The sequence below is a fragment of the Miscanthus floridulus genome, chromosome 5 (genome assembly GCF_019320115.1).
Source record: "Miscanthus floridulus cultivar M001 chromosome 5, ASM1932011v1, whole genome shotgun sequence".
Lineage (NCBI taxonomy): Eukaryota > Viridiplantae > Streptophyta > Magnoliopsida > Poales > Poaceae > Miscanthus > Miscanthus floridulus.
Genome location: NC_089584.1, coordinates 79,932,105 through 80,004,193, shown reverse-complemented (window position 1 = coordinate 80,004,193; position 72,089 = coordinate 79,932,105). Strand labels below are relative to the sequence as shown.

General features: G+C 44.7%; 3 protein-coding genes, 1 long non-coding RNA gene and 3 pseudogenes across 6 annotated transcripts; 3 read left to right on the top strand and 4 right to left on the bottom strand.

The window, feature by feature from the left end:
* Nucleotides 1–14,989: 14,989 nt before the first annotated feature.
* On the top strand, nt 14,990–16,714 carry LOC136452427 (adenylate-forming reductase 06235-like). The gene has a single exon (XM_066453038.1). The coding sequence runs from the start codon at nt 14,990–14,992 to the stop codon at nt 16,712–16,714; it is 1,725 nt and encodes a 574-aa protein (XP_066309135.1).
* A 3,080-nt stretch (nt 16,715–19,794) lies between these two features.
* On the top strand, nt 19,795–33,725 carry LOC136452426 (uncharacterized). Its single transcript, XM_066453037.1, has 4 exons — nt 19,795–20,153; nt 20,274–20,385; nt 31,371–31,510; nt 33,289–33,725. The coding sequence occupies exons 1-3, from the start codon at nt 19,805–19,807 to the stop codon at nt 31,498–31,500; spliced, it is 591 nt and encodes a 196-aa protein (XP_066309134.1). The 5' UTR covers nt 19,795–19,804; the 3' UTR covers nt 31,501–31,510; nt 33,289–33,725.
* LOC136452425 (uncharacterized) lies at nt 27,088–28,168 on the bottom strand. The gene is made up of 2 exons (XR_010758833.1): nt 27,751–28,168; nt 27,088–27,515 (listed from the first exon to the last, which is right to left on the bottom strand). It is a non-coding gene; the product is annotated as an uncharacterized lncRNA (long non-coding RNA).
* Nucleotides 33,726–34,512: 787 nt separating the features above from the next.
* Nucleotides 34,513–42,584, bottom strand: LOC136454813 (uncharacterized protein YNL011C-like; annotated as a pseudogene).
* A 13-nt stretch (nt 42,585–42,597) lies between these two features.
* Nucleotides 42,598–46,325, top strand: LOC136454812 (protein trichome birefringence-like 1; annotated as a pseudogene).
* On the bottom strand, nt 43,958–49,713 carry LOC136450118 (UBP1-associated protein 2C-like). Of its 3 annotated transcripts, none has more exons than XM_066450413.1 (2): nt 48,274–49,713; nt 43,958–44,142 (listed from the first exon to the last, which is right to left on the bottom strand). In XM_066450413.1, exon 1 carries the CDS (start codon nt 49,616–49,618, stop codon nt 48,275–48,277), a length of 1,344 nt encoding a protein of 447 aa, XP_066306510.1. In that variant the 5' UTR covers nt 49,619–49,713; the 3' UTR covers nt 43,958–44,142; nt 48,274. The 3 variants fall into 3 exon arrangements, with proteins under 3 accessions (XP_066306510.1, XP_066306509.1, XP_066306508.1); XM_066450412.1 differs by lacking the exon at nt 43,958–44,142 and adding an exon at nt 45,992–46,336; XM_066450411.1 differs by lacking the exon at nt 43,958–44,142 and adding an exon at nt 45,992–46,320 and having other exon boundaries at nt 48,274–49,712.
* A 20,584-nt stretch (nt 49,714–70,297) lies between these two features.
* On the bottom strand, nt 70,298–71,725 carry LOC136452424 (UBP1-associated protein 2C-like; annotated as a pseudogene).
* Between the last annotated feature and the right edge of the window lie 364 nt (nt 71,726–72,089).

Genomic DNA, 72,089 nt, shown 5'->3' with positions numbered 1-72,089 from the left:
ATCATGGCATCTTTCTCTTGGGCCATTCCTCCAGTCTTTTCATCAATAAATCTATTTTTGCGGAAAGCATATCCATCTCCTTCACGGTATGCATTCATTTTTGTGTTTTCCTTTCCTCCCCCAGCTTTGATTCGACACCATTTTATTGATGAGACCCGTGGCTCCATCAATCGTAAGGGAAAGGAAAGCGCCTCTAGCAGCAGCGTCGAGGTGGCCCCTAGACATGAGTATTAATCCATCATAAAAAATTTGGAGCACTAACTAGTTTTCAATCCCATGGCATGGGCATGCTTGATGTAGTCCTGTAGCCTTTCCCACTCCTCAGGAATGGTTTCCATGGAGCTTTGCTGGAAGTTCAAAATTCATCCCCTTAGGGCATTGGTTTTGCCCATGGGAAAGAACTTGGCGAGGAATGTCGTGGAACATTTGTCCCATGTCTTGATAGCTTCCTTTTCCTTGTAGAACCACTACTTCGCCTTCCCTGAGAGGGAGAAGGGAAACAAGCGGAGCCTGATGCTCTTAAGTGTGAAGTCCTTGATGACAACCGTGTCACACAACTCGAGAAAGTGTTGGAGATGCGCGTTCGCGTCCTCGCTTGGCAAATCATGGAATTGGTTTGCCTGCACCATCGTGATGAGGTCGGTGCGGAGCTCGAAGTTCCCATCCCCAACGTTGACAGCGAGCCCAACGAGCATGTTGGCAACAACGGGGGTCGAGAAGTCGCGGAGGGTCTTGGCCATGATTGGAGTAGCAGATGGTGCAGGGGTGACTGGTTCGATTGTCGAAGGAGTAGCAGAAAAAGAAGCAGCACGAGACCGTTTCTTCCTTAGGAGTGCCTCCAGATTTTGAGTGTAGTTGTTCGGCAGGTCAAAACTGGTCATACACTATCCTGTTTTCATCCACAATAGGAGAAAACAAGCAAAGTTAGCCTGCATAAACAATGGCTATCTTACATGCATATTATCATGAACATGTCCTACTAGATTCTTTAATCAATATTCTGTCCCTAGCAACGGCATCAGAAATGCTTGTTGGCATTTCTAAACGTAATCACCAAGTATGGAGATAGAATCCATCCCCAGCAACGGCGCCAGAAATGCTTGTTGGTATTTCTTAGCGTCATCACTAATGATTAGCAATGCCACTAAGTAATAGCCTTGATAGTTCCTTAATAATTTTAGATATTTATCCGCAAGCGCACGGAGCTATCATTGTAGCATTTCACCCGGAAGTATTTAGGGTATCGTTATTTATATTTTTCCAAAGGAAAGCATTTGATTAAGAGGCTAGTATGGATATGAACTTGAATAATAATGCTTGCAAGTACACCAATTGTTTATAGCCGGGGTAAAAATGGTGATTTCAAGATAGTGGACACACACTTGGCATCCCTCAAAGGATAAAATAGAAAAGAAAGAATAAAAGAATAATCTAAGTCGAGTAGGCATTGGTCTAGTATAGTCATACAAAGATTAGTTAATGATCATACAAGTTACATAATTAGTTTTAGGGCTCAGTGTGAAGCAGGTTGGGAGGCCACCGAGTACTGGTCTGCCAGCAACCTCATATGACAATTTAGACTCCTACACCCCAGTCGAACATGGGGGATTACAAGGGACGGACAAGGTTGTCGCCACCTGCCGCCAACCTCTCAACCGTGGAATGGGACAACGCATTCACCTATATCTCCATACCCAAGCACCACGCTTGCGTATACAGAAACTAACCAAATCCCCCTATCGACAGGTAAAGAACTTGGGCACACCTAACGGCGCGATGAACCGCCACCTCAACTTTGCTATAATTCTGATTATATAAGTTATATGAGTGTTTAAGCATAAAGTCATGTGTGCTACTTTCATGACATACAAACTATAGACTAGTTCATATATCAAGATTATAATACGATAACTATACTCTAGTTCATAAGTATGACTATAAATATCAAATGAGAGCATAACTTTGTAAGAACTCATATCTCTATTCATACCCAAAGGTCTCTTCTTCCAAGGAGCCAAGCTCTCCAAGGTAGTTTTGCCTTGCTCTAAAGCTACTAAAAAGTAAAGCTACTACTACTAGAGAGTGAGGTGTGTGAGGTGATGCTCAAGGTGTTTGTGTGTTGCAGAGAGGGGGGTACCCCTCTATTTATACAGGAGCCTAGGCGATGCTTCGTCTATTCTTGGCATGAACTTCAGGCTGCACCGCCTTAGCATGGTGGCATGCCACCGCTAGAGCGAGGGGTGGTTGAGCAGCGCCGGTAGGGGATCGCCCGCCCCTAGGGGTCGGCCGCCCCTAACTAAGCCGCCTCGCCACCGCCTTCGCGTGGCAGGCCTTGGGCTAGACATGGGTCACTGCTCCATGGGGTTTTGCCCCAGTTGAGTTGATTTGATGGGCGTCTCCCTTGTTCCTTTGCGCAAATCAGCGTCGGAAAGCGTCTTTCAGTGAATTATTCCATGTATTTGTGTTTGTGGCCTGTAAAATAATGTTCTCTAAATACATGTGGAACTTGGTTAGTAGTAAATGCATATGTGATCAAGATTGCTTATTTCTCATGTTTTGTGTCTTAATTGGCGATCGGATTTGATCGGTAAAGACCGCTAACATCTAGCATCTTGTGGCACTTGTTGGGTGATTTGGGCTGGTGGAGAACTTGTTACTCTTGGTGTTTGCCAACACGTAGACGGACCAGTGATTGGTGGATCGTTGAGTGGAGAAAGATGATTGTCTCTGGCTCTGATCGTTGTGATTGTGAGGGGTTCTTGTGCCTTTCCCGACGGAGCGCCAAAGGCAACTCTAGTGGATTGCGCGTGGCTTGTGAATCCTCATCTTGTGTTGGTTGTGCGGCACCTGGTTGCAGGTTAGGCATATGATGTCTATTAGCGCGTGAACCTCCAAGTGAGTCAATCGCCACAACAGGGACTAGCTTGCCGGCAAGAAAGTGAACCTCGAAGAAAAAATCATTGTGTCATCATTTGTCTTCTTGGTATTCTTTGGTATTCATTGATTGATCACTTGCCACGGCGGTATATCTCCTCTACCACTCTCTTGCATTACATTGTGTATTTACCTTGTGTAGAGCTTGTGGTAGTTGTAGCTAGTTGTATAGCTTAGCTTCTTAGTTGTAATTAGTTCCTAGCTAGCTCAACTTGTGTAGAGAGTAGCGACATAGCCCTTGAGTGTTTAGTGATCATAATTGACTAGAATTATTGTTAGGTGGCTTGCATTTTTAGTAGGCTAGCACAACATTTGCTTCGCCTTATAATTATCTAACCTTTTGGCTTAGTGTTGTTGTAGATTTTTATAGGCTATTCACCCCCTCTACCCATTAGGACCTTTCAGGGCTCTATAAATAGACTTAGCTCAGCTTTGGCTCACTCTCTTCCATATTTTCATCAGTGCTACATCCTTATGAACATAAGCAAACACCTTCCACTCATCTTCATCATTGATTTATCATCATACTGAGATTAGGAGTGATTCCTAGTGCATTTGCTTGAGTGATTGCATCTAGTGGCACTTGTGGATCGTTATGGTTGCCGATTTCTTGTTACTCTTGGTGGTTGCTGCCACCTAGACGGCTTGGAGCAACGGAGGAGGATTGGCACGAGTTGGTGATTGTTCGTGGCCATCTCCGATGATTGTGAGGGGCCTTGTATATTCCCCGACGAAGAGCCGAAAGGTAATTCTAGTGGATTATTCGTGTTGTTGAGTTACCTCACTTGTGGTAGGTTCTTACGGTGCCTAGTGAAGGCTTGGTGTGGTGCCAATTAGCCGCCGAACCACCAAGTGTTGATCGACACAACGAGAACTAGCGTGCCAGCAAGCATATGAACCTCAAGAGAAAAATTTTGTGTCTATTGTGATTGGCATTCTCCCGGTGTTTGATTGGTATTCACATTGATTGGTTCATCACTTTTTGCCACGGCGGTATAATCACCCTACTCTCTCTTGTATTTACATTCTTTTCTTTCTTGTCGAGTGTCAAGCTCTTTAGTGTAGTTAGTTGTGAGAGCTCGTTAGTTTGGTTAGTGTGGCTCTTTAGTTAGTCTTTGAGAGCACACTAGCTTAGAGAGTAGTGACATAGTTTTTTGTGTGTTTAGTGATCATAGCAACTAAAATTATTGGGTAGGTGGCTTGCAACCTTTGTAGAGCTAGAGCAAAATTATATTACGTTGTTTAGTGTACTAATCAATTGCTCTAGTAAATTTATAGATATTTTTATAGGCTATTCACACCCCCCCCTAGCCATTTAGGACCTTTCAGCGTGCAGCGGTAGGCGGTGGTTGGTGGCCTGGCAGAGCGGCGGTGGGCCGCGGAATTACGGTAGATGAGCTCGATGTAGACAGGGAGTCATGGCCAGATGCGGGATGCGCTCGATTGGGGAATCAAATTGGGCTAAACTAAACTAACAAAAAAGGCCCAGTGTCCCGGCACCAACCATGGACTAATGCCGCTCGACGCTCGTTCGTCGCCATGGCGCTCTACTCGGAAACTCGCGACCTCGGCAGCCGAAGATAGGGAAGAAGAGGGAGTCTGAGGGTCTGAGGCTACGCCACCGGTAGCTGGGGCGGCCACCCCACCACGCCCCTAGGGCAGCTCCGTCCTAAGTTGTTTCGGACGCTTATTTCTTTTTTTTTCCGCGACCGTGCCGAGGCATGGTTTTCATTAAACAGAAGTAGAGTTTTAACATTACAAGGCTTGAACGGTAATCGCCTGATTACCGGGCCAAACACACCCAGAGCTCATGCAGTTGTGATTATAAATAAACTACTTGGCGACAGCATTGTCCTACTAGCACGACAGCAATCATCAAAGTATTATCAACTTGCGACACAACGTCCGACCCTGAACCGTGTAGGCTACAGAGCATCATGCTCCAACCCAGCGAAATCTATAGCTCCATGACCACAGGATCCGCACCATCGGAATACTGCTTGAAGGGCCTGCTTGGAGGCCAACAACGGAGCAGCAAAGATGGCTTGGTATCTGCCAAACGCTTATTTCAATATATACACATCGGAAATATAATTTTAGCACAAAAAATTAAGGTACTGAGCACTAAACCTGAGCTTCATTATTTAGTCTACTGAGCACTGAGCCTGAGCTCAAGTGCATTAGATTCTTAATGAGCAGTGTAGATGTTGCAGGACCCAACATCAAAACTAAGAAGAGATCCGCTAATCTGGAAGCAAGTGGCTTTTTAATCCACTTTGCTGCTGGTAGGAGGGAAGAAAAAAAGAGATTTGTAGTGCAGAAATATGTTCCAACTCTTCTCTCAACTTACTGTGATACGAAATGGTAAGGAGCGCGTTAGGGCGCGACGAGTCACGCTCCAAGGGACCGCGTGACCACAAAATATTCTTCTTCCTTAGCCATCTCCGCTCCCACCTCGCATCTTCCTCCGCCCTGCACGCCCCACTCCCACCTTCCTCGCCTACCACATTGGCCAGCGGCGTCCCACTGTTGGCCGTCTCGCCCATCGCCCATCCCCGCCACACCACCCCATCCTCCACTAATATTAATCGAAGGAGGACGACATGCGACCTTCACCCCTGTCGCAAGCTCCTCCTAACCGATTGTCTCCCGTCGTCCGCTCAGTGGTGCCCCCGCCGCCTCGCTCGCCGTCTTCAACCTACCAGCACCGCCGAGCCGGTCGTTGCCACCAGGCCCCCTCCCCCTTCTAAGACCGCCAGCCATGGAATCCCCTATAAAACACGTTACCCTAACGTCGGCGAGCTTGTCTCCGGCAACGGCGGCGGCATAGGAAGGCAGGAAATGGGAGCATGGGCCGCAGGGCACGCCGTGCTCATGGGTCGTAGGGGCGGCGACTCGTCACTTGATACATTTTGTGAAATGGAAGAGAGGCCAAGGTGGAGACAAAATATGTTTATGGTCTCTCTAGGTGGTCATACGACACAGGAAATAAGATTTATGCGTTAGATATGGCTTGATTTCCATTTATAATACACATAAATAATTATATATGCATGTACGTAGATTGATCAACATTCTCTATGGTGTGATTCATCGTGCAATGTTCATATTTAAAACTGACAGTCTAGGACCTCCAGACTTGGTTGTCTTTTGCTAGTTGCAAAAATTCAAGCTCGATGCATCATCTTGTGGCATACTGGCATGGACATGCCGAAGAGGAAATTTTCCCCGACTATAAAGCAACAAGTGAAACATTATTCAAGTTTAATTTATATAGTCCTTTGCAACTTGGTCAAGTATCCTGTGGAATCACTCAAATCCTTATCCCTGGAATGTCAAGGCATGATCCATTCAGATGTCAAGAATTTAGCTCATCTGGGTGTGAAATCATCACACTACTTGCTGAAACGGTCGAATGCACATGCAAGGAATTACTTCAAAGGTTTATCACGTACGCTTAAGCAGTTCATTGGAAGGAGGATTATATAAAATGAAAAAGGCAATCACAGAAGGATTTGCGCCTATATTTTTAAGGCACACATAAACAGGAAAGAGCATGTGTATCAGGTCATGATGCATTGTTTCAAAAAATAATCTGGTCATGATGCCTGAGTAAAATGGCAATTGACATTGCACGGTGATGTTGAATTCTGTATGATCTGAAAATGGAACAATTCAATGAAACAAGACTTTCACAATGGCACGAGTTCAACTTGTTTGCAGATTCATATGTGCTGTATGTGACAAACCTCTTTGAGAATTTGAGATCAGAGGTTAGATTGTAGCAACTGTAAGTGCATGCGTGTTGAAAACTACCAACAGGACAAATGGCAGCCGTTCATCTCAGTCACATGAATGCGACTCATAGGAACAAGTCCTTACTGACCAGATAAGTATACAGCTCAGCTACGATCAGTGAACAATCGAGTTCATCATTTTACTTCTTCTTCTTTTTCTACACGTAAGAGTATTGCGTATCATTGTATTAAGAAGAAGAAATTATATGTTACAAGAATGCCGTTGCTGGCCGCAAGCTTTTTTTTTTTTTTTTTGGCAAGAGGGGAACACATAGTGTAAGATATAGCTGAATTTGTTCCAGTGTTCTTCTGAAAAAATTAATTTGTGTGTATCCGTCCAGCCAAATAGCCAATCCATCAACATACTAGGGGAGGTGATGCAAAGTATTTGCACTGTATGAACTGGTATTTCTACAAAGAATATTTATTTTCTAAAGACTAAATGTAGCTAACTACTTTTTACTGGCTAGAAACTAGAAAGTCATACTCAAAAGTCAAAACTTGAACTTCAAACATTACTGCCTACTTGATTGAAGTCGTGATTAATGGACCATTAGGACTAAGTTCTAACTATTCCGTTGTGTGCCATTTGGCGGTTATATAATGTTAAACATGATGAGCAGATGTCACAAATGAAGGACTGAAAGGATTTGATTTGAATCCCCTTTTGTTAGGAGAAAGACTGTGTCGACATTGTGGTGGACAGAAAGCTGATGACTGGCATGGCATGTATACTCCTTTTGCCGGAGAAGAGATCAAGTCTTGCCATTTTTATTCCAGCATTCATTGTTAAGAGTGCCGGTTCAAATTTAATCGTACTCTCTGGCGTCACTGTAGCAGAGATTAAGTAGCTTTCGTAGTGAACTGATGACCATCTGGGCTGATCCATTATATCAGATACATACACTGTATGTGTGTGGATCGCGGAAAGCCGGAAACCTTTGGTCGAGGGGGTGTTTGGTTCACTCTTCACCTCCTAAATCTAATCTCATTTAGTCTCATTTAGTCACTTTTTACCTAAACACTTTAACTAAATGGGCTTTATTCCACTAGTCACTCAAATGTTGTCAAATGGGACTAAACCTCACCTTTTAATCAGGCTGTCTCACATTGTAGTCACTTTGGAGCCAAACACCCTGACTAAAAGGGAATAAAAGGCCTCTTCTAGTGTCTTTTAGTTCACCAAACTAAACAGGAATAACTAAATTTTAGGAGCTGGTTTAAATGACTAAACTTTAGAAGGTGGCACGAGAGACTGCCGATTCTATCTATTCACAAATTTGAGGAGTTTTACAAGTAAAAGTAAGCGACCTTAGAAGGCCGCGTACAAAAAAAAATAGTGAATTACATAGGGAGCAGGTTCACTTTACCTCTCTGAGTACACGTGTAATGATAATGCTAAGTAGTTGTCATGCTTGCTTGGAGTTTCCATCGTCAACAAGCTACTACTATATATGCCGTCTCTTTGGCAATTCGTTTGGATACAGCTACGGGCAATTATAAATTATATATATTCGGTGTTTTGTATATTGAACTACTCGTACTTCTGTTTACATTTTATATTTGACTGAGACAAAGAAATGCTCTATCTATGTATGAACCTTGGAAAACTAAAAGCGGAGAGAACGAGAGAAAAGAGCTGTGGATTTTTTATTCTAAAAAGGTCCCGTTATCGTCCTTTCTTCATTACATGCAAGTGGGAGGCAATTCGATCTGAATTTTGATTGACCTAATCCATCATTTATTTTTCTTCTGCACATGTAATTATTTCCCAATACGGCTCGATTCCTTTTTTTTCGCCTTTTGCAGAGTACAAACGGATTGACCCATATATGATTCATCTTATCGTTTTAATTTTTCTGTGTCCAAGGCCGTATGTATTTATTGGTAAAGTAAGTACACATAGTTCTTGAAAGAAGAAGTCTCCATATATTCCTGTATATTTTCTGCCTTTTTCAAACAAGCAAGAAAATATCAACTAAATGCACGTACTCGCACATGTATATGCAGTTGAAGGTGGAGCCTGGCAGCAGCTGAACGCCAAGAAATTTGGAGTTGGAGGTCAATCAAGTAGGGCTAAGCCGCCAGGCATACGTTAATCACATTATTATATACGTACGTACACACACGTGTGTGTGTATATATATATATATATATATATATATATATATATATATATATATATATATATATATATATATATATATGGAAATTATTTCCTACTCCCAGGGAGTAGTTACTCCCATGTATATATCTCTAGATTTAGGGCATATATGGCCCGATGAAGTGTATGTAGATGGAGTATATCATCATACTAGATCATCTAGGGTACTATGTAGGACAAGTATGTATATATACTTAGAGTATATGGTTATACTTATTTTATATGCTACTGTCATAGTATTATATAATATATTAAAAAATATGTGCTCTTTTGAAAAAAAAATCACATAGTAAAGATCTGGAGTATCTTAATATTAGTATGTCAACATACTCAAAATGATAAATGAGTATGTACACATACGCAACATGATTTATTGATTATGGGAGTAACTACTCCTGAGAGTATATAAAATGCACCATATTTTTTTGACCGAATCAGTAGGGGAATCCCCTACCTGATATTTTTTTGCTTTTCAATTAAATAAAAGAATGTTCTGTACATGGGTTACACAAGAGGAAGTGCAACAGAAAAAGTAAAAGTACAAGGCCACAAGGCCCAAAGGAGAATGGAAACAAAGTCTAAGTGTAATTCTCCTTCCAGTTGATTAGTGCAGCCTGTCTACTTGGCTTGGCCTTTGTGCAAACAAGGTCAAGTTCCTCCTTGAACTGTCTTCTCTAGTTGTTGAGGTTGATCTGTCCATTGTCAAAGATGACTGCATTTCTTGTTACCCAAATGATCCAGCATGCCGTGATAAAAATCTCTCTGAAGATTGGACTTCCAAAGGATGTTCTAGCATCAATAACCATATCTAAAGGTGGCATATTTGTGTTCCAGCATATGGGGATGGTGTTCCAACAGGTTGTACTGAAGTGGCATTCAAAGAACAAATGCATGCTAGTTTCCTCACAATCAGAGTTACATAGGACACAATTATAGTTTTCTAGTTCCATGTTTTTCCTCCTTAATAAATTCCTTGTGTTGACTCTATCCCTGAGCAGGAGCCAAAAGAAAAACTTATGTTTACCAAGGTTGCTGGAGGCCCACATCTAGTTGGAGAGTGGAGAGGTTTCTGTGTGTCCAATCAAAATTTTATAAGCCTTCTTACTACTGTATTTGCATGATCCCCAAGAATAGCACCATATGTCCTTTGTATCTGCATTCCAAGTTCTCTGTTGTATAAGGGTTTGCACTTCTTCTAGCTGATTTGTATCTTGTGTCGACAAGAGCAGGCTAAAAATTCTGTTCACATCTTGATCTAGAAAAAATCTGATGGAACATTTCTTCTTTTTGGTAAAAGAGAAGAGTTGAGGGTAAAGCTCTTGGAGACTTTGATCTGACCATTTATCAGCCTAGAAAAGGACAGTCCTTCCATTGCTTGGATTACAGATGGTAAGATCTCTGAATTTATCAAAAAGAGTCATAATGTCTTTCCACCAAAAGGATCCAATTGGACTCCTAGCCTGTGGCGGTGTCTGAGGATCGGAGTAGAATTTGGACCATGTCAGGGAGACCCAGGGTATATCTGCCTCGTTGTAAAATTTGTCCAAAAATTTCATGAGTAAAGCACTGTTCTGACTCTTAATGTCAATAATACCTAGCCCTCCTTTATTCTTTGGCTTACAGGCTGTTTCCTAGGCAGCAAGACAAGTTCCTCTTCTGTTGATGTCACCCTTGCTCCATAAACAATGCTTTCTATAAATATCAATTTGCTTAATCACTTGAAGTGGAATTTTGAGACTGCACATGTAAAATGTAGGGAGAGCTGAAAATACAGAATTCACTAAAATGAGCCTTCCATCATAAGATAGCTGTTTGTGGACTCCACAAAGCCTTTTCTCAATCTTTGTCAAAAGAGGTGTGAATTCTTGCAGGGTAGGCTTAGTTGTTCCAAGTGGTAGACCCAAATATGTGAAGGGCATAGTTCCTATGCTGCAACCAAATGTTCTTGCTAAATGTATGGCATTTTCATCTGTTAAGTTAATGGGTACCAAGAATGACTTCCCAAAGTTCACATGTAAACCACTGGAATCAGAGAATGATCTTAATAAGCATTTGAGGCTAAAAAGGGTTCTAGCATCTCCAGGCAAGATGAGAAGAGTATCATCAGCATACTGCACAATTGGGAAGTCACCTCCAAAGGTGTCACTAAGAGGGTGCTTGAGGATGCCCATCTGCCAAGCTTTGTTGACAATAGACTGTAGAAGATCAGCTGCTAATACAAACAACAGGGGTGAGAGTGGGTCACCCTGCCTGACCCCTCTTTTGCATTCAAATCCTTTTCTAGGAATACCATTCAGTAGAACAAAGGAAGTACCTGAGCTCAAAATATTATGAATCCAATTTATCCATCTTGAAGAGAATCCTTTATATTTAAGAATTTGCAATATAACCTCATGCTCTAATTTGTCGAAAGCTTTCTCAAAGTCCAGTTTGAAAATTATGACTTCCTTTTTTGAATGATGACAGAGATGAAGGAATTGGAATGCCCATGCTAGACAATCTTGGATTGTTCTTCCCTTGATGAATCCATATTGATTGGTGTGTACTAGTTGCAGGATCACAGATTGCAGCCTTGCTGAAAGTAACTTTGTGATGCACTTAAGGGTGTAATTCAGGAGAGAAATGGGCCTGTAATCATCAACTGTTTTAGGATTGCTCTTTTTTGGGATTAGGGTAATGATGGAGGAGTTCACACTCTTTAAGTCTGTATTCTGATGATAGAAATCTCTTAAAAATCTTAGAAAGTCACCTTTGATTATGTCCTAACTCTTTTTAATGAACAGTCCATTAAAACCATCTGGTCCAAGGGTATGGCTGTTTGGCAGAGATTTGATGACAGCTTCAATTTCAGTTTGACTGAACTCCATGTCTAGATGATCAAGATTATGCTATGTCAATAATGTGCTGAGATCATAGTGTATGTTAGAGAATTCACAGATTCCTAACCTTTTCTTATAGGATTCCCATAGCAAATTTGCTTTTTGTTCATGCTTTGTGACAACAGTACCATTAGGTTTTGTAAGAGAAAAAATAAAATTTCTCTTATGTGCTATAGTAGCCATAGTGTGAAAAAAGCTACTATTTTCATCCCCAAGTTTTACCCATCCAACAGTGTTTCTTTATTTCCAATAGATCCTTTTGGATTCCAATAAGGATGCAAGGTGACCTCTGACCAGCCTTTTGAAAGCCTTTTCTAGATTTGAGAGTTGTCTTTGCTCCTCAAGACCATCCATCAGCAGGAGGACTCAATTGCAATTATAAATGAGCTTTCTTAGCTTAGAAAGGTTCTTACTCCATTTTCTCAGACCAGCTCTGACATGTTTGAGCTTTGAAGACAGATTTTTGAAGGCATTGGCATATACTGGAGAATTATTCCAATGAAGAACCACAGTGTTTAGAAAGTCAACATGATCAACCCAATAATTTTCAAACCTGAAAATATTTGATTTGGGGATAGAGCTTCCAATGTGCAGCACATAAGGAATGTGATCTAAAATGGGCCTTGACAAAGGTTGTACATGTGTAGCAGGATAGGAAAGGGTCCAGCCAGAGGAGGTAAAAGCCCAATCCAGCTTGACAAGGAGGGGATCAGATCTTCTGCCATTGAAAGGTATTTCAACTAAATCCAAGTCTGAAATAATTTCATTGAACAAGTTCATTTCTGACAGATCACCTTCTGGTTTGTTCCTATTTTTAGGTTGCCTGATCAGATTGAAATCCCCAGCAAGTAGCCAGTCATCAAACTCACTGATGTCAAAGTTCATGAGCCAAATGGCAAAAGCTAGCTTCTGATTGGACTGTGATGGGCCATATATGTTTGTAATATGAAAACTTTTGTTATTCAACTTGTTTCTCATCTTAACAGTGATGGCATAGGAATTTGTCTGAATTACAGAGCCCTCAAAAACACTGTTGTTCTATGCTGTTAAGAGACCACCTGAAGCTCCTATTGAAGGAGAAAAAGCAAATTGATCGAAATTTCTGGGACATATTTTTTTAATGTAGAAGATGTCAAAGTTCTCTCTTTTTGTTTCCTGAATACAAATGATTTGACATGCACTCTCTGTAATTTTATCTCTTAAAGCATTCCACTTTTCCTGTGAATTAATACCTCTGATATTCCAGAACAAAATTTTACTATATCTTCTACTATCCATAATCACAATCTATGTAAAAGAAGCAAAGTTTGTTCATACAAATGACAAACAGGATCAACCATCTTATATATCTCTAGAGATGTGAGTGTAACATTTGTATGTCTGTGTAGAAAACTATGCAACCAACTCTGTCTTCCCTGAGGTTATTAACATGGTTACATAAGATGGGAATAGAGGACATTGTATTTGTATCAAAACTCACATAACCAGGGTTAGAGGAAGGAATCAAGACCACAAAGAATTGCAAAGCAACATTAACATTGCGTACTCGTCGATCCACTTCATATTGCGATCATCCTCACGCATGCCATTTCTTCAAACTACACTATGAAAATATGCACGGTTATCAATATGGTATATATAGGTCATAGGTCAATATAGTTGTAGGTGTACGGCTGCAAGTTACTGTTTTTTTCGAGAACATGGTGTGCACGTATTTCATTAAGGCCTTATTTAGATGTATTCGGATTCTTATCAATCCACATGTATTATAGTAAATTGGAGTGGAACTTAAACTACCAACACATGTGGATTTTTAATATACAAACAAGGCCTAAGTGGAAAAATGGGAAAGCGAGTTTACAATCCCTTGTGCGTTCACCGACGAGCTGCCAGATGCGGCCAAAGGGGGCCAAAAAAATATAGGCACCGCCAAACGCTGGGTTACGGACGATTACATGGCCTTAGTAGGCGACGAAGGAAGGGCCGGGTGCACCCTCAAGAGCTTGCACGTGCAAGCAGCGTCGACAAGGCCGCGAAACATGCCGCTATCCGGGAGTTGCCCTTCACGACGATTGTCGCAAACAGTTGTTGTGCCGTTACGGAGACGCTGTCGAAGATCCTACGGTTGCGCTCTTTCCATAGCTCCACGATACCGGACCGTTATGTTATTGTAGGATGCAGCTGGCTATATATGTAGGGAACGATTAGCGCCTCATCTGGATGGGGAAGATGTTGAACGAAGTAGGTGGAGACCACCAACAAAGAGAAGTTAGGATTAGGATTTCAAGGTGCTACAAATGGTAGGCTCGTCAAAGACTTAAAGGAGCAGGGGCAATGGGCACTCATGCCTGAATTGAGTAATGGTAGGCTCGTCAATTCCTGAATTGAGAAGTGAGGAGAATGGAGGCTGTTATGACTGCTTGCAACAAATGAGGGCTAGTTTTTTTTTTTTTTGGAAAGAAATGAGGGCTAGTTGGGATACGTGCATGGGGTAGTATCAATTGTGTAATAATTTAAACTGATCGTCTGGCCAATATTTAGATGCTTATTTCTCATCAAACCCATATAGTAGGATGAGGTGGTAGCTGAACCAAAAGAAATCTACTTGCTAGTTAGTAGTTAGTGATTTTGGCATGCATTTCTCTCTCGCTCCGTTCTCAAAGGATTTCTTTTGTTTCTCATCTGTGTGTTAGTCATCGAAAAATCTTGGAGATCTACCTTTTTATGTTTAGTCCAAAATAAGGATGCAATAAGGCCAGTCTCAGTGAAAGTTTCGTCTCGCTGTTTCCAAGATCCCATGTGTTGAAAACAGTATAAAAAGTTTCATCTCCACGAAAGTCGTTTCATCACTCGAAACTTTTATCATATGTCTCTTCATCAATACTATATCACATCAGATTATTTAATGCTCACGAAACTCTTATAAAATCCACACTAAGATTGGCCTAATAAAAAATACAGAATTTGAGGAGCTCCCCAATTAAATATTTTCTCTACATGCCAAATTGCCAATATGAGCCTATTCCTCCGTATTGACGGCTTCAGAGCTCAAGCAATTAATGCGTAAACTAGTCAGAGCCATGCAAAGCTGGCTGCCTATAGATACGCATACATGATATTCCAGCACCCAGCACGTCGAAGAAGCCATAAACCTTGCTAGATCACCTTGCCCTAGCTCTCTCCCCCAAAGACTAGCTTGTGTCGTGCGTGGCGCCATGGATTGGCAAGACCAAGCCAAGCCCATGATGCAAACCAAGTTCTCGAGCTGTCGTGGCGTCTCTTTCGAGCTCAAGGCGTCACCGGGCAGCCCGTTCGCCCACCAAGCCGTCGATCATTATCCGCCCCAGCCGCCGCCGGACGCGCCGACCCCGACGAGCGCCGGCCGGTGGGTCTGGCTGCCGCAGTCTTTCAGCCGTGCCTCCTCCAGGATCTTTCCTTCCGCTTTTGGCAGGTCGACGAGCCGCGTGAGCAGCCACTTCTGCGACCTCGATCTCGATGACGAGGACGCGGACGATGAGCCCGTCGTCAACGGTGCCGACGTGGAGATGGACATCGCCGCGTCAGCTGTGGCTGTCGATGACGTGCAACCGAGAAAGAAGGCGAACGCTCCGGCTCCGGCGAAGCCGGCGGCATCGTCCCCGCGCTCGAGGCTGGGTGTCATACTGCTCGACCAGGGCTTGTTCACCGTGTACAAGCGCCTCTTCGTCCTGTGCGTCGCGCTGAACGCGGTGGGCCTCGTGCTCGCCGCGACGGGACACTTTCCTTACGCCAGGGCGCATGCCGCCGTCTTCACCATGGGCAACATACTGGCGCTGACGCTGTGCCGCTCCGAGGCGGTGCTCCGAGTCGTGTTCTGGCTCGCCGTCGCGCTCTTCGGCCGGCCGTGGGTGCCAGTCGTCGTGAAGACCGGAGTGACCGCGATCCTGCAGTCGCTAGGCGGCGTGCACAGTGGCTGCGGCGTGTCGTCGCTGGCGTGGCTGGTGTACGCGCTGGTGCAGGCGCTCCAGCACCGCGACGTGACGCCACGAGAGGTCGTCGGTGTCGCGTCGGCCATATTCGGCCTGCTCGCGCTCTCGTGCATGGCCGCGTTCCCGCTGGTGCGCCACCTGCACCACAACGTGTTCGAGCGCACGCACCGGTTCGCCGGCTGGACTGCGCTCGCGCTGCTGTGGGTCTTCTTCGTGCTCTCCGCCGGCTATGACCCAGCGACCGCCTCCTACTACCGGCTCACCGGCTCCGTCCTCGTGAAGCGGCAGGAGCTCTGGCTCACTGCCGCCATCACCTTCTTCACTTTCCTGCCATGGCTCACCGTGCGGCGCGTGCCGGTCACGGTCACCGCGCGGTCCAGCCACGCTTCCGTTATAACCTTCCAGGGCGGCGTCAAAGGCGGCCTTCTCGGCCGCATCAGCCGCTCTCCGCTGTCCGAGTGGCACGCCTTCGGCATCATCTCCGACAACGGGGACACGCACGCGATGCTCGCCGGCGCGGTGGGCGACTTCACCCGGGCCCTCATATCGGACCCTCCGACACGCCTCTGGGTGCGCGGCGTCCACTTTGCCGGGCTTCCCTACCTCCTCAACATGTACCGGCGGGCGACCATGGTCGCGACGGGCTCCGGGATATGCGTGTTCATGTCCTTCCTGATGCAGCCCGGCCCGGCCGAACTGTCGCTGGTGTGGGTGGCCAAGGGCATCGACGCCAACTATGGCGAGGAGATGAAGTCGGCGGCGTACAGCAGCGAGAGGCTCCGCGGGCGGGTGATCGTACACGACACGGCGTTGATGGGGCGGCCCAACGTGGCGGCGCTGGCCGTGGACGCGGCGCGGCGTTGGGGCTCGGAGGTGGTGGTGGTGACCAGCAACCCGGAAGGGAGCAGGGACGTCGTCGCGGGGTGTACCAAGGCCGGTATCCCAGCATTCGGGCCTATCTGGGATTCTTGATCCTACAAAAGGAATCTCGAACACAGAAATTTCTCGTTTGGCTCGATCTCGCACAAACACTGAAACAAAACATCTATGACGGCGCTCAATCTGTAACTTAATATAAGCAGTTTGAAGATAAACTTGCTACTAGCTACGTGTTTGGTTGAGTTGTGGCCATAGGAAAGAGCGATTGTGGGTTGTGTGCCGTAGAAAAATCGTTGTGGGCTGTAAGCTATGGAAAAACTGAAAGTTGCTTGGTTGAAACAAGTATAAAGTATGCCTTCTATCTTTATCTCTCTACAGAAACAACTATGAAAGAGTTCTTTATTCCATCCATTTTTTAAAAACAGAAAGCTAAAAGCCAAAAGCAGGGTCTAAGATGTTTTTTCAAAAATGTACTATAAAAAACAACTACTTCTAAAAAAACAGCATACAAAAGCAACCCATTTAGTTGAACTTTTGGCTTTTGGGAAGAAAAAAAGGGCTAAAAAGCCCAACCAAATGGACCCTAATTTTTTCTAGAGCAAATCTCAATAGCTAGTTGTCCGAACTAAATAGATTTGGGCAAACACAGATTGTAAGATGTCAAAATTTGTTCATTTCTCGTGTGAGGCTAAAACGAACGGCAAACTAATTCTAATTGCTACTCCGTGTGTCACTGTCGGCGCGGGACCCACAGGATACCCCGCAAGGAAGGGAGAAGATCTAGTCTAACTATGATTCTTCCCCTGTAATCCTAGTAGTAGTATTCTGTAATCCTATTGAAAATTCTCATTGTAAACCGACTAGGATTCTGGCCTCCTGACTATATAAAGGATGGCAGGGTTCCTAAGACGGGACTAGACGACTTTACGACACAACACTTCACAATCAATCCAACGCAAAGGCTAACGCTGACTAGATGTAGGGCTATTACTCGATCAACGATCGAGGGTCCGAACCAGGATAAATCGACTGTCTCTTGCGTTTACCGTCGAGTTCCGCATACGCTGAAGCCCGAACATACTGCACCGGGTACCCCCGTGGCAGACTATCGGTGGTCAAACATCGACAGTCACGAAATATAGTGGATTTTTAATTATCCTAAATCAATCTATCATAAGTTTGATTAAATTTGTAAAAAAGAACAATCATAATTATAATATAAAATCAGTTTAATTAGATACATTATAAATTGTATTCTCATATATCCTCTTTAACGTCGTATAGATGCTATTACTCTCTTTATAAATTAAAATTAGAATGGCTTGACTTACAACTACTAAAAATCTATTATGTTTCAGGACCGAGAGAGTACATATCTAGTCCAACCTTTAGTCACGATACACTATGTGTAACTGTGGTCAGATTGTACTAACATTATTAAATCATATATATAGTCCAAGTGCAATATGGTATAGGTTGTATGAATACGTGTAACTAATTTTAGAACTAACTAGCGAATATGCCTTTACGTTGCAACAAGAACTATAATTTACTGTACGGTGTCATGCCAATGATAATGAGATAGCTATTTCTGTTGAATTTAATTGGACTTGACCTTAAATGAAACAAATTCCAAGGCCTGTAGTAAACACTAGTGCAATAATGTATTAATCTTGTATGGTAAATTGACAGGAGATTAATTCAACTAAAATAGGTAGCTATTGTGTGCATCTGTTATGAGTTTGAGAAAAGTAGAAGGCGAGTGACACACCCACACGAGCAATGCTCCACAAATGAGTTCAGACGGCTAGAACATGATATGAGTGATGTAGCCAACGAAGATTTTGTAGCTCCAAGCTCAAAACAAGAAGGTTGAAAGTGAGGGATCTTAGACCGAGAGATCGAAAATAAGTGAGGAACGGACATACGGGACATAGAGTGAAAAGATGGAAGGAAAAAATTACATTGTTTAATGTTATATAGGTATATATATTGGCATTTATATTTCGATGCCACCTATTTGTGATACCTTTATTCTATGATTTTATTGCCGTTTCAATGAGCCAATTGGGAATAACATTTCTTGAAAAATGTATTCACGACACTCCCGCGCGCATATATTTCGTGAATGGTTGTCGGACATATGTTCAAATAATCCAACAACGTATTAGAAAAACATCACGCAGGCATCACTCGACTCTGACGCACGCTTACCGATTAACATTGGGCTCCACATGCAACTAAAGCCGGACTGTAGTTGTGTGCCGGAGCCGATGCTAAGATTAGGAAGCCGTGCGCCGGAGCCGAGCAAAAGCACTGTGACTGTAGTTGTGTGCCGGAGCCGATGCTAAGGTGGTGTTTGATTCAGGGATTAAAATTTAGGAGTTGTGTCGGGAGGATATTGTATAGGGTGTTCGGATACTAATAAAAAAAATAAATTATATAATCCGTCAGTACTCCACGAGACGAATTTTTTAAACCTAATTAATCCATCATTGGCACATATTTACTGTAGCACCATATTGTCAAATCATGAACTAATTAGGCTTAAAAGATTCGTCTCGTAAATTAGTCGTAAACTATACAATTAGTTTTGTAATTAGTTTATATTTAATACTCCATACATATATCAAACATTCGATAGTACGGCGACTAAAATTTATGAACCAAACACGGTCGCCCAGACCAGACCTATGCGTGGTAACCATCCACGATGTATATGTGCAGGTTTTTTAATTAGACATATTTTATCATGCGGAGAAAAGAGTCATTAAAAAAAAGTTACACCCGGTCGCATATTTCGAAGAACCTTTTTGTCAAGATGTCAATCGACTGTGTTTAGTTTCGACGGTTTAGACCCCGGACACTGCTGACCTCTGAACCTTTGCAACACTCACTATTCCACTACTAGCAGGTCTAAACTAGGGGCTTGTTTAGATTCGGAAATTTTGGCAAAATGGTACTGTAGTCGTTTTCATTGTTATTTGGCAATTAATGTTCAATCATAGTCTAATTAGGCTTAAAAGATTCGTCTCGTGGATTTCGTCTAAACTATGTAATTAGTTTTATTTTTTATTTATATTTAATGCTTCATGCATGCGTCAAAGATTCGATGTGACGAGAAATTTTAAAAAATTTTGCAAAATTTTTTGCAACTAAACTGGACCTAGGAAGCCAAAGAAGATGGCGTCAGCAGCACCGTTCCCCAGCAGCCTCCTCTTCCCGACCAGACCAAGCACGCCACCGCTCCCGTCGTCCTCCTCCCGACCGTCTCACACTCACTCCCGCCCCCACCTCCGCACCCCATCTCCGAACCCTAATAATCCAGCGGCCGCGCCGGCGTCCTCTCGGATGGAGGTCGCCCAGCCCCAGGCGAGCGACGCCCAGGGAGGGGTGGAGGAGCCGGCCATGAAGCTGCTGTTCGTGGAGATGGGCGTCGGCTACGATCAGCACGGCCAGGACATCACCGCCGCCGCCGTGCGCGCCTGCAAGGACGCCATCACCTCCAACTCCATCCCCGCCTTCCGCGGCGGTACGGAACAAATTCGCCGACCGCTGTCCCCTGCCTGTTGGGCATTCCGTCGAACATGTCGACGGCACGGCAGGAGATGCTGAACTGGGTTGTTTTGGTTGTGGGCTGCGCCTGCTGCAGGGTCCATTCCCGGAGTGAACACCGACCAGATGAAGCTGCAGATCAAGCTCGGGGTGCCGAGGTCGACGCAGCACTTGCTGGATGCTGAGAGAGTCAAGGCCGTCTTCCCCTAGTGAGCATTCCCTCTCTCCCTCCCTCGTTTCTTCCGTGGTGCCTGTTACAACTTTGAAATTTAGCATCCAAGTGCCGGACAGTTACAGTGCAATGGTGTGATGGGTTCGCAGTTCACAATGAAGTAGATATTTTTAGTGCCCTGGTAATTGCTGAGAATCTGAGATGATGATTTCATGAGCATACATCAGTGGTTGGGGAGCACAAATAGGGCTCTAAATTTGCAGCCCTGTTTTATACTTGGCCTCTGATATAGTCACAGAAGTCATCACTTGCAGAATGTATGAGCCTAAGACAAGGATGTTTTCTTAGCACAATTGCATGAGGACCCCTACTCATTGATCTGCATAGAAAAACTTTTCTGGCTGTGGTGCTCATAAGTCATGACAGTACGGAAATTTGTTAAGAGTGGTCCTCATCAGTTGAGATTCCACAGAATGTCTTGGCACAGAGACCACAATACCAATGGTTTAGTTTAGGCAGTTGTGGGCTTTGATTAGAGATTCCATATTCATGGACAACCCTATACTAGCTCCTTGACCTATGTGACAGAATAATATTCCTTTCTCTGGCCTCATTTCCCCTAGTAACCTGGGTGGAGCTTATGGCTGTTTTCGGTCCATTACCAGATGTCGCCACGCCTCATTTCGCCTAACGTTAGCTGATGTTTGGTTCATGATGGAAGTTGCAGTATGGCACACGCTTCTTACGCGCCAGTAGTTCATTTTGCATGTCGTAGCTCGCCTAAAGTGTGGTGCTGTTTTCATGCGCCGCACTTATGGCATGGCCAAAGCTTGGCATGCGGTAAGGAGCCAAACAGACCCTAGAAACACCAGATTTTCCTGCTTTGGTCAAGCTTGTACGACATGTTTCTTTAAGAGTCCATTGAGTCAGCATCAACATCACAAATGAGAATACAACAACAACATAGCCTTTTAGTCCCAAGCAAGTTGGGGTAGGCTAGAGTTGAAACCCACCAAGAGCCCCAAGTAACGGTTCAGGCACTTCAATAGCTGCTTTCCAAGCACTCCTATTCAAACATAGATCTCTAGGTATATCCCAAGCTTTCAAATCTCTTTTTAACTCCTCCCATGTCAATTTCGGTCTTCCTCTACCTCTCTTCATATTATTAGCTTGGCTTAGGACTCCAAAATGCACTGGTGCCTCTGGAGGTCTCCTTTGGACATGGTCAAACCACCTCAACCGATGTTGGACGAGGTTTTCTTCAATTGGTGCTACCCCTAGGCGATCACGTATATCATCGTTCTGAACTTGGTCCATTCTTGTGTGACCACAAATCCATCGCAACATACGCATTTCTGCAACACTCAGTTGTTGATCATGTCGAATCTTTGTAGGCCAACATTCTGCTTCATACAACATAGCCGGTCTAATCGCCGTTCTATAAAACTTGCATTTTAGCTTTTGTGGTACTCTCTTGTCACAGAGAATGCCAGAAGCTTGTCGCCACTTGATCCACCCTGCTTTGGTTCTATGGCTAACGTCCGCATCAATATCTCCATCCCTCTATAGCATCGATCCCAGATACCAAAAGGTATCCTTCTTAGGCACTACTTGACATTCCAAGCTCACATCTCCCTCCTTACTTTTAAGGTATCATAATTTAGTAAATATCCATTTGAGCCATCACACCACCTAAGACTGGCAAATACTTCAAATAGGACAGCAAAGAATGTGTGGTCAGTATTATACTAAAGGATGGTGTTGGAATCTTCAACACTACAATTTCTCTGGGTCCACAAACAAAGGGTAAGTCTGTCTAAAAAAATAAGGACTAAGTACGTCCTTTTTCAGTAAAAACAATATCTTGCACATCATTGATACTATAATATTTTTTGTACCAACTAGTGAGAAGAGACAAGCGTCCTAGCCTTCCATCAAATATCATGGCAGATTAGTTCATTTTATTACTGTGCACTGGGTTGTGGAATGTTTAATAGCCACACCATGTAATTTTATATAAGATGACTGTCAAGTTTGTAAAAGAAATAATTTATGTGAATTCATAATACGTACGTGTATGTGGGTGTTATATCTTACGAAAAGTTATATTTAATTGAATCATTGTGAAAGAATGTTGTATCATTTGAAATTGCGGCCGGTACTCATGCAGTTTTCATGTTGAAGACTACACCTTTCAGTATACTAATTATTCAGTAGGCATTCAACATGATTGTCAACACAGATTGACAATGTAAAAACCTGATCAAAATCGAGTATCATGGACTAGATGGTATTTGGCAGTACAAGTATCACTAACGAAAATTAAGCAGGCATCTTCTCAAATTCAGTGGAATATATTTTGTTAGAATGACCAATATCAATGCTGCAAGCTGGCGGTAGATCCTTTTGGGGGCCAAGTTAGGCTACTCGTGGGTGGTGGACACTGATACAAGGCTGTCATGGTATGGGATGTTATGGACGTGGAGTCCGGCCCAGCATCAAGGAAGGCGCCCACGAGCAAGAGGCCAAGGAAGCCCAATCCAAGAGTATCCGGCCCAGAATGGCATAAATGAGTCCAAACCCCGCTGCGCTGGTGTACGCTGTGAGACAACAGCTGTAATCGCTATAACCGTGAGGGGAGAGAACGAATCAATTTTGACTTGGTTGTTGCCGGAGTAGTTGGCGGCGAGCTGCGGCTCGAGATGGCCGGCGGCAACCTTGCCCACCGGAGCTTGTAAACTCCATACTATCCAGTTCTAAATCAGATTCATAGTAGTACCCATAGTAGTATCGTTACATCTGGTATCAGCTTCAGTTCGATTCCGGGAGCCACACCACCATTGTTTGAGGAGTTCATCTAGCACCATGACGACGGAAGTGATGTTGGCCGAGATCCTAGCCAAGCTGGAGGAGGTGAACACCCTATTGGGGATCCGCGCTGGGCCACCGACTCCTTCATCCCCTCCATCGATCCCCACCCACATCGCTGGCAGCGGTGAGGACCAGGAGCGAGGAGACCGTGCGTCGGTGGGCTTCCCCAACAGCACGCCATCAACGGCCTCCACGATGGACGCGGATTCCGGCTTCTAGTCGGGCGTCACTGAGCTCCTTGACCCACCCGCCTCCATCGACGGCCACCTCGGCATCCTCTTCGACGCCGACGGCGGGGGCGTCGACCGCCTCAGACGCCTCCCCGACTCGCTCCTACGCGACATCGTCTCTCGCCTCCCCATCAAGGACGCCGCAGGCACAGCGGTGCTCTCCCGCCGCTGGAGCCCCATCTGGCGCGCTACCCCGCTCCTCGCCTTCGACGACTTCCACCGCTTTGAGGGGGCCGTGCCCAGCGAACTCGTCGCCCAGGCCCGCTTCGGCTTCTGCTCCGTTGATTTACTTCCAGCTCGGGACCTGGCGCACAAGGTTGCGGCAAACCTCTTCGCCGTGCAGCGTGGGGCGCGGGTCATCTACGACGCCAATGCACGCAACGCCGTCCCGGGTAACCACCCCACCACCAGCACCCTGGTGACGGCCGCCTCGGCCTCACACACCCCTTCCCTAACCTCCACTTCAAGCCAGGAAGCGACTCTTGTCTTCCAGTTTGGCACCACCGAGCTTCTCTATGCCTCGCCCACCAGGTGCTCGACGCTGGGTCTCTACGACATCGCCTGTGTTACGGTGTCTGTCATCCCACCTTACAACATTGCTACCGACACCCAAATCACCTGGAGCGAACACCTGCAGACCTTGCACGTCAGGTATCCGGTGTTATTCCCAACAGTTGGTTCTGTCTGGTTGTGTTTGGGCATTGAATCCCTTGATGCCAACAAGGCGTTGGAGATAATGTTTCATGGTTTTACTGTTTCTGATTTGGCTGCCAAAGACATATATGAATATGGTGGGGCGCCTTTGGTGTCCCAGCATAGCAGGTCCCAAGCCCTGGTAAAGGAGGAGGGTTGTGTTAAGCGTGGCGAGCCAATGTAAAAACTTAGCCACTTTAATGGAGATGAAACCCGAAAGAAAATCGTTGGGGCGTAACCCTCTTAGCGACGCGCCATATCGGAACCCGGGTATGGTGTTAAATGGGCAAGGGCCGGGTCGTCACCCCCGTGACGCGTCGTGTCGTGATCTGGGCATGGTGTCAAGTGAGCAAGGATCGGGTCGTCGCTTCCTTAGTGGCGCGCTACATCGGCGCCCGGGTGTAGTGAAAAATGTGCAAGGGTCTTCGCATCTGGGTCGACGGGTGCGAAGGGTAAGGAAGCTAGTCGAACCAACTAGGATCCGTTTAGGTAGTTGGAATGTAGGGTCACTTACAGGTAAGTTAAGAGAATTAGTTGATACCGCGACTAGGAGGCGTGTAAATATATTATGCGTTCAAGAGACTAAATGGAAGGGTCAGAAGGCGAAGGAGGTGGACAATACAGGTTTCAAGCTTTGGTACACAGGGACAGTCGCGAATAGAAATGGAGTAGGAGTTTTGATTGATAAGAGCCTCAAGAATGGTGTGGTGGGAGTGAGAAGGCAAGGAGATAGGATTATCTTAGTCAAGCTTGTCGTTGGTGATATGGTCTTGAACGTAATTAGTGCGTATGCCCCCCAAGTAGGCCTCGACGAGAGTGCTAAGAGAGTTCTGGAAAGACTTAGATGGCCTGGTTAGAGCTATACCTAGTAGTGAGAAGCTTTTTATAGGAGATCTTAATGGGCATGTAGGTACTACAAGCGCAGGTTTCGAGGCAGTTCATGGAGGTTTTGGGTATGGTAGTAGGAATCAGGAGAGGGAGGAAGTTCTGGACTTCGCGGTAGCTTTTGACCTGATGATAGCCAACACTTTCTTTAGAAAGAGAGAATCTCATCTAGTGACCTTCAGTAGCGGACAACACTGTAGCCAGATTGACTTTGTCCTTGCAAGAAGAAAGGACAAACGAGCGTGCTTGGATTGCAAGGTGATACCAGGGGAGTGTGTTGTTTCTCAACATAAGCTTTTGGTGGCAGATTTTCGTTTTCAGGTGCGTGCCCGTAGGGATAAACAAGCTAAGATTGAAAGAACAAAGTGGTGGAAACTGAAAGGGGAGACGTCAGAGGTATTCAGGGAAAGGGTTATCAAAGAGGGCTCTTGGAAGGAAGAAGACGACATAAACAACATGTGGGAGAAGATGGCAACCAACATTCGGAAGGTGGCCTCAGAGGTGTGTGGAGTAACCAAAGGAAGTGGAGGCGAGGCTAAAGATACTTGGTGGTGGAACGAGGAAGTCCAAAGGGCTATTAAGGAGAAGAAAGAATGCTATAGACGCTTGTACCATGACAGAAGTGTGGACAACATAGAGAAGTACAAGGTGGCAAAGAAGACTGCAAAGCGAGCTGTAAGTGTGGCAAAGGGTAGAGCGTACGAGGATCTTTACCAGCATTTGAGTTCGAAGGAAGGAGAGAAGGACATTTATAGGATAGCTAGGGTTCGTGAGAGAAAGACACGGGACTTCAACCAAGTTAAGTGCATTAAGGATGAAAGGGAATATCTCTTGGTGAAGGAGGATGAGATCCGACATCGATGGTGAGAGTATTTTGATAAATTGTTCAATGGTGAGAATATGGACACAACCTTTCAGTTGGATGACTCTTTTGATGACACCAATAGGCGCTTTGTGCGGAGAATCCAAGAATCTGAGGTCAGAGAGGCGTTGAAAAGGATGAAAGGAGGTAAGGCGATGGGACCGGATGATATCCCAATCGAGGTGTGGAGATGCCTCGGGGACATAGCTATAGTATGACTAACCAAGTTGTTCAACCATATTTTTCGATCGAACAAGATGCCTGATGAGTGGAGAAGTACATTGGTACCGATCTACAAGAATAAAGGGGATATTCAAAGTTGTACTAATTACCGGGAAATTAAGTTGATGAGCCATACTATGAAGCTATGGGAGAGAGTTATCGAGCATCGCTTGAGAGCAATAACGCGGGTCTCTATGAACCAATTTGGTTTCATGCCCGAAAGGTCAACCATGGAAGCCATTTTCTTAATAAGACAAGTTATGGGGCGGTATAGGGAGAAGAAGAAGGACCTACACATGGTTTTTATTGACTTGGAGAAGGCTTATGATAAAATACCAAGGAATGTTATGTGGTGGGCTTTAGACAAACATAAAGTCCCAACGAAGTACGTCGGGCTCATTAAGGACATGTACAACAATGTTGTGACGAGAGTTCGAACAAGTGATGGAGACACGGATGAATTCCCGATTAGGATAGGACTACATCAAGGGTCAGCTTTGAGTCCTTATTTGTTTGCTTTAGTGATGGATGAGGTCACAAGGGACATACAAGGGGACATCCCTTGGTGTATGCTTTTCGCGGACGATGTAGTGCTAGTTGATGAAAGCCGGACAGGAGTGAATCAGAAACTGGAGTTATAGCGGGAGACTTTGGAGTCCAAAGGTTTTAGACTCAGTAGAACTAAAACCGAGTATATGAGATGTGACTTCGGCACTACTACTCGGGAGGAGAAAGATGTTAGTTTGGAAGGTCAAGTAGTGCCTAGGAAGCATTGTTTTTAAGGCGATAAGTCAAGCCGCGGCGACCCGCCCATTTGACTCGACTAGGCGTTTAAGGCGCGCGGCGAGGCGACGCCATATGATCATCTTAATATATAATGCTACTAAAATTCAGAAGCAAATCATACCTTAATATTGTCAAGTCTTAGCATATAATACCATAATAAATAGTGCTACCAGAGTGCTAGTGCACAACATAAAGTAGCAAAATAGTTCTCATCACTCAATAGCAACAAATTAGTCTCTAATGACATAATATAACTTAATGACTAGTGCTGCTAGGGCAAAACAAATATAAATAGCATAACTGCAGATCTGAAATCTAACGTGAGCATCATCTAGGGATGATCATTTAAGCAGTTTTCCATCTCTACTCTAATTGCAGTGGTAGTTTTCTTGCACATCATTGTATCTCCAAAGCCACCCGCTAGATGCTTCTTCAGCCTTCTTATCCCTCCAAAAAGTGAGACACCACATAGAGTGCAGGCCACTACATCTTTGTTTTGAAGGTTTGGCCAGTAGCCCTACTTCCATCCTGGATCCGCAGAATTTCCCTTCCGAGCTAAATCAGTCCTGGGATCATAATTGCTGATGATGGAAGATGGACTTGCCATTGTGCTATCAGCTGTAAAAACAAAGAACTTGAGCACTTCCAGTCAGCATATGTATAACAAAGCCACAAGCAGAGGAAAGACATGGAAAGAAACAGAGGAAGAGGAGGGAAACAGAGCTGCAGAGGAGATGTGAACTGCAGAGCACATCCAAGTCGAGCAGAGGCAGTGCACATCCAAATCAAGAGCCGGGGCAGTGCACATCCAAGAGGAGGGAAGCCGAAGGGAGAGGAAGTGATGCTTACGTACCTATCCTGTGACCTTACGAAGAGAAGGGGAAGGCGCCGTGAATCAATCAGCAGAGATGAGGGAGGACCAGAGGAGGGGCAGGAGGCACAAATCAGGGTCGCAAATCAGTGGAGAAGAGGAAGGGAGCCTCGAATCGAGGAAAGAAGCACGTGGAAGAGATGGGGTTTGACCTTGCGGGATATGTAGGCGCCTGATTTCCCGCCGGTGCTTGACTCCCGCCGGTCTCGTTGGCGCGCAAATCCCCTGCGTCCTTTCCCCCTCCCGCGCACAGCCCCTTTCCCGCTCCCGCGCCTGCGCGCGCATCTCTTTTCCCGCTCCCGCGCCCGCGCGCACACGCACAAGCTCGTGCGGCATCCGCCTTGGTCCGTTCAGGCCTTAAACAGCGCCAAATCGCGCCTAGCCGACGACTTCTACTGCAAGGCGGACGCCATACCGCGATTGGTCGTGGCGAGGCCGACACCCAGCTTAAAATAGCGCCTGGACGCCTAGGCGACGCCTAGGCGTCGCCTTGGAGACGACTTAAAAACCATGCTAGGAAGGATACCTTTCGATATTTAGGATCAATGCTACAGAGGGACGGGGATATTGATGAAGATGTTAGCCATAGAATCAAAGCAGGGTGGATGAAGTGGCGGCAAGCGTCTGGTGTCCTATGTGACAAAAGGGTACCACAGAAGCTAAAAGGCAAGTTTTATAAGACGACGATTAGACCTGCTATGTTGTATGGTGCAGAATGTTGGCCTACGAAAAGACGACATGTTCAACAGCTAAGTGTCGCGGAAATGCGTATGTTGCGTTGGATTTGCGGTCATACAAGAAGGGATCGAGTTCGGAACGATGATATACGTGATAGATTAGGGGTAGCGCCAATTGAAGAAAAGCTTGTCCAACACCGGTTGAGATGGTTTGGACATGTGCAACGGAGACCTCCAGAGGCACCGGTGCGTAGTGGAATCCTAAGCCAGGATAGTAACCTGAAGAGAGGCAGAGGAAGACCGAAGTTGACTTGAGTAGAGGCAATAAAAGGAGACTTGAAAGGATGGAATATACCCAAAGACTTAGCCTTAGATAGGAGTGTTTGGAAGACAGCTATTCACGTGCCTAAACCTTGATTGCTTCGGATGGGTTTCAACTCTAGCCTACCCCAACTTGTTTGGGACTTAAAGGCTTTGTTGTTGTTGTTGTTGTTGTTGTGCCAAGGTGACAACAGTATGGTTCAGTGGCTGCTACTCTACCGACACCAGCAACATCATTGTTGAATTTGTAGCATGTGATGATCTTCAAACTACAGATGTGCTGCACAGTCACCTGTTAGATATGTTCATGGCCTCTAGCAATCCACCCAGTACTCGCAATGTCAGGCCTCAGCAAGGTAGTAAGATGTCAAAGCCTCCATAGTTTCAGTTTATTGATTTGGCTAGATCATGGTCCGAGAAGATGCTTTTGACTGATGTATTTCTGCTTGAGTCCTCACCCTGGCACACTCTCAATCTGGGTTTTAATCCATCTCATTCACCTCACAAGCTGCAGTGGTTTCAGTTTCTTCAAAGTGCTGCACATGCTGACGAGGGCAACAGAAAAGAAGCTGTTGATCTATTTCTGTCAATTTTTTCTCAGATTTGGCTTTTCACTGAGATACTTGCTGCAGAAAATTACAGAGTTATTTCTAGACTGTACAAGCCTAATGCTCTGGCTGCTCTCAGATTATGCAAGCACTTGGTTAGCAGTTACACTTTTCAGCTAGAAGGGACCTATGCACAGCTTGATTTGAAGGAGGGCAACTTAAGTCATGGGCATTGCCAGTTGCTGAAATATGCTATTGGCTTTATGGTACTTGCAAGTCAGATGGCCTCTGAAATCATTCAAAGTGGATGGTTAATAGCACAGCTTAATCTATGGCTACTATGGACTAATATGAGTGCATATCAGTTGTTTATGCTTGAGTGGCTGCTGTCTTCTTATAAGGAAAATGTGGAGTTAATTTTGGTTGCAAACATCAAGGAATCTCTGAATTGGGTTTGGCCATTGCTTCTGAATTTTGCTAATATCCCACTAGAGAAAGTCGAGCAATCACTCATGGCACAATTTCTTGGAGTTATGCCGAACTTTATTCTGAATCTGGCATGTGATTGTGTTGCTTGTTTGAGAGTTATGGGTTGTACTGAGGCAGTATATGCACTTAAGACAGTGTATTCAACTTATATATCTTGTGACAGTCGTACTCCTTCAGTGCTGGTGATTCAAGTGTTTGAGGTATACATGGGTGGTCAGTTTGGTCAGTTTCTGATCATATACACAAATGGTTCTAAGGCCCTGTTTGGTTGAGCTGTGGCTGTGGGAAAAAGCTGCTGTGGGCTGTGAGCTGTGGAAAAACTGCTGTGGGCTGTGAGCTGTAGAAAAGCTGAAAGCTATTTGGTTAAACAAGTATAAAATATACCTTTTATCTTTATCTCTCTTGAAACAACTATGGAAGAGCTTTTTATTCCACCAATTTCGAAAAGCAGAAAGCCAAAAGCCAAAAGCAGGGTCAAACCAGCTTTCAAAAATGAACTACGGAAAAGCAGCTGCTTCTGAAAAAGCACCCTCCAAAAGCAGCCCCTTTGGTTGGGCTTTTGGCTTTTAGGGCCAAAAGCCAAAGCCAAAAGCCCAACCAAACAGGGCCTAAGTGTGCATGGGGCTGTGACCAGCTTGATCTAGAGAAAGAGCTTAAAATTTATCGGCACCTTGTTGTCTTGACACATCCTGGAGGTCATTTTGTGCATGAAAGTGTCACACTATTGCTTTGGCTTGGGATTTTCAGAGTGTTCAAAGATTCTGTTGACACATATTGCACTGCTCATGACATCAAATATGCTGCAGCTATTACATGGGTACAAATACAGCTGAGTGCTTTCAGGTTTATCAAATGTCAGTATGATGATTCTTATTTATATCTCCTGGCGGCTCTTCGCCAGAAACTGCTACAACTTCATTGTACTGCAGTCTGCTGGAGGCAGCAACAGCTCAATCTACTTGAGGTAACTGAGACAATCATTGAAGAATCAAAAGAACTGCAACTATAATGCAGATTTTGGATTTTGTTCCCATTCAGTCAACCTGACACTTTTGTGCATCTGAGAACCCCTAAGATCTACATAATGAGTGAATTTTGGCTTGAGCTCTTAGAATCCGTCTTCGACAACGGCTTGAGGACAAGCCGTGTTTCAAGGAGGGGGGAATGTCATGGTATGGGATGTTATGGACGTGGAGTCCGGCCCAGCATCAAGGAAGGCGCCCACGAGCAAGAGGCCAAGGAAGCCCAATCCAAGAGTATCCGGCCCAGAATGGCGTAAATGAGTCCAAGCCCAGCTGCGCTGGTGTACGCTGTGAGACAACAGCTGTAATCGCTATAAACGTGAGAGGAGAGAACGAATCGATTTTGACTTGGTTGTTGCCGGAGTAGTTGGCAGCGAGCTGCGGCCCGGAGCTTGTCCATACTATCCAGTTCTAAATTAGATTCATAGTAGTACCCATAGTAGTATCGTTTCAAAGGCGTGCCCTGATAAAATGTGCATTGCTGCGTAATGATATGTGCGTTTTGTGTCTGGATCTCATGTGCCGTTTCCTCGATCTTTTTGCAGCGGCAAGATAATCAGCTTCGAGGTCGTTGATGGGGGCATGATCTGTTCAAGCGGCGTGTGCCTGGAAGCAATGGGGGATAAGAACGATGACTGCTACATAGTCAACGCTGCAGTGTATGTCGGCTACTGATGTAATTCCGGTAAGAGTTGCTTTCACCTGGTACCTGAACAGTAGAGATTGGTTATGGCTCCTCAAATTTAGAAAACTGCTCCTACTAGAGATGTTTTCCTACAATCCTACCGCATGAGCCAATAAGCATGCTGTTGCTATCAGCATTCCCAGTTCATTTCCATGCGCGCTTGGTCATTCTTGCGATGCAGATGCGTTGGCTTGGCTATCAAAACTTCAGCAACAGCACCGCGAGTGCTGGTCATAGTTTTTTGGGGGGGCGGCGATGCAGGTTCTGGTCTTCCAGACCTTTGATAGTGCTGCAGGCTGCCGCCGCCCCGATGCCGACTGGCGACGGCTGCTGCTGCACCGCCGTGTCCTCAATGAACTCGTTGCCAGGTCGCCAAACAGATCGTGGCCGCAGCGTGCATCCACGCACGCAGTCCGGTTTGGCCCCAAATCCATCCAACCAACCAACAATTTCTTTCTTTTTTTGGCAATACGCTGAACGTGTTACATCTTCAACAGTTTCTAAAATATCACTATCACTTGGTAAACTAATGAGTTTTTCAAGTGACTAAAAAAAACTTGGGAGCATATTTGTTCCAACAATTTAGAAAATCTCGTTCCTAGAAGAAGGTAATTTTACATCAAAAATCCTGAACTATTTCTAAATCACCTTAACTATTTTTATACATTCTCTCTTGTACATTTGTATCAGGAATCCTGTCCTACTTCTTATTCTTTCCGACGTCCTGCCACCTTAGATCGGCGTGATTGATATGTGCGTGTATTTATCCGTGCGATGGATTTTTTTTCAAGTGCCAAAAGTTTGGGTGGTGAAATTGAGAGTTGTTGGAGATGTGTTTTTTTTATCTTGCCAAAAAGATTGTTCTGGGAACTCACACTCTTACTTGGCTAAACAAATACTATACCCATGCCCACGCCCAATTTTTTACTCTGAGATTTGTCGAAGCTAACTAGATCGGCATCCAATTCAATAAGAAAATTATTGTGATATTAGAATGTCATGAATGTATTTTTAAAAGAAAAACAAACTGCAGGCTGTCCACTACTATTATCTACAAGCCAATAAGAGTGTATTCAATCACAAGCAAATCTTGTGATCACTTAGAGTGAGGTTGCTGGCTTGCTGCGAAGCTCACAAAAAAACCCTCCCGCAATCCCGTTAGAACTAAATGAAGAATCCAAACCTCCCAATAAGACAGTTTCAATGAAATGTCAATATGTCAACTGCTAACATTCTCCAATTGTGATGTATTCCAACCACTTTGTATTCATCTATGACCATAAATATTCCTTTTTTTAGGTGATACATAACCATCCTCCTACCTTATGGCTTCTTTTGGTCGTAGTAGCAGCACATGCATAAATGATAAACGTTAAAAATTGTCAGATCACTAAAATTTTCAAGTCACTCCTGAGATATTGAAGGCTCATGTGCATAGGATTGCCTTCCAAAAAATACAAAGGTCTTTTTTTACCATTTATATAATTTCGGTTTTCTTATGTCTTGAGTGGAAAATTATTCTTTCTGTTGTATTTTGACAACCATGATAACACCCAACCTACGAGTTTTTTGACTTATCAAACATTTAGTTACTTGCATATAAATGCATGAACTTGCATGGAAATAGTTTTTGGCAAATTCCGGATGCTTTAGTCTTCAAAGCAAGTGAAAAAGGTACATATAACTTGTTCATCAGCAAGGGAAGCGAATTTAATTACTTTATATACTAATGCTGAAACTTGCACAGCGATAATTTTTTTCCCATAATGATACCTCAGGGCTACCGTTCTTTTAAGGACGGGACCGACCCGCTTGTCCCCGCGCCTCGCACCGCGCACCCTCGCCCGTACCTCGCGCCGCCCGTGCCTCGCACCTCCTACCGTGGCCGCAATCCATCTGCCTGTCGAGTGTCGACCGTGTGTGACCTCGAGCTCCACGTCAATAAACCTTCATTGGAGGGCAACAAGTAGATGAGCACATGTTGCAACCGTATGTTTCATATGTTTTAGATGTATGTTGCATATGTTTTATCTGGATGTTTCAAAAGTATATTTATTGCATATGTTGCAATGGCTATACACGTACGTTGTAAGTGTATGTTTTAAATATTTTAGCTGTTTCAAACGTATGTTTCAAGTGTTTTATCTGGATGTTGCATATATTGCAATGCCTGTAAACGTATATTGAAGTGTATGTTTCAAATGTTTAAACTAAACATATATTTCAAGTGTTTTATCTAGATGCTGCATATGTTGCACTGGCTATACACGTATGTTTCAAGTGTATATTTCAAATGTTTTAGCTGTTTCAAATGTATGTTGCATTGGTCTTACATATACGTTGCAAGCGTACGTTTGTAAATATTTCATCTGTTTCGAACGTATGTTGCAACAAATGCTTTATGCTGCAAGTGTTGCATGACCAGACGCCGGAAGTGGGCACGGACGAAGGTGGTCCCCTCGGGCATAGCGGTCCCCGCGTGTGCTCGAGAAGCGAAGCGGGCATGGCGGCCCCACATGCATGCGCAGGCGTATGCGTACCCAGCAGCAGGCGGGCGGGGAGGCGCGGCAGCAGCAACGTGCGGTGACAATAGCAGCAGTCGGCGGACGAGCAAGAGCTGCATGCATGCGCTGTGAGGCCCACCCAAGCACGGTGGGAGGCAGAGTCACGATGCACGCGTCCCTTCCGTTGGCCGCATGTGTCCCATCACCTACGCCATTTCCTACCACGCGTCCCTTCCGTTGGCCGCATACGTCCCTTCGCCTACGCCATTTTCTACTGCATGCACAAGGAGCGTCCCTTCCGTTGGCCGCATACATCCAGGAAAGTGCGTCGGCTATGCTATTTCCTGCCACATGCACATGGAGCGCATAAGGCGTGTGGGCAGGTCCAGACGTCGGGTCTTTCTCATATTTTTTTGGCAAATTCTGGAGGCTTTATTTAATCTTCAATGCAGCAAAAAGGTAACCATCACAGAGCAAAGGAATTGAAATGAAACGAAATTACAGAAATTGAAAAATACATGTCTCATTTTTCATTAATCATGTCAAGTCACGGAGAATTGCAGCACTAGTGCTAGCTAAAATACAAATATGAGTACTAAAACTATGGATCGATTGGTAAAACAATAAATTGGTAAGGGGGGCTATACATTCAATTTTTACTTGAAAGCTCAATTTACAACTTTTACATTTTCAGTTAGATGACCACGTTCTGAGAGACATATCCATCTGTTCAGATATGAGAATGGTTAGGGCTTGGATCAATGACCGTGCATCAAATATGACGCCAACTTTCGGGTCATGAATAGACTTCACGGTTACCTACAATATGGATTGGCATACGAAAAACAAACGTTTCAGCAAAAGTTATAGTGCGGAAACACTAGGACAAGAATAATACAATGTCTTACACAAGATTCTGTAATATCTTTTACGTAGTACAAGACTAATGTTGTTTATCTATAAACCATATTTTAAAACTAAGCTTGCTCGACTGGATTTTCTAAAACTTCAAGGCAACCCCAGTGTGCCTTTTGCGATTCAGCATCAAATATTTTTATTCAGGCAAAAAACAGAATACCATTTGATTGCATAATGAGAGGCCCGAATAGGAATGAACAGGAACTTCAAGCGTTACCATCCCAGACAAAACAAGACTTAGGAAAGTAGCTCGCTGTTGTGTGAGGTAGTTAAAATGCAGGACAATGGAAATAGTAGGGAAAACAAGAACATTTCCTCATCCTCTTTCACATCAATAAGCACAATCATAGCCAATAAAATAGAGATACTTACGACATTAAAGATTCCCTGAGCTGCCAAATTTGCAATATCTAAAGGAACTTGGCCTCCTTCTGGAACCAATATAGCATTTACATAGTCATTGGGCTGCACACAAAGGCAGAGAAATAATCAACAGTGAATCTTAGCAGAAAAATGACACCTGTATTCCCAAAACTGTAATATCTAACTCCTCCATAGCTTCATATTCTTCCAGTAAATTGTTAGCGGAACATAGAACAAACTTACACGATTCTTTAAGCTTTTGTGAGGATCACCATATGTCCGATTTAGAGAATCAGTAATTGCAGTGACAAAGCCAGAGGCAGACAGCCCAGCAGTCTCTCTGTCATGTGATCCATTCAGAAGAAGTACCTGGATTCAGCAGGATTCAGACAGAAACATATTTTTAGTAGCACCGAGAGAGATAACTAATACTAACTGCAGAAAATACCAATGAGCTCTGCAAGTTTAGAACACTTGCTTCACTTGTCAAATAACCATTGGATAGTGAAAAGGTCAATAACTTGCCACTTCAGAGCATCTTTCTAGCCAAGCATCAGTTAGACAAATTGCACTTACAGATTGATTTATAAATAACTAAGAGGGCACATTCGACCCAAGATGAATGGTATCAAAACATCATTGTAACCAAGCATGGGAAGTTGATACCTAATCTGGTCTTAGCATAGTTAGATACCTTGGGGATGGATCTTGATGCTATAGTCTCCCCAATGCCACGTAATACCTGCATATAATAAGCTTTAATATTAGAAAGGAAGTACAAGAGGGGATGATGCAAAACAAGTGCAGAGTGAGAAGTTAAATCCAGTGTTATTCAACAAAATGTGCATTGGCAGTCAGCCTGAAGTAAATATTCCAACTCTCACATGGTTTTAAGGTAAGAGGTGGGTCAGAGTCAAGCACTTCAGCAGAGTAACTAAAAAAAGAGATCACAGCCCTTGGGGGAAAGACCACCCTCCGGGTATTTAAGTGAAGAAGAGATTTTCTCACTGCAGGACATTTGTCCAGAAGCAGCCAGGACACCCTTGCAGGCCACGTATATCTCCACAACTGTGTCAGTGGAACAGCAAGAGACAAGAGCTGGTTTTTTTTAACGCAGACCCAGAAACTTGTTTTTAGCCTTTCTTTTTTCTACAGCTGGCCCATCTAACGCACTTTATCAAGCCAAGCAAGATATGTTTCTGGAAAAAAATGTACAAGAAAGTCAGTACATCCGGGTTTAGATTAGCTTAGCTAACCCACACAATTATTTTGAACATGAACAAAGGCCATGCCTATGAGTCTAGCAGTCAGGACAAAGTATCTCATAGTTTTATGGCCTCAGCTGTAAAGAGTGATATAGGACCTTATGAACTGAAACTTATGAAGACAGAAGTAAATGGTATAGGTCCTTATGAACATTACCAGTGATGGACAGACTGATGTAAAGAGTGATCCCAAAGCATAGACAACGCAGTCCACCTTACTTAGCTGCTCCAAAACTGTATGGTTAACTTCAGGGAAAACCTAAAATGAAAGTGTAGCAGAAAACAATCAGGAATGGTGAAAGATATGAGATATCAAATATCATTTTCGGATATCATGATAGCTTATCAAGTTTATATGCCAGTAAGCCATTACTGATATTTGCTTAAATATATTTATATTCATGCAAGAAGATAAATGAGTTTTGATGATATGGGCATTTTAAAAGGATCATGCCTTCTTAGATGACACCATACAGTGACTGGCAGATGCAAGTGTGATTTTCAAAGACAAGTTCACCATTATGTCAGACATCAAGACATGTGAACCAGCCTGTTGAGTTATATTAAATGTATTTACGAGATTTGGTAAAACCCCAAGGTCAAGATATTTAAGCAGCCATTGCCTTAAAGAATAGTTTAGCACTCATAATAGACCTGCATGGCAAGGACAAGTATAAGGCCTAACAAGTCAAACTAGAATGAGTACCTACCTCATGCAATAGGTTGCTGCCTTCACTTGACATGTAAAACACACGCTTGATCCTTGAAGGAAGTGCACTGCATGAATTACAATCCTTTCCAGAAAAGGAAAGAAAACAGAAAAATCAATTAGACAAGAATAAACACAGTGAGAAATCAAGGATGCATATAGTGACGAAAAGGGTTTTTTTTTTCTGGAATGACGAAAAAGAGCATATAAAGGTCAGAAGCAATTGAAATGAATATGGAGACATAAAGCATGTCATTAACAAAGAAACTGTAACTAAGTACATAGTAGCAACTAGCAACCGACATCACAGGATAATTTAAAGCCTTAGACTAAGCACACCATCACCGACTCAAATTAGAAGGTGTTGCTGGCTTGCTCTTCAAGACATCAACTCAAGCATTTTAGTTATAATACATAGCAACTGTAATGACAAAAGCATATTGTGGACGTGATGGTTTCATCTTTAGCCTACTGTGAGACCCCCTAACTGGGCCGGTCGTGGGCTGGGCCGAATGGATGGCACTGTAGCGCAGGGTGGTGTGAGGCAGCCTGGGTTGATGGTTACTGTAGCGTCGCGGAACACTGTAGCACCGAAAAAGTAGTACCACGTCGGAAGTTGAATCTGAGCCGAACCAACTTAAAAACCCGAGCCCTGGAAAGCCAAAGAACTTCGGTTCGAACCTTTTACGCGAAGCGAGGACGAAAGCGTAAGGAAGTTAATTAGCAGGCGTGGTCCATTCCTCGGTAGAGTGGATCTTAGCCGTTTTTCTCGGGCCGGGGCGTTATAAATGGTATCAGAGCTAACTCTCGCGGTTTCACGCCCGTATGGCTCGGGAGCTCGGATAGGTAGCGTATGGCTAGCATGGCACTTGGGTCGGGGAGCTGGGAATATGGACGTGGGCCCCGAGAGTCTCGCGGTTTCACAGATATATGGCTCGGGAGCTCGGACAAATAGCACTTGGGCCGAGGAGCTGGAAATATAAAACGTGGGCCAAGAGAGAGGCGATTCTGGACATTTGTCCCACATTTAGGTAGGTTGGTTCGGTCCTCGACGAGGACGTCGAGTTCTTAAGGGTGGGTGTATGTGAGACCCCCTAACTGGGCCGGTCGTGGGCTGGGCCGAATGGATGGCACTGTAGCGCAGGGTGATGTGAGGCAGCCTTGATGGTTACTGTAGCGTCGCGGAACACTGTAGCACCGGAAAGTAGTACCACCTCGGAAGTTGAATCTGAGCCGAACCAACTTAAAAACCCGAGCCATAAAGCGTAAGGAAGTTAATTAGCAGGCGTGGTCCATTCCTCGGTAGAGTGGATCTTAGCCGTTTTTCCCGGGCCGGGGCGTTACAAAAAATGGTATCTAGAGCCAAAACTCTCGTGGTTTCACGAACGTATGGCTCGGTAGCTCGGACAGGTAGCGCATGGCTAGCATAGCACTTGGGTCGGGGAGCTGGGAATATGGACGTGGGCCCCGAGAGTGCACGCGGGACACTGTAGCACTGGAAGTAGTACCACCTCGGAAGATGGAGTTAGGCCAAACCAGATGGAGTTAGGCCAAACCAACTTAAAAAGCCTGGGTCCTGGAAAGCTAATAGAACTTCGGTTCGAACCTTTTACGCGAAGCGAGGACGAAAGCGTAAGGAAGTTAATTAGCAGGCGTGGTCCATTCCTCGGTAGAGTGGATCTTAGCCGTTTTTCCCGGGCCGGGGCGTTACAAATGGTACCAGAGCCAACTCTCGCGGTTTCACGTCCGTATGGCTCGGGAGCTCGGACAGGTAGCGCATGGCTAGCATGGCACTTGGGTCGGGGAGCTGGGAATATGGACGTGGGCCCCGAGAGTCTCGCGGTTTCACAGATATATGGCTCGGGAGCTCGGACAAGTAGCACTTGGGCCGAGGAGCTGGGAATATAAAACGTGGGCCAAGAGAGAGGCGATTCTGGACATTTGTCCCACATTTAGGTAGGTTGGTTCGGTCCTTAACGAGGACGTCGAGTTCTTAAGGGTGGGTGTATGTGAGACCCCCTAACTGGGCCGGTCGTGGGCTGGGCCGAATGGATGGCACTGTAGCGCAGGGTGATGTGAGGCAGCCTGGGTTGATGGTTACTGTAGCGTCGCGGAACACTGTAGCACCCACCTCGGAAGTTGAATCTGAGCCGAACCAACTTAAAAACCCGAGCCCTGGAAAGCTAAAGAACTTCGGTTCGAACCTTTTACGCGAAGCGAGGACGAAAGCGTAAGGAAGTTAATTAGCAGGCGTGGTCCATTCCTCGGTAGAGTGGATCTTAGCCGTTTTTCCCGGGCCGGGGCGTTACACCTACCCCCTAGTTTCTTGGGAATAACATGCTATATTGCTATATATGATTTGACAAGAATAGGTTGTTTTTTTTTCCTCGAACAGACAGAAGAGTTGCGTGTCATTTCATCAAAGACGGGAGGATTTATTATTTACATCACCACACACACCAGGAAGACTTATAGAACAAGCATGCCACAAAAAATGGGAGAAACAGCCGATAGGGCATCTAGCCTATCTAGTGACCAGACCCTGGAGGTCCTTGTGGCTCCAGTTGCACAGCACAAAGTGCCCTGCTCTCTACTGCCCTCACCGCCAAAGCCACTCAGGAGCAACTCCGTTGAATACTCGGTTTTTATTATGTTTCCAGATTTCATAAGTGACTAATGTGCTCAGAGAATTAAGCCCCCTACTAAGTTGCTTATTGGCCTGCTTTAAGGCTTGGCACCACCAGCTTGAAACGACTCCTCATCTGTATAAGCCTAGCCTGCAGTTCTATTTGCTGAAGTGTGGTAAAGCAACCTTGCATCTCAACTACTCAGAAAACCAGTAGGTCTTGGATAGTACTACCGGTTTTCTTGATCGCATAGTGGGCAAGAAAAAGGATGAGGCAAACCCCACTTAGCCAATCTATCTGCCATCCAAGACCAACTGAGAATTGCTAGCTACAGGAAGAATTTACAACAAGAACAGGTTGAAAGACATGTTACGAAAGTATGATGACACAGCCATGATGAGCTAAGTTTAGATCTACTAATATATTCCCCTTTTGTAGAATAAAAACAAGAGAACTTCAAAATACATGGAAGATGTCAAAAGTGCCTCATTTATCATGCAGGCCAAAAAACTCAGGAACTATCACCATTCAACATAGTACTCTTTCAAGTACCTTGTTGACAATTTCTCGGCGTCCATTGCTTGGATGTGATATTTCATTTTGGCCGCGAATGATAGTCCCATCCTGAAAACAGAAGGGTTTTCATTAGAGAGAGAGAGAGAGAGAACAAGAATTTGTATAAACAAAGGAATTAAGATGTTTATTTACGGTTTTATGATTAAGAGATGTGCATGCTTATATGTAGAAGTAACTTTGCAAACACAAACAACCCTGCCACATCTAAGACTCAGAATAATAAAAATGCAAGCTTATTTTTTTTAGTAGAAAAAATGGAAGCCTACAAGAACAAAGCTACTTACCTAATTGGAGTAAATGTAACAAATACATTCCAGCATCAAAAGAAAGAAGGATACAAAGTAAATAAAGATGAAGTAAAGTTTTATCCAAAGGGCATGTAACAAGGAGCAACACAGAAATATATACAGCAACTTGTACAACATGGGTAAAACTTTGGCTTGGCAAGTGAGGTTACCCATAGTTCACATCCCAGAGTAAGTCTGTCATTTGTGGATATAACAGGAAGCACAAGACTTTCTGCTGGGATCTGTGATACGCGTGAAAACAAAAAAATTGCAGCATCCAACGACTGGAAGAATATGCGTGCCCCAGCAAAAAAGAAATTTCCAATGCTGCAAGAATAAATAAATCTGTAGTAAGTTAAATGAAATGTAAACGACTTGGGAGGATTAATAACTTGACCTAAAGGGTCGTTCCCTGTACGAAAAGTAACATCACAGACAGCAAGGTATTATGCACACTATACCATTGAATACATCAAAATGTTGCAATATGTAAACAGTTGTCTCACAAGGAAAAGAAATGATGATTTGCAAGAATATGATCTACTGCAAATTTCACCTTAGAAGAATCACCTGCCATGGGTGAAGCAAAACATTTCAGCTGACCGTCGAAGTATCTGCACAAATATGTAGAAGTCATTATGTGTCACTAAGAGAATAGGTGATGCATTGCTTAATCTTCAGCCTATGGATAACTAGGGCAGGCTTTTGACACATGTTTATGGGAGAAAAAAAAAGACATGTCACATGAGAGACAGACCTCACTGTGAAAGTAGACCAAAAAGGCACGAATCGTTTCCCTGTATGGACGAGAGACCCTCCCATAAAGAGTGGTCTCCTTCTACAATCTGGTACCTATGAAATCCACAATTAAAATTGGTTATTCATAAAGAAGAAATTAATTGGACACTAGGACAGAAACTAAAAAGAGAAAATATAATGGATCTGCAAAAGAGGAACACATTGCTACCATTCCAGCTTTGCCTCTGAAGGATCAATAGGCAAACGATGCCCAAGCAATTTCCGAACAGAAAGAGCTTCTGCGGTACTTTCATCAGACAATCTCAAACATCTTGATCTTATGTCTCCCACAGCAGGTCCACCTAATACAGGGAGGCCAACACTGACCATCAGAACAGATTTGACACACGCAGATATTCTAAAATATTTCTCAAGTAACAGGGGAAGTGAATTTTATTGTAAGAAACATCGGAACCTACCAAGCACACGCACAATCTCAGCCGTGCTTCCACCATCATCAGAAACAGGGAGCACATGCACAACTCGAGTAGTGACTTTCTTCAATTCTTCAACAACACCATTAAATGCTGTCCCACCTGAATCAAACTAAAAAATGCAGGGCAAATGGGCAATGTCTTAAAAAGGAAAAGAAAAGCATCACAGAATTGGAAAAAAAAACAGATGGCAGATATGCCTAGGAGCTAATAGAAAATGCAGGTTTCACTTTATGCAATTTTTTGACAAGTTCAGTTCTGAGCACTATGCATTTCTCTCCATAGCGTTAACCATGAATCAACTTCCTGTGGCAGGACAGTGAGGAAAGAAAAACAGAGATGACACCTGTCTGTTTGTGCCTATCAATATTTTCGTTCTCAAGCAATTCGTGCCATCCATCAACCAGACTATAGCAGATCATGAATCAGTGCATGAAAATTTACCAGCATCTCACCTAGAGAGCACAGAAATGTGCTTTGGAGCTACTTAGTTCTCTATTACAGACGCGTTAGTAATCTATTGGCAACCATAACAAGCTGAACCAATTATAAGGTTCAGCACAGTGAGTGATGGTATCCCCAGTATCGATCATCCCTGACTCTGGCATGCATATGCCGGCATGCCGGTCGCCTTGTCATCGTGTTCCACACAGGCTGGGCGGCGCGGAGGCCCTGGAGCTGTGCCGGGACAAGCGGGTGGTGCTGCTGGGCGACTCGCTGAACCGCAACATGTGGGAGTCGCTCGCCTGCATCCTCTACGCGGCGGTGCCGGACCGGTCGCGGACGCGCATCGTCGACGACGCTGGCTCCGAGTACAGGATCTTCCGCGCCATGGTAAGTGACGTCTGCCTCCACGCTGTATGTACGCATGATGATATCGTGGCGGGCATGTGGGTGCGGAGATTGTTACTGTTGAGCAACCTTTTATATTTATTAAAAAGTACGTAGATAAGTACTCCGATCCTCCTTTGACAAACACACTTAATTGATGTTACCGTATTTCAAAATCAAAATACCTGATTGTTGTTATCATTCTATATTACATCCTTCCTCTGTTCCAAAATAATTATACATCTCAAGTTTTATTGATTGAAAAAAATACTTACTTATTGAAAAGTATAGATTGGTAGAGCAATACTCAATCAAAGCATGGTTCTAACAAAATACTCCTTTTTAATTTCTATAAGAAGAGGGTGACCATTGAACGTGGTCATCATTAATATATATATTTTTTCAATATGAATATGATACCATCAATTTTGTATAAGAATATATATTAGTGCAGTAAGTATGCAAAGAAATACACCCGAATGAAGGATACATTCTTATATGTATGACATAGTGAAAGAGTGAAAATTTCTGTGCGCGTCGATCAGAACTGCGAGAGCTGTGGCTTGCGCGTGTATCCCAAAATCGGCTAGCTGAAATTTGGCTGCGGCTGATTTATGAGGAAAAGACACTATTCTTTCCGTAAAAAATAATGCTAAAGCAGTGCTGAAAAATAGGGCAAATATTACATCACTGTAGCTCGTAGACGCATTGATTTCCGTATGTTACCAATGTTCATTTCCGGATGTTTTCAAATTTCTTTCTTGAGCATGTCAACAAATTAATTATCAATCATATGCTAGAACCATAACGCTCTACTTCTCTTTTTGATTGACTATAAGCTGATATAGTGATAATTAAAATGAACGTTAAAACCTTTTGTTCTTACAAAACCCAAATTTCTAATTTTCTAAAAAAAAACAGGATTATAATAGCTCAGTGGAGTTCTTCTGGAGCCCCTTCCTCGTGAAGCTCGAAACAAAAGACGACCGGACCAAGGCGCTCATGCTGGACCAGCTGCCGCCCATGATGCAGCGGGCACTCGGTGCTGACGTCCTCATCTTCAACACCGGTCACTGGTGGACTCACACCGGCAAACTCAGGGCGTAAGTACACAAGCTCGCAGCACCAAACTCCAGAATGTCAAATTTCTTTTGCCACAGCTTGTCCATCTATATGCAGGTGGGATCATCTCGAGTGGGACGGAAAGATGGTGCAGATGGCAGGAGAGGACGCCTTCGATGGAGCATTGAGGACCTGGGCTAGGTGGGTCGACTACAACAGACCCTAGCAGAACCAGAGTATTCTTCCGAAGTGTTTCACCTGAACACAAGAGGTGCATATTTCGAACAACAGTTGAAAAGACACTTCCAACTACACTATCACTTACTCCATTCCTTCTATCATGCAGCATAAATTGGTGCTACAACCAAACAGCTCCTATCTCCAAGGGAAACATCGCTCCATGGTTTCCAAAGAGTTTGATAAACACTATCGAGAAACACATCAAGGAGATGAAAACGCCTATCATATATATGAACATCACTTGCCTCTCCGAGCTACGAATTGATGCACAACCATCAATTTACACAATTACTCGAGAAGGAAAACCACTTAGCAAAGAGCAGATGCAGCAACCACTGACATGGCTCCAACTCTGGGTGGAGCTGCTCCACTCCAGAACTCCAGGTGGAGCCAGTTCTAGATGGAGTTGGAGCTCTAGGTGGAGCCAGCTCTAGGTGGAGTCGGAGCTGCAAAAGAGGTGCTCCAAAACTCCACCTCCATTTGCACTACAGCACCATGGAGTTGGCAGCTCCATGGAGTTTTGGAGTTGGGGTGTTTGGCTGGAAAATTGGCTGGAGTTGCTGGAGTTCAGCTCCAGAGCCATGCCAAACACCCCCATAGTGACTGCAGCCACTGGTGCCTACCAGGGCTACCTGATACATGGAACGTGCTTCCGTTTAACTTGCTGATTAGACCTCTCCCAAGTATATAATTGCTTGGGTGAAAAACATTTTTCAATGGTTCAACCCTCATGTATATTTGCTAGAGTTAAAAACATTTTTGGGCAATCGTTTATCAATTTATTAATCAATCAAAACAGAAGAGAAACAAGATATATAGACATTACCACAAAGAATCACAATATATAGACATTGCAACATAGGTAAAATTTACATTGAACGATCAAATACAGCACAATTCTTATCGCAGGGAAAAAACACCTCAATGGCTCTTAAATCGACTAAGCAATCAAATAAATAACCAACCAATTAAGAACAAAATACTCCATTCCAAATTGTAGGTCGCTCTGGCTTTTCTAGATTCATAGCTTTCTACTATATATCTAGAAAAACAAGAACGACTTACAACTTCGTTCCAAATTGTAAGTCATTTTCGTTCCAAATTGCAAGATGGTTATTATACTCCCTCCGTTCCAAATTGTAAGCCCTTGTAGCTATATATCTAGGTGTGTAGCAAATGTATCTAGAAAATAAATAACAAAATTTGGAATGGAGTAATACTATATATAACAAAATATCACCAATGTCAACACCATTGACAAGGCAGCCAACAGAATCATAAACCCTCCATAACACAATCCAGTCATTGTGACTTTTAAAGCAAAACTAACCCCCTCCACAACACAAACTAAAAATTTCATAGCAGGAAATGCCAAACCTAGCTTCAAACAAACAAAAGAAAATTTATTAAACTTGTAACAATGGAGCAGATCAGATTAAAACTATCTATAAATACAAAATAGTAACAAAAAGTTGTTGAACTAACAATGACAGATACATGGACTAAACAAAGTAAACATTAAATATTTTCAACCAACTTCAGGTTTAAATACGAGCTGGAATCTCCAGTTACCACGCAAAATCTAAGTCACATTTGACTTGAGAAAAGTACAAAAGATTAACAGTAACAAAGTGTAGTTCATGTTTCCAATCCGATAATAAAAATATTAATATTAAAACTGTAATGAGATATCTGCAGTCTCAAGGAAGGGATATAACTATAGATTGGAACTTGTTAACTTATTTTGAAATGGATCTACAACTGTTTGGGAAAAGTGCATTACAGTCACCAATCATACATATAAACTGCCCTCGGCTCACCAAAAGTATAGACAAATAGAAAGCCATATACGATTAAACACATCATCAGACCATGAAAATAAAAGGATTTCATATGATAATACGACAATAATCAAAACAACATACACTTAACGCAACGTCGCTTATCTATATAGAAAATCAAACTGCAAAGCAGTCATAAGAAAGTACATGTGAAGCATTATCACAGCTAAGCATTATCACAACTAACTAGCTTCATGTATCCCTTAACAGCGAAAATTGAGAGTGCAAACTCATTCCACATTCCACATTCCAGATCAGAAGTAGCCAGAATATGCAAGCATCCATGTAAGCAGACAACACTTCTGAATTCAGCACAACCATTTCAAAGGATATGCTCCCAAGAGTTGTCACACACCTGAGTCACACATTCACTAGAATTCAATCAATAATAATTCAGCTGAGTATACATATATAAATACAAAAATATAAACAATACAACATTAGAAAAATAGATATATGATGTTAATACATTAAGCATATAAACTATTAAACTTAGAGACTATATTCTTTTTCAGAGTAGCAATATCAAGTATAACAGTTTTGATAACTGCACACTGATCTTGCAAACCTTTAAGTGCAAATATATCGCATAATTATTTGGTTCAGCAAGAAGATTGCAAAATATTATTGTAGCATGATTAAATATATGTAGGCAGTAAAAAAATGGGCCAAACCATAGTTCTGATGATAAAAAAAATTATCCAAAAAAAAGCTCAAAAGATTTCATGAAACATCACCACCAGTCAAAAGAGAGCCAGTCAAAAGAGAGTAAGCACAATGTCAAGTGGATCAAGGTTAGATTTGTTTTTTAAAAGCATTTTACATTGGCCATGATATATATGCAATGTTAATAGAAGAAATAGAACTTTATGAAAGCTTACGAAGTCGTCATCCCTAACATTGCAGCAAAACTTAGATCAAGCAGAACATCTCTAGCATTCTAATACACATTTGAGGGCTGTAGGTGTATGCAACTAGTAATTTTATAGTATGAAACGAGGAAAGAAAATATTTGGGATCAATGCCTCAAGCACTATATGCAATATGAGATAGGGAAACAACTTGAATTCTACAAAAGGGGTTCCTTTACAAAAATGTGCCAATGCTCATGCCCAGGTACCAAATAGGAATGAAGGTACTTGTATCAATGACATGAATACTGAAAAACATGCATGGATAAATATAGGTTATTCTACACACCAGTAATAACAATGAAGACTCAATGATAATAAGAACAAGTAAAAAAAGATGCAAATAAAAAGGACCGACCAACTAGCGAAGAAGATCCAAATGCATCTGTTGACAAAGCAATCAAAGTAAACCAAGGCTTCTAACAAAAAAAATATATAGGTACACATTTTACCAGATACCATATTTACTGCAACAATTCCCATATGCAACGTACATCCTAAACATGTCATCATACCAATCTCAAATCTCAGATGTCAACGAACATCTAGCATCAAGTGCAAACCAGCAAGGTGAAATACTAAGATCTAGTAAATAACCAAGACTAGATACACATTATTGGTCATCATCATGATAAAACTTATCAGGAATACCAAATCTTGGTGATCCCAAGCATCAGGAAAAGTAAGACAACAAATTAGAATCCAACATGCGCAAGAAACTAACAAGGGCAAAGGAATGAACTCTTGTCACATAAACAACCATAGAAATTCCATGGTAAAAATGATGGGTGGTGCCTCAGACTGACCACCAAAGCATTATGCTATGCTCTGAGAGTACCTTCCACACTAAAAAGGCAAGTCCAAGGATAGACCCATACACCCAAAGAGAAGTTTTCGAACAGGAAAACACATTACAAAATAATGTCAACTACAGTATGGAAATTAAGGTCTACTACGCTGACACATTCACAGTTATCATCCTTGAAGCCCACCAATCAACTTCATAAGTACTATAATTATCTCAAGTCTTTTACAAAGCATCATCAGAACTTCAGTCACCAAGAAAACCAATAAAATCAGGACAAATAAACAATATTCAGCCAATCACTACTTGTTAGTGTGGCAATGGCCTTAAATCTCTTACAAATCATTGGAACTCAATCAATGAAAATATTTGATTTCCAAGCCAATCAACAAAATCAAAGAAAAACACTCTGCCAACATAATTTGCAAACACATTAGTCAAGGACTCAAGTTTATCCAAGAGAAGCTAAAGAAAATCATCTACCAATCAATGCATGTTTCACTACACATCGAGGTTTCAAAAGCAACATACTGGAACAGTAACTAAGCTATAAATAAAATAAAGAACATATGGAAGCGGTGTAAATGAATACCTTAGAAATAAGGCGGCACGTTGGGATACATAGGAGGAGCCCTGGCACCTGGACCAGGAGGAGACATTCCACCTTGAGGATCCTGGCCGCGGAAACCAGAACCTGGAAGAGGGTAGTTGCCTCCTTCTCCAAATGCACCTGCAGGAAGGCCACCTGCTCCCTGATGCATGCGGTACATGGAGCCTCCACCCATTCCAAGGCCACCATATGCCCCCATCCCAGCAGCACCAAACTGAGATGATCCCCCAAATGAGCCGCCACCCAATCCCCCAGGCCCAAATGCACCAGCCCCAGCACCAGCCAACCCAGTGGGCACCTGGCCTCCCATCGACCCTAAACCACCTGCGCCTCCTCCACCCATGGAAGATGGCATGTTACCATAAGGGTTTGGACCCCCAAACCCGCCGCCAACACCACCAAAACCAAACGAAGGCATACCGCTCCCAGGGCCACCATACTGTGCTCCCATTTGTGACCCAAGCCCAAGCCCTCCCTGAATGTCTTGCGGACCACCCGGCAGCATCTGCTGCTGCTGCTGGTTGCCAGGTCCAGATTGCTGTGATTGCCCCTGCTTCCCCTTCTTCCCCTCTATGGCAAGCTTGCATACAAGCTGGTGGCCGTCAATTACCTTCACCGTGTCTACTAGGGAGGCCTGCGCACCCTCAGGTGTCTTGTATACGAAAAGTGCAAAGCCCCGGAACTTGCCCGTCTGCTTGTCAAACCCCAGCGGCCCCTCCTCAATCTCGCCATAGGCAGCGAAGTGCGCAAGGAGACGCTCCGACGGCATGTCTGCGGGGACGTTCCCAACGAAGATCTTCCGGAGCGACACATCAGCCACAGGAGCACCGCCACTGCCGGCGGCCCCACCGGACGGCCCGCCCGCCGAGCCGGCGGCGGCGAGCTGCGTGACAGTCATGCGCCCGTCGATCTTCTTGGATGGCTCCTTGAGTGCGAGGACGGCGGAATCGGCGTGGCGGAAGGTGACGAACCCGTAGCCCTTGGACCGCCCCGTGGCTTTGTCAGTGATGACGACGGCCTCCTCGAGGTCCCCGTAGGCGGAGAAGATGGCGCGGAGCGAGTCGGATGTGGTCTCCCACCCGAGCCCCCGAACGAAGAGCTTGCGGAGGGCCGGGTCGCGGTCGGCGGCTGCGCGCACGGCGTCGAGCGCGTGCGCCGAGACGAGCGCGGCGGCGGCCGCGATGTCCGCGAGCTGGTCCCGGGATAGCGGCTCGAGGAGGCGGAGGACGTCGTCGCGGGTGAGGCCCAGCGTGGCAGCCCCACCGGCTGGAGAGGCGGTGACGGCGCCGTTCTCGTCGGGCTTGCGCTTCTTGGAAAAGGGATCCATGGGGGCGATAGTAGGGAAGGGGAGGGCTTGACAAAACCCTAGATAGGTTGGCGATGTAGAGGCGGCCGGGGTTGGAACTTGGGGCGAGGAGGGAGGACGGGACGCAAGAGGGGATCGGCGAGCTTTTATTGACCTTGCAGAAACAGGATTTCTTGATTGGGGAGGAATCTAAAAATAGACATGGGCCGGGCTCCGACCAGAATTTCACAAGCAAAAGCCTCTGGCGTAAATTTTCCTTTGATGAAATGGGCCCAAACTCCTACCATCCCAATCTGAAGTCCCATAGGCCTTCAGAAATCAGAATTACAAAATCGTATAGAACTACAGTCTTTCTGTAGAGAACATATACTGTTTCAATCAAAATAGAGAAAAAATTAGTTCCATAAAAGTATTTTATCGCATTAATCTTATTTTGTGAACATATATAACTTTTAATCTATATTAAATAATATTAAAGCCAAGGATTGAATTTTTATCCATCAAAAGCGCCATTGCCATCGCTGACATGTGGCCCCCACTTAGATGCGGTCTTACCGTCCACTCTTGAAGTGTAAGGGGGTGTTTGGGACATTGTGTTCGGGAAGCTAGGATGAATTTGGATTGGATTCGTATGCAACAGAATCTGGATAGCATTAATAGCATTATTTACCATATTTTATGGATATAGATCTTTATGTCTCGAATTTAGATTCACATTTGGATATCTACTTGATTTCGAGGATAACAAGTAAAATTCCTTATAACAACAATATTAGCATAGATAGATAACATACATATAATAAATATTTCAATAATCAAATATATAAAAATCAATAAAAGTGTAGATAAATAGTAAATATGTACCTATAAATTAATTCAAGTATATAAAAAACTAAGTTAATTAAATTTAAGCTTTATATATTATTGTTTAAATATCAAATTATCATAAATATTTAATATAGTTTTAAATTATTATAAACACGAGTTTTAGAATTATCATCATATAAACTTAACCTAATACTCCCTCTGTCCATAAATGTTGGTCGCCACGATTTGCATGCCGATAACTTTGACTCAATTTATAGAAAATGCACGCAACATTTCTATCTTCAAATAAATTTATTAAAAAACTAGATTCAAATATCTATTCAATGATACTAATTATGTATCATAAACATTAATATTTTTTAATATATATTTAGTCAAAGTTGTTTCTCGGGAAGCGAAAACGACATACATTTAGGGACGGAGGGAGTATGTTTAGCCATACAGATAATTTTTAAATAGTTTAAAAGAGTTATACTAAAAGAATTATCGTTTACATTGTTAATTACTCATAAATACTCCCTCCATTCCAAATTAATCCGATCTAGCTTTTCTAGATTCATAACTTATATTTTTACTACATATCTAGAAAAGCTAGAACAACTTATAATTTAGAACCGAGTTTTAGATGCTACTTTCGTTCTTCACGGATACTAATAATGTCAGAAAGTTCATACTTTTCCCCGAATATGGATCTTGAATCAGATAAAAAAGAATCACAAAAGATAAATTCAAATACATCCATTTAACATCCATATTAAAGTCAAGTACAAATATAGGATATCCATATTGACAATAAAACTGACACGGTTATCAAATTTTTTTTTTGATGTTTAAGATATTTGGATTCATTTCTAATAGAAGCCCATCCGGTACATGTCCAGCTATATCATGTCCACATCTGGCAAAGAGAAGTGGAAGGGAAATCGGATAAATATAAAAAGGAAATGCGTAGAAGATGAATCAAATCAAAATTCAATCCAATAGTTAAATCAACCTACATCTTAGATTTTCAAAATCATAAACATGCTATCTTCGGGATTTTCTAGTCCAAATTGTTGATGTTCCTATTTCTTCTTGTTAAGATGACGTGTTAGTCTGTGTCTAGGTTCATTGTATAGTACCTAGATTATTGTACAAGGTAAGTTAGTTGGATCTAGATAGATTGGATAGATACTTTCTGTTGTAAACAACCACCTTGTACATGCCACCACGGGAGCTGCTCCCGTGTATATTGTGGCAGAACCGTCTAATCTAATGCTCTCTTAAGAGTATTTGTCTTCCATTAGACACTGAGTACCCAAGCGAGGACATTAAACTATGCAGTTCTGTCGAGCACACTCCGAGGGAGAGCTCGAAACTCTATATTTTTTAATAAACTCTACGTCAGCAACATTTATATAATTTCTGCTCTTATAAGCAAGTATGTGCTCAGGATAACAAGTCTGTGACCTGATTACCATCCACAGCAACGGACGATCCTCAATCGACACAGACGGAATAAATGCAACCCGAGCCTCGCTCAAATGCCTAACCAAGTACAGATCCAAAGTATCATTCCGCCCGGTCTTCGATTATCATCTTGATATATATATTCCATGTGATAGTAATATGATAATAACAAGAATAATATATTTCCTATGTCTCGCGAGTGACATGTAATCACTCGACTTCTACTGAACCTATAGCATAGCAATCTACACTATCCTGATATACTATATATATATATATATATATATATATATATATATATATATATATATATATATATATATATATATATATATATATATATATTCATTAACTCCTCAAAACTTAATGCACAAGTATAAAATAAAGTACAGAATATTAGAGGTTATGCACCGGGGCTTGCCTGGGTAAGATATAACGAAATGTTAGCACTCCATCGTGGTGACACAATTATCAAGGCACCATCTTTTTTGCTACTCCAGATGACTCCGTGATCCATCATTGTTCCTATTATGACATACGTGGATGCAACACAGAAAACATAATTAACCAACGGCAACCGCAACTCTTAAAATACGTTGACGCCTCTCAAGCTAACGAGCTAGTTCTAACGACTAACGTACTAGGCTACGTATCCACGTTATCGAGTAAGGCGTCGTTTCTCGAAAAATGTTCTAGTTTTACAATCCTAGGTTGTTTTGGCATTTTATCGATTAAACATATATATATATATATATTTGAACTGGAACTCATTTAGCTATCTTAACAAACTGATTATTATGGAGCTACAAAAATTACAGTGAACACCTAATAATGTTAGAAATTTACTGTGAAAGTTTCAGAGCCAACACTATCACCAATTTATCACAACAATTCCTACAAGTTTATATTTTAATAATATTAAGCATCTTAATTTAATTAGATAACTCCTGAAAATACTATGAAACTATATGAACAAGTTATACTAGCAGATAGATCATGATTTTAGAAACCTAACAAAATTAGTTTCATAATTTTTTGTCAACTACACAAATTTATATTGAATTTACAAATTTGCCTTAGAAACTAAATTAGAAAATGCTTAGAAAAAGAAAAGGCCTGGTGGCAACCAATTCGGCCCGGCAACCCAGCGGCCCAGCGTGGGGCGCGGCCCACGCGCGAGACAGCCCACGACGGGGAGCCCGCATGCTGGAACTTTAGCAAATGAGCCCTCGGACTTTTCTCGAACCATGACTAAGTCCTAATACTATTTCTTCCTTTCTCTGGCAAATTCACTTAACCCCCTAGATTTTTCCAAATTTTCCCGCCCTCGGCCACCCCATGCATGGTGGCGTGGCGAGCAGCAGCACCGGGCGTCCACGCCAGCCACCAGAGGCCTACGCGGACCAATTTAGAGGGTCGGTCGCCATCTATGGCTAAACACGCCAAGATGGGTGGTGGTTAGGGGCTCGGAGGCACACCAGTGCGAGCTGTAGTGGCGAGCGACTATCCGCAGTGGCGGCGCGATTGTTCCGATGAGAGAGGAGGATGGAGGGGGAGAAAAAGTGGTGCGCGAGCACCAGTGACATACCATGAGTACAACCAACGCATCCATGAAGTGGGAGACACCCCATGCGGTGTTGGCCATGTATGACCGAGCAGGACAGCAGCGCTCCACGATGGACACCGACGCGTCACCACGCTGTCGACGAGCATCCTGGCCAAAATAGCGTGAGCACCAGATGGAGGGAGTCAAGGCGAGCTCAGGGTCATGAGCAATTGAACTGCTACCACTCCAACATGCCTTACCTCCCAACCTACCGATTCGGCGGCGCCCATGACCGGCGACGAGCAAAAGGCCAAATTGCCGGTCGGTAGGGCAAATGACCGAGCTTGAGGTGGAAGAGACGGCTAGCCTACTTCCTAAGCTACCTGCTAGAGCGAGAAATTATATGGCGAAGCCACTAGCACTAGGAGGAAAGGAGCAGCGGTGGCTCATCACACCGTGCGGTCATAGAGAGGGCACACGAGTGAACCTGAGCAAGTTAAGGTGGGTGGCTCCGCTTGATGGTGGCAGCAGTACGAGCCTGTGCGTACCAATGATGAGACATCGAGGCTTGGCACAAAGTGCTCAGAATGGCATGGCCAGACCTGAGCAGGGCTCCCCAGCATCGGCTAGCGAGGGCAAGTGAGGCAGGGAGGTATCCCATCGCCGCTGTGACCAGGGTCATCGACCTAGACGCGGAGGGCAGCGGCACATGCTCAGAGACTCGACACGGTAGGTAAAATGAAGGGCGAGGCAAGCACCATGATGGCAAGGCGGCGATAGTGGCAGCTCCATCTCGACCACGCACATAGCTCGATGGTTGGATGTTGGCGCGCGCACACCATGGTAGTGGGACCAGACCGTAGCCAGCCGGGTTGGCCAACGCAAGGCTATGTCACAGCGTGGCATTGGCCTAGCGCATGAGCTAGCTAGCGACCGCAACTCGGTCATGACATGAGCCTGGCACCAATAGCGTTGTGCCCACGATGACCATGAACTCAGACCGAGCGACTGCTATTGGTGATGTGCATGCATTTTAAAGCGAAGAAAAAGCTACTAACGAACATAATTGAGGCCCAACTAATTCCCATATCCTAAAGTCAACATTACCAGCGACCTAGCAAAGCCATCACCATGGTTAGAGAGCAACCAGAGAGGGGGATAGAAGGATGCCAACATGAGCTCGTCGCACTGAACGCTAGTTCACGAACAGAGCGTCAACAACATGGTTACAACACGTTCCAACAAAGTTTGGGGAATTTTTAAGGGAGCAACACGACACCCAACGCAACTACGACCTACCCCATGCCCAAGAGATTACTTAGATGCAACCAACAATACAAGAATATGAAACTAGTGCTTAAACATTTTAGTTAGAATTTAAACGCCAAAATGGCATTGTCTACTACTCTTTCAAACTTAGAAAAGACAAGAGTTCAGTTTGAACTTAACAACCATGAACACTTTTTGCCACAATTTTTAAAAGGCCAAATCTTGATTAACTTCAACCAACAAATACTCCATGCAATAGTCCATACTTTATACTAAACCATAGGAATAAAATATTTAAGCACTATTTAATTACTTTGCTCAATATAACTCGCCAAAAATAGTACTTTAACATAAGTTCATATCTTTACTGACTTAACGAAAAGGTTGATTTTAATTCCCAATTTTATTTTTGGAGCTCCCAAGAACATTAGTTAACACGTTTATTTTTCAAAAAAATAAAGTTGCATTTTCACCTACGCCACTTGCTCATCATCTTTACATAAGCACTATACACAAGTTATATATTTTTTTGTTTATATAAATTGTTTTTTACCTTAACCTAGGTGCTAAGCAAGCTCATAACACCAGAGGTGTTACATATATAAAGACGTAGCTGAGAACCCCAAAGGGTATCTCGTTCCACCCAAATTCATATGGTATCTAGAGCCTCTTTCCTCACGGAATTGATCCATGGCTCAATCCTCCTCTGCTGCGTCCGTATCTCTCTCGCTTGGGTTTCTTCCCGTGATGGAGAAACTCAGCCGTAGCAACTACGCCATATGGCGCACCCTAGGTCGAATTGGCCATCAAGGGCGCTCACCTTGGCCGCTTCATCAAGCCTTATCGAAGCCGTCGGTGGAGTTCCTCCAGACCGACGACAAGATGGACAAGGCTGGCAAGCCCATCTATCTGCTGCCGAACCCCGAGTATGAGGACTGGATGACCAAGGACTAGACGATCCTTAGCTATCTGTTAGGCTCCCTCACCAAGGAGATCTTTGCCCATGTCTCATCTACTACAACTACGGCCGAGCTCTGGGCCGCCATTGAGGGCTTGAATGCCTCTTAGTCCCATGCACGTGCGATCAACACGCTGCATTGTAACACCTCTGGTGTCACGAGCATGCTTAGCACCAAGATTTAGACCTAAGAGGATTTACCGAAATGATTTTCTTGGATTTTAAAATTTAACTTATGTTTGAAAGTGTCATTTTGGTAAATTATATTGAACAACGGGTAAATTAGTTCCTAGATGTTTTGTTTCTCCGAGTTAGTATGACGTATGGACTAGTGTATGGAATGCGCAGTGGTTGGAATTAATCAGGTTTAGGCATATTAAAAATTGTGGCAAAAGCGCTAAAGGATGTTATTTCTAGCCAAGTTATTATTATCTAAGTCGGAAATGATATAGTAGACAATGCCGATTTGACATTCGATTTCCAACCAAAATGGTTAAGCACTGCATCTATGTTCTCACACGATCGGTTGTAGTTAGGGGTATACTAGGACGTGGTGCAGGTTGTGGTTATGTTAGCGTTACGATGCTCACGCAAAAATTGGCTGAGCTTCGCTAGAACGCATTGCACCATGTCGTTGGCGCTCTGTTCGTGAACCGGCACCTGTAGCGAGCGATCCCAGCCGCTCACCTCAACTATCTAGCCTGCTCTGCTTGGTGCCGCTATCGCACTAAACGAGCACAGTAGGTGCCATGTGCGAATGCTCCCTCGTGTTCTTGTTCGAGAGCATTTTAATAGATGATTTGCCGAGCTGGCTGCCTTCGCGTTCTGCCAAGTTTGAGTCGTCCTATCTATTCGCTGGTGCGACGACGGTGGTGCGTTCCCCTTGCTGTGAATCAGTCATTTGATTTATGGCGTCACATCGCGTTGCTCCTACCGGCCATGTTGTGCCACGCCACCTGCCCCTGCCCCACGCTGTATTTATGAGGTTGGTGACGAACCGCATGGCTCCTTGCTCTCTCTCGTGTGCGCGCCTGCTTTTCCTTGCCTGCTGTGGCTGTCTGCCTCTGTGCCGAGTAGGCCACGTCACCTCTGAGCTGCTGCTGCTGCTCCCACTCTACACCACTGCCCCTCCTTTTTTCCTTCCTGCAGCGCCAGCCGAGCCATCCAGCGGTAGCTGACACCTTCTCCGCCGCCTACTACTACCATGCTCGGCACCCTAGCATCCACGCCCCTTGCCCCTGCACGCCCGCACCCCGCCATGGCCACGCCCACCTTACCATGCTGCTTGCCCGTCGCCTCTCTAGGTTTCCCTCACGCGTGTGAGCATCCACGGCACCGTCCTAGCTTTGCCTTGCGCTGGTCCATAGCTTCCCCAACGCCGCCCCTCCCTTCCCCACATCGCACGCCCATGACCGTAGTCGCTACTGACCGTGCTACCCTAAGCCATGTTCCTACCGCAGCAGCCCCCGCGTTACCTTGGCCTGCTCCCCGCGCTCTGTCCGCACCGGTGACGGCCCCTCCCCCGCGTGAGCCCCTTAGCCCCCTCTGGACCGCTGCCACGCTCGTGTGCCCATAGTGCTGCCCCTTTCCCTCCCTCACGAGCGTGCTAAGCCATGCTGTTCCACCCCGCACCCTGCTGCTCGTCCCTTGGCGATCTCCCACGCTCCTCCGCATGTAGCGCCGGCGTCCCCTCCTGTTCGACTGCTGCTGCTGTTCATGGCTGCTGCTGCCCCATAGCTCACGCCATGGCCACGCCCGCCGTTGGCCCACCCCCCTCACGTGCATGCGTGAGCTCCTTGGTCTACGCTGGACCTACGGCTCCTCGGTGCGCCCAAGCCACAGCACCCCACCATCGTCCGCACCGGGCTACTCCTGCTGTGATGCCGCCGTGGGGCTCCGCTCCACGAACCGCTTCGCTCCATCCCGTGCCTCCTCTGTTCATTGAAGAAGAAAAGAAGGGTGAGAATCCAAGTAGAAATTTTGTACAGGGTTCTAGGTGTAAAATACATGACTCACATGAATAGTGTGTTTGTACTGTGGGTTGATTTGAGGAAAGCTCGGGGGCCCTCGTGCAATTTTTCCATCGCACCTGTGGGCTCATCCGCATTGAGCGGCTTGCCTACCTAGGCCGTCCGCGCCGCCTGCCCGCGCCTGGGCCGCCGTTCGCACCACACACTGGGTCGGTCTATCGTCGCCGTGCCTAGGCCACTCGTGCCAATGCCGCTTGGACCATGCTCGCCCATCTAGGCTGGTCTCGTGCTGCCTATTGGGTCGCTGCCTGCGCCTAGGCCGCGCATCCGCTAGGCCGATCTAATGGCCGCTGGCCTTTAGTTTCTAAAGTAATTGCTAAATTAGTTTTAGAAATAAACTTGTAAAATCAATATAAATTTGTGTAGTTGTCCAAAAATTATGAAACTAATTTTGTTAAGTTTCTAAAATCATGATCTATCTAATAGTGTATTATGTTCATATAGGTTCTGTTGGGTTTATAAACCTAGGGTCCCTCATGGACCGGCTTCCCCACAAAGGCTGGACCTAGTAGGCAACGTAGCAAACAGCGCTCAACTCATGGGCTGGCCCAAGTTCCTAAACAACAGGCCAGAAAGGGTGATTCAATCACTGATCAGAAGGCCTAGCTAAGGAGGACCGGCGCCCGCCTCTCTGACCGGAGCGCTTGCTTCAGTTTCTAGCCCACCTCCGGACAGCCTCTCCGACCAAAAGGCCTAGCCGAACACCGCTTCTGACTCTGACCCACATCTCCGACTGGGGATGCTCTAAACCTCTACTCACCGCTCTTCTCCAACTAGCGCAGTCAGTGCCGACTGGGGCCAACCGACCGAGGACGCCCACTCGGTAAGGACCAGGGAACGGATGGAGAAAGTAAGGCAGGGCACACAAGTCAAACCACAATACCAGGGACCAAACCCTGTGCACCTACCAGGCAGTACCCTATGACCCTCCTGGTACGACAGAACTCAAGCAGTGTTGTAGGTGCCGACATTTTCCCCTATTGTGTTGTGGGCGTCATTAACTCCCATACTAGACAAATACGGTAAGGCTTCCCCCATATGCCTCTGGGCATCGACAGTATTGTGGGCATTGGCATTTACCATACCAGGGGAACATGGTAAAACCCCTTGAATGCCTCCAGGGTATCAACAGTGTGGTAGGCACCGACGTCTGCCATACCTAAAGAAGATAACACAACCTCCCACGTGCATCTGACATTCAACAGTATTGTGGGCGCCTACCGTCATCCTGTACCCGCCAGCATGACCAACAAGACTTAGTAGCATACATACTCTCTCCCTCTCACTTGTAAGGCCATCCCCTGCATCTATAAAAGGAGATGCGCTCTCTCCAACACAACCAGATTTCATTCAGATTGATCAAGTTCACATAGCACATAGCGGAGCTCCCATCACTCTTGGCCCCTCTGACTAGAGTCCGACCAGACCTCTTGTACACCCCATCTTTCTCCCTTCCATTTGTAACCCCACTACAAACTTTGAGTACCTAGGCTTAGAAATAAAGTCACCGACCGACTCAAATTGGACGTAGGGCACGTTGCCTGAACCAATATAAATCCTATGTCATTGAGTGCTAGGCCACCTCCGATCACAACGTACTGCAAAACTACAAATATTTACGTGTTGGTCACTTTCTGCACCGATAGGTTCGGTATGTTTTTAGGATTTCTCTAATTATTTTAACAGGCTTAATATTGTTAAAATGTGAACTTGTAGGAATTTCCATGATAAATCAGTGATAGTGTTGGCTTTAAAAATTTTACAGTAAATTACTAACATTATTAGTTGCTCAATGTATTTTTTGTAGCACTAGGATAATTAGGTTGCTAGATAGATAACGATGCCCTATTTCAAATAAAAATTAAATTGATATAATGGAATAATGAAACAACTTGGGTTTATATAACTAAAACATTTGTTGGGAAATAATGCCTTATTCGACAACATGGATATATAGCCTAAGTATGGTCGTCGTTAGAACTAGCTCGTTAACTTGAAAGGCGTAAATTGTTTTTTACGAGTCACGGTTGCAGTTGATTAATTACGTCTTTGCATTGCATCGCATTGCATATCATAATAGGGATGTTGATGGATCGTAGAGTCATCGGGAGTTGCTGGAGAAATGGTGCTTTTAGAGATCGTGTCGCTATGATGGAATGCTAACTTCTGATTAAATCTTACCCAGGCAAGCCCTGGTGCATAACCCCTACTTTTCTGCACTTTAAATTATATTTGTGCATTAAGTTTTAAGGAGTTGAATAAAACCCACTTGCATATATATATATATATCTTTATCCTATGAGTCTTACTAGTATGACAGGATCGTGGAGATTGCTATGCTATAGGACTCCGGTAGAAGTCGAGTAATCGCCTGCCGCTCGCGAGAGATAGGAAATATATTACTGTATTATGATCACTTGGAAAATATAAACGGTGAAAAGGAAAAATGGTGACCGGGCAGGAATATGATTTGGGTATTAGTGGGTGTAAGAGGTTGTGTTCTGCGACCAATGGGACATGGCTTGGTTACACCGTTTCCCTGTCTGTGTCAGTTAAGAACCGGCCGTTACATAAGACTCTAGACAAGTCACAGACTTATTATCCTGAGCACATACTTGGGTATGGGCGCTTGGAAGACATGTAACTCTCTTGTCATGGGTTCCAGCTCTTTTCAGACCGACTGTCAGGGTGGTTTTTGGGTTAGGAGGTCCTTGCACCGCACTGAGTCCAGGACTCATAGGCGAAGGCTTTGAGTCCTAGTTTGGACGGGGACCTGGACCTCATAACAGGAGGGTAGTGGGTTGGTCCTGCTTGTGCTTGGGGTACAAGCGGGGCATGTGTTTTCGGGGTACCTAGTTGGAGGCATTGATTCGTGAATCACGGGTGTTTCGGTATGGCTTGTCTGCAGCCTAGCACCATAGTAAGAACTAGAAGAAGAAAGATGGTAAAAGGAAATCTGATTGCTTACCACCTACTTGAAAGTAGCACAGGTGCTTACATAGAATGGTTGGTTAATGAACTAATGCGGTTGTTAATAAAAATCAAATATAAGGACGCACGCTTAATAATGCTTCCTGCAGATGCAATAAACCCACATGCCAGATAGCCTTGCATATCCTTGGAGTCTTTTCTTTCCTCCTGTCGGGTAAGTCTTGCTGAGTACAATTGAGTACTCAGGGTTTTATTTCCCCTTATTATAGGTGATAGGTGATGGCTAGAGCTGACCTTTGTGTGTGGATTCTTCTTGTTGGGCTCAGAGAGGTTTCCTTTACACTGTGATTATAGTCTTTATTTATAACTCTCACCAAATGTTTTAACAAATGAAAGTTTTATAATATGTTGTCGTAGTTTATATATCAATATGTCATCACGTCATAAATAGATATTTAATTCTGCTGTAACTCTATTCACATGTTTATATTTTGCTGTTCAATTAAATTATTCATAACCCTGCTAATATGATTATATTCCGCTGTTATAGCAATAAATATTATACTCTGATGTGGTATTAAAAGTGATGTAAGAAATGGTTAAGAAATATTGTAAGCTTTATTCTCTCATTTGTGATCCTGATGGAAAAAATGTGGATTTTCGGGTTCTCCCCTAGGGTGTGCCTGACGGAACTATGTAATTTAGTATTCTCCCTTGAGTACTTAGTGTCTAATGGAAGACAAGTACTCCTAGGAGGCATTAGATTATGTGGCTCTACCACAGGTGGTATCAGAGCCATAAATGAGGAAATAAAGCTTCAAAAACCTTTTCTAAAATAAAATTTGACAACAAATTCTTTTCAAAAGAATAGGACATCTTTATGCAAAGTTATATAAGTAGCCCTATTACTATGGTTATGTATCCAGGATAGATGGCACTCTGCTGACTTAGGTAGACTTAATCAATTTTTCTATAGGTACACTAACCCTGAGCATAGTCCGATAGTATCGACTAACTATAGGGAGAGAACGATGTGCCAAAAATCTAAGAACGGTTGCCCTATATGTTGGCAATAGTGGAAGGATGTATAGGACGTGCATTCATGCATATCCTGTTTGTGCATTGTCGCGCTCGTGTTGCTTGCAGATATGCCACCCATAGGTGTCACGTGTGTCGTATTGTGCACGACTGACTCGTTCCTGTTCTAGAGTTATTTCTGAACTATGGCTTCGTGTTTCATGTTCGCCCGTGGTTCACACCTGTCGTGACCCACGTCTCCCCATACCTCTTTTCTATGCTCTTGTTAGACCCTTGCCCTATAGTCATACTAGTTAGTAATGGCCTCGGACATCGCTCGCCTCGAACATGCGAAGGATTTGGTCGATTCATTCGTAGTGACCCTATGCAGGAACCTGGTGGCCATGCAAGGACCACTGGCCACTCTGCCTTTATAAGTAGAGTCTGGCTTAGCCATTGGTACCATCACTCAGCGCACTTTAGCTAGTCTAGCTTTTCCTTTGAGCAAGCTTTTCGCTTAGTCCTTCCTCACCACCACCGCCAGGGATTGTAGGAGCCTGGGTTAGTAGTTACTGCCTGAATGTTGATGGTTTTCCCAGAATCCTGCATGCCACCTTGCAAAAGCTCAAAGTCAAAGATCATCCCGAGTATGAGGGCCATGAGTATGAGAAGCATGGCACCGAGCGGTGTGAGGTTATCGTCTATATTGGGAAGAGTGAAGAGTCCCCTGATATCACTAAAGCCTAGAGTGTGACCATAACCGGGTTTTGCTTCGTCGACACCTATCAGGTTGTGGCCCGCAAAGCCTTGCGGTACCTCTACCAGATCTATGAAGAGCCCAATGCCCATACCCCATGAGGTTCTTTCCACCTTTGGGCAAGAATTGGTGGGCATGGAGGGCTCGCATGGAGGCTTTGCAAGGGCAGGATGCGCAAGAAGATAGCCCAATCGTGGTGCACTTGACCACGTACCTACTTGCTCTAGATGAGCAGTATGACTGGCAAGCCTTGGAGATGAGGACGTGCCTCTAGCGAGCCGAGGAAGCCAAGATCTTCTCTAGGATGTTCTAGGTGCAGCTCGTCGAAGTGCATGCTAGTGCGGCAGCTGCTAAGAGCCGGGAAACTGCCATGTCAGAAGCTCCGAAGGAGGCTAAAGATTGACATATCCATCAGTTGGGAGAGGCCTATCTTGTCACTAGGACCAAGAGGAGGACGCTAGCTACTGAAAGGCAGGATTCCTTGATCTTGGAGGGGATCCCTGTCCACCCGCCAGAAAGGAGAACCAATGTTGTAGTACCACCAGCACCCCCACCCTCTGAAGTGTCAAAAGTAGAACCCTTGGTTTCTCTCACTCAGCCACTGCCAAGAGAAGAGGCAGATTCGTAGCCAAGGTAATAGAAGAAATCTACCGAGCCTAGGAATGAAGATGCGTGGTCCAGAGTAGCTTAGTTGCCTTGGATGCTATACCCGTAGTAGTAGTGCCTTTCATTGCTGCCCTCCGGTGTTGTACTCTTACCGTTGTTTTTCGTCCATAGTTGTTGAGATCGTCCAACCATAGGTGAATGATGTGCCATGAATGAGAGACTGGATGCCTATATGATGTACCCGTATAAGACCATTGGAATGTGTATTTGGTTTATTTCGTTGTGTTTATTGTGTCCATCTACTCTTAAGTTTCGTTAGACATGATTAATGTTTTCAAGGGTGATGTTAAGTGAGTTACAAGGGAAGTTACCATTCTGACACCAGCAGACCTAGCTATGATTGGAAAAACCTAGGACATTGTATCGACTAATTGTGGATGTCCCAGCAGAATACTTGAATCTCTTTAAAACAAATCTGTCATTGGATTTGAATTCCTTGTCCCTTGTTGTGAAGGGAACCCTTGTTGTTTGAATCTTCCCTTGCAATACTCCTCTAATTCTATGGTCTATGACCCCACCGCCTTCATGGCATGTAAGTTGGTAATAGTTGCTTGGTTAATAGCTTATGGTGCCATGACGAAACTGAGGGCTCTCTGTGGAACAGCTGCCTCATGTGACGCTGCTCGGCATGCGCTGGTATCGAGGTTGTTGACCAAGTACCTTTACCAAGTTACACCACCATACCGCTTTTGCTACAAAATATTCTCCTTGGAAATGTTCAGGTGTTCAAATAGAAAATCCACAACGGGTTGATGAAATAGTGTCCTCTCAAAGTAAACAAGAGGAGGTGGTTTTGGAGGAAGAACGTATGGCATGATTTTAGTTTATATGAAAGACGGATGTGGTCAAGGAAGGGAAAGAAAAGAAGAGTAGTAAGGAAAGTTAGTCGTGGATAGTCGGGAGTAATTGTAAAAGCCTGAGTGGACATCATGTTCCATGCCCTATGTTGAGTTGACCGTGCTACGCATGCTGGGGTATATCGCTACGTGCCCTACGGATGTCGTCTATGTCAGGCCATTTAACTCCCAATTCTTGCGCGGCTGTAGCATTGTGCTGCACTCGCCGTCCTTGTGCACTGTGCGCTTTTCCTGTTTCCTAGCATCTGGTCGGCTCTCGACCCCCACGCCTCATCCCCCGTACTAGACCTCCCCCTCGCTTATCCCTCCCTTCTTTCTTCTTTTGGGGACACGGCCGCCCACACGCCTACCTCGTTGAGTGAACCCCCCCTCTCCTCTCCTCTCCCTTATCCTCTGCCCGCTTGCACAGGAAGCACACTATGGCTAAGTTTATCCCCACAGCATGAACCGTTTGTGTATCCCATCCATGCCGCCTCCACTTCCAGTGTGTTGCGCTCCACCTCCGTTCGCCACTATAAGATGCCCTTGGTCCTTGCTCCTCTTCTTCATCCCCATTCCCCTCATATTCAGAGTAGAGCTACGAGATCTAGTCGTCGTCTGGGGAACTAGGTTCGTCAGTCTGAGGTGATGGTGTAATCTAAGAAGAAAGGCTTTGGTGTCCAAAGAAGTTCAAGTCTACTGTTGGTTAGTTTGATCTTAGGGTTCACGATGTTTGAGTTCTTAGTCTCTAGTTTCTGGATCTGTTGGACCTACACCATGATTTGGATAATCATCTTCCTATTGTTTCTCCATTGTCCTCGTCTATCTCGACTTCTTGATTAAGCTTTGGTTGTATTAGGTTGCTCTTAACCATATATCCCTAAATCCCCATGTGGTTTAGCATTCAAAGTCGTGTAATCTTTCATGTAATCCCTGATTTACGAAATGTAATCGTGTTTCCCCTCCTCTGGTTCTTGCTTCGAATCTCAGGACAAGATTCTTTTTAATGGGGGTTGGTTTGTAACACCTCTAGTGTTATGAGCTTGCTTAGCACCAAGATTTAGACCTAAGAGGATTTACCGAAATGATTTTCTCAGATTTTAAAATTTAACTTATGTTTGAAAGTGTCATTTTGGCGAATTATATTGAACAACGGGTTAATTAGTTCCTAGATGTTTTGTTTCTCCGAGTTAGTATGACATATGGACTAGTGTATGGAATGCGCAGTGGTTGAAATTAATTAGGTTTAGGCATATTAAAAATTATGGCAAAAGCGTTAAAGGTTGTTAGTTCTAGCCAAGTTATTATTATCTAAGTCAAAAACTATATAGTAGACAATGCCGATTTGACATTCGATTTCCAACAAAAATGGTTAAGCACTGCATCTATGTTCTCGCACAATCGGTTGCAGTTAGGGGTATACTAGGACGTGGTGCAGGTCATGGTTACGTTAGCGTTACGATGCTCACACAAAAATTTGGCCGAGCTTCACTAGAACGCATTGCACCGTGTCGTTGGCGCTCTGTTCATGAATCGGCACCTAGAGCGAGCGATCCTAGCCGCTCACCTCAACTACCTCACCTGCTCTACTTGGTGTCGTTGCCGCACTGAACGAGCGAAGTAGGCGCCATGTGCGAATGCTCCCTCGCGTTCTTATTCGGGAGCGTTTTAATGGATGATTTGCCAAGCTGGCTGCCTTCGCGTTCCGCCAAGTTCGAGTCATCCTGTCTATTTGCTGGTGCGACGATAGTGGTGCATTCCCCCCTGCTATGAATCAGTCATTTGATTCATGGCGTCGCGTCGCGTTGCTCCTACCGGCCACGTCGTGCCAGGCCACCTGCCCTGCCCAAGCCACATTTATGAGGTTGGTGACAAACCGCATGGCTCCTCACTCTCTTGCTCTCTCATGCACCTACTTTTCCTTGCCTACCGTGACTGTCTACCTCTGTGTCGAGCAGGTCGGGTCACCTCTGAGCTGCTGGTGCTGCTCCCACTCTACACAGCTGCCCCTCCTTTTTCCTTCCAACAGTGCCAGCCGAGCCATCCAGCGGCAGCTGGCACCTTCTCCCTCTCCTACTACTACCGCGCTCAGTGCCCTGGCGTCCGTGCCCCTTGCCCCTACACGCCCGCACCCCATCATGGCCACGCCCGCCTTACCGCGCTGCCTGCCTGTTGCCTCTCTAGGTTTCCCTCACACGCACGCGAGCATCCACGGCACCATCCTAGCTTTGCCTCATGCTAGTCCATAGTTTCCCCAGCGCCACCCCTCCCTTCCCCGCATTGCGCCCATGGCCGCAGTCACTACTGACCGTGCTGCCCTGCGCCACATTCCCATCGTGGCAGCGCCCGCGTTACCTTGGCTTGCTCCCCATGCTCCGTCCGCGTCGGTGCTGGCCCTCCCCCACGCGAGCCCTCAGCCCGCTCTAGACCGCTACCACGCCCGTGTGCCCACAGTGCCGCCCCCCTTTTCCCTCCCTCGCATGCACGCCGAGCCACGCTATTCTGCCTCGCTCCCTGCTGCTCGTCCCTTAGCGATCTCCCCTGCTCCTTTGCGTGTAGCGCCGGTGTCCCCTCCTGTTCGGCTGCTGCTGCTGTTCGCGGTCTGCCGCTACCCCATAGCTCATGCCATGGTCGCGCCCACCATTGCCCTACCCCCTCGCGTGCGTGCGTGAGCTCCTCGGTCCGTGCTAGACCGCGGCTCCTCGGCGCGCCCGAGCCGTAGCACCCCACCGTCGTCCGCGCTAGGCTACTCCTGCTACGATGCCATCGTGGGGCTCCGCTCCACGAACCGCTCTACGCCGTCCCGTGCCTCCTCTATTCATTGAAGAAGAAGAGAAGGGTGAGAATCCAAGTAGAAATTTTGTACAGGTTCTAGGTGTAAAATACGTGACTCACATGGATAGTGCGTTTGTACTGCGGGTTGATTTGAGGAAAGGTCAGGGGCCCTCGTGCAAATTTGCCATCGCACCTGTGGGCTTGTCCACGCTGGGTGGCCTACCTGCCTAGGCCGTCCGTGCTGTCTACCCATGCTGAGGCCACCGTTCGCGTCGCACGCTGGGCCGATCTGCCGTCGACGTGCCTGGGCCGCTCGTGCCCCGCCGCTTGGGCCATGGTTGCCCGTCTGGGCCGGTCTCGTGCCACCTGGCTGGGCCACTGCCTGTGCCTAGGCCACGCACTGTGCGCCTGGGTCGCGCATCCGCTGGGCCGATTTGATGGCCGCTGGCCTTTAATTTCTAAAGCAATTGCTAAATTAGTTTCTAAAATAACTTGTAAAATCAATATAAATTTGTGTAGTTGTCCAAAAATTATGAAACTAATTTTGTTAAGTTTCTAAAATCATGATCTATCTAATAGTGTATTTTGTTCGCATAGGTTCGGTATGTTTTTAGGATTTCTCTAATTACTTTAATAGGCTTAATATTGTTAAAATGTGAACTTGTAGGAATTTCCGCGATAAATCAGTGATAGTGTTGACTCTAAAAATTTTATAGTAAATTACTAACATTATTAGTTGCTCAATGTAATTTTTGTAGCACCAGGATAATTAGGTTGCTAGATAGATAACGATGCCCTATTTCGAATAAAGATTAAATTGATATAATGGAATAAAGAAACAACTTGGGTTTGTATAACTAAAACATTTGTTGGGAAACAACACCTTATTCGACAACATGGATATGTAGCCTAAGTACGGTCGTCGTTAGAACTAGGTTGTTAACTTGAAAGGCGTAAATCGTATTTTACGAGTCACGATTGTAGTTGATTAATTACGTCTTTGCACTGCATCGCATTGCATATCATAATAGGGACGTCGATGGATCGTGGAGTCATCGGGAGTTGCTGGAGAAATGGTGCTTTTGGAGATCATGTCGCCATGATGGAATGCTAACTTCTGATTAAATCTTACCCAGGCAAGCCCCGATGCATAACCCTACTTTTCTGCACTTTAAATTATATTTATGCATTAAGTTTTAAGGAGTTGAATGAAACCCACTTGCATATATATATATATATATATATATATATATATATATATATATATATATATATATATATATATATATAATCTTTATCCTTTGAGTCTTACTAGTATGACAAGATCATGGAGATTGCTATGCTATAGGACTCCAGTAGAAGTCGAATGATTGCCTGTCACCCACGAGAGATAGGAAATATATTACTGTATTATGATCACTTAGAAAATATAAATGGTGGAAAGGAAAAATGGTGACCGAATAGGATTTGGTTTGGGTATTGGTCGGTGTGTAAGAGGTTGTGTCCTACGGTCAACGGGGCATGGCTTGGTTACACCGTTTTTCCCTGTCTGTGTTGGTTAAGGATCGGCCATTGCATAAGACTCTAGGCAAATCACAGACTTATTATCCTAGGCACATACTTAGGTATGGGTGCTTGGAAGACTTGTTACTCTCTTGTCATGGGTTCCAGCTCTTTTTGGACAACTGTCAGGGTGGTTTTTAGGGTTATGAAGGTCCTTGCACCCCACTGAGTCTGGGACTCAGGGGCAGGGGCTTGGAGTCCTAGTTTGGATAGGGACCTAGACCCCTGATAGGAGAGTAGTGGGTTGGTCCCTGCTTGTGCCTAGAGTACAAGCAGGGCGTTTATTTTTGAGGTACCCCACTGGGGGCATTGATTGCGAATCACCGGCGTTCCGGTACAACTTGTTTGTGCCTAGCACCGTAGTAAGAAGAACTGGGAAGATGAAAAGATGGTAAAGGACATCTTGGTTCCTTACCACTTGCTTGAAAGTAGGTCACAGGTGCTTACATAGAATGTTGTTGGTTTCAAACGAACTAATGCGACTGTTATAAAAATCGAATATAAGGATCGGACGCTAGTAATGCCTTCTACAGATGCAATAAACCCACAGCCCCAGAAGATAGCTTGGCATATCTTTGGAGTCTTTCTTTTCTCCCCTGTTGGGGTAAGTCTTAGCTGAGTATAACTTGAGTACTTAGAGGGTTTATTTCCCCCTATTGTAGGTGACAACTGACAGGTGAAGGCTAGAGCTGACCTTTGTGTGTGGATTCCTCCTGGTGAGCTTAGAGAGGATTCCTTTACGCTGTGATTATAGTCTTTTTTATAACTATCACCAAATGTTTTAACAAATGAAAGTTTTATAATATGTTATCGTAGTTTATATATCAATATGTCATCACATCATAAATAGATGTTTAATTCCGCTGTAACTCTGTTCACATGTTTATATTCTGTTGTTCAATTAAATTATTCATACCCTGCTAATATGATTACATTCCGCTGTTATAACAGTAAATATTATACTCTGATGTGGTATTAAAAGTGATGTAAGAAATGGTGTAAGCTTTATTCTCTTTTTGTGATCCTGATGGGAAAAATGTGGAAGGACCGACCAACTAGCGAAGAAGATCCAAATGCATCTGTTGACAAATGCAATCAAAGCAAACCAGGCCCCTTCTAACAAAAAAATATATAGGTACACATTTTACCAGATACCCTATTTACTGCAACAATTCCATATGCAACGTACATCCTAAACATGTCATCATCCAATCTCAAATCTCAGATGTCAACGAAACATCTCTAGCATCAAGTGCAAACCAGCAAGTGAAATACTAAGATCTAGTAAAATACCAAGATAGATACACATTATTGGTCATCATCATGATAAAACTTATCAGGAATACCAAATCTTGGTGATCCCAAGCATCAGGAAAAGTAAGACAACAAATTAGAATCCAACATGCGCAAGAAACTAACAAGGGCAAAGGAATGAACTCTTGTCACATAAACACCATAGAAATTCCATGGTAAAATGATGGGTGGTTGCCTCAGACTGACCCACCAAAGCATTATGCTATGCTCTGAGAGTACCTTCCACACTAAAAGGCAAGTCGTCCAAGGATAGACCCATACACCCAAAGAGAAGTTTTCAGAACAGGAAAACACATTACAAAATAATGTCAACTACAGTATGGAAATTAAGGTCTACTACGCTGACACATTCACAGTTATCATCCTTGAAGCTTCCACCAATCAACTTCATAAGTACTATAATTATCTCAAGTCTTTTACAAAGCATCATCAGAACTTCAGTCACCAAGAAAACCAATAAAATCAGGACAAATAAACAATATTCAGCCAATCACTACTTGTTAGTGTGGCAATGGCCTTAAATCTCTTACAAATCATTGGAACTCAATCAATGAAAATATTTGATTTCCAAGCCAATCAACAAAATCAAAGAAAAACACTCTGCCAACATAATTTGCAAACACATTAGTCAAGTACTCAAGTTCATCCAAGAGAAGCTAAAGAAAATCATCTACCAATCAATGCATGTTTCACTACACATCGAGGTTCAAAGCAACATACTAGAACAGTAACTAAGCTATAAATAAAATTAAGAACATATGGAAGCGGCGTTTATACCTTAGAAATAAGGCGGCACGTTGGGATACATAGGAGGAGCCCTGGCACCTGGACCAGGAGGAGACATTCCACCTTGAGGATCCTGGCCCGGAAACCAGAACCTGGAAGAGGATAGTTGCCTCCTTCTCCAAATGCGCCTGCAGGCAGCCCACCTGCTCCCTGTTGCATGCGGTACATGGAGCCTCCACCCATTCCAAGGCCACCATATGCCCCCATCCCAGCAGCACCAAACTGAGATGATCCCCCAAATGAGCCACCACCAATCCCCCAGGCCCAAATGCACCAGCCCCAGCACCAGCCAACCCAGTGGGCACCTGGCCTCCCATCGACCCTAAACCACCTGCGCCTCCTCCACCCATGGAAGATGGCATGTTACCATAAGGGTTTGGACCCCCAAACCCGCCACCAACACCACCAAAACCAAACGAAGGCATACCGCTCCCAGGGCCACCATACTGTGCTCCCATTTGTGACCCAAGCCCAAGCCCTCCCTGAATGTCTTGCGGACCACCCGGCAGCATCTGCTGCTGCTGCTGGTTGCCAGGTCCAGATTGCTGTGATTGCCCCCTGCTTCCCCTTCTTCCCCTCTATGGCAAGCTTGCATACAAGCTGGTGGCCGTCAATTACCTTGCACCGTGTCCTACTAGGGAGGCCTGCGCACCCTCAGGTGTCTTGTATACGAAAAGTGCAAAGCCCCGGAACTTGCCCGTCTGCTTGTCAAACCCCAGCGGCCCCTCCTCAATCTCGCCATAGGCAGCGAAGTGCGCAAGGAGACGCTCCGACGGCATGTCTGCGGGGAACGTTCCCAACGAAGATCTTCCGGAGCGACACATCAGCCACAGGAGCACCGCCACTGCCGGCGGCCCCACCGGACTGGCCCGCCCGCCGAGCCGGCGGCGGCGAGCTGCGTGACAGTCATGCGACCGTCGATCTTCTTGGATGGCTCCTTGAGTGCGAGGACGGCGGAATCAGGCGTGGCGGAAGGTGACGAAACCGTAGCCCTTGGACCGCCCCGTGGCTTTGTCAGTGATGACGACGGCCTCCTCGAGGTCCCCATAGGAGGAGAAGATGGCGCGGAGCGAGTCGGATGTGGTCTCCCACCCGAGCCCCCGAACGAAGAGCTTGCGGAGGGCCGGGTCGCGGTCGGCGGCTGCGCGCACGGCGTCGAGCGCGTGCGCCGAGACGAGCGCGGCGGCGGCCAGCGATGTCCGCGAGCTGGTCCCGGGAGAGCGGCTCGAGGAGGCGGAGGACGTCGTCGCGGGTGAGGCCCAGCGTGGCAGCCCCACCGGCTGGAGAGGCGGTGACGGCGCCGTTCTCGTCGGGCTTGCGCTTCTTGGAAAAGGGATCCATGGGGGCGATAGTAGGGAAGGGGAGGGCTTGACAAAACCCTAGATGGTTGGCGATGTAGCGGCGGCCGGGGTTGGAACCTTGGGCGAGACCGAGGAGGGAGGACGGGAAGCAAGAGGGGTCAGCGAGCTTTTATTGACCTTGCACAAACAGGATTTCTTGATTGGGGAGGAATCTAAAAATAGACATGGGCCGGGCTCCGACCAGAATTTCACAAACAAAAGCCTCTCCGTAAATTTTCCTTCTGATGAAAGGGGCCCAAACTCCTACCGTCCCAATCTGAAGTCCCATAGGCCTTCAGAAATCAGAATTACAAAATCGTATAGAACTACAGTCTTTCTGTAGAGAACATATACTGTTTCAATCAAAATAGAGAAAAAAATAGTTCCATAAAAGTATTTTATCGCATTAATCTTATTTGTGAACATA

Coding starts and splice junctions, on each gene's coding strand:
- LOC136452427 (XM_066453038.1), top strand. CDS start 14,990: ATGGATTGGCAAGACCAAGCCAAGCCCATGATGCAAACCAAGTTCTCG.
- LOC136452426 (XM_066453037.1), top strand. CDS start 19,805: ATGGCGTCAGCAGCACCGTTCCCCAGCAGCCTCCTCTTCCCGACCAGA. Junction 20,154..20,273: donor CATCCCCGCCTTCCGCGGCG/GTACGGAACAAA, acceptor CGCCTGCTGCAG/GGTCCATTCCCGGAGTGAAC. Junction 20,386..31,370: donor GTCAAGGCCGTCTTCCCCTA/GTGAGCATTCCC, acceptor ATCTTTTTGCAG/CGGCAAGATAATCAGCTTCG.
- LOC136450118 (XM_066450413.1), bottom strand. CDS start 49,618: ATGGATCCCTTTTCCAAGAAGCGCAAGCCCGACGAGAACGGCGCCGTC.